This window comes from Zootoca vivipara, chromosome 17 (assembly GCF_963506605.1).
Source record: "Zootoca vivipara chromosome 17, rZooViv1.1, whole genome shotgun sequence".
NCBI lineage: Eukaryota > Metazoa > Chordata > Lepidosauria > Squamata > Lacertidae > Zootoca > Zootoca vivipara.
The window spans coordinates 12,731,534-12,802,945 of record NC_083292.1 but is presented as its reverse complement, the minus strand read 5'-3'; the positions used below and the strand labels follow the sequence as shown (position 1 = coordinate 12,802,945).

The window sequence follows — 71,412 nt, the reverse complement described above, 5'->3', positions numbered from 1 at the left end:
CTCTGTTTTCCTTCTTCCTGCTCCTTCCTAAACCTCATCTGAACTCCCCTTGCCTGAATATGAGGCAATAGAGAGTCAGATAGGCTAGGAGATCCCTGGGCATTCAGGCCCTGTGTGACTGGAAAAGAAGCAAGCCCTTCTTCCAGTTCTTCTCTAGTTAATGTTCCTGACTCCAACTTTCTCTTAAACCCGAGCCGAACAGCACCCCCCACCGTCTTTTTCTGGGACAATGGAGAGGTGGCCAGTAAACTAGAGGATTCCAAAGGCAATGGTAAAGCCAGAACCTCTGGAACTGAGATTGGGAGGTCTGTAGCAGCAGCCTCCACTGAGCAATGAGATACAGAAAGGGGGGTTGCCTTTTCACTTATATAGACCCCTACCAACTCAATTGCGTCCCTGCACTTCCGCCAAAGCCTTAAAAATCTGGCAGGAGCCCGTGGGGAGGAAAGCAACTGCTTCCCTATTCTGTCCCATACTTTTAAATCCAGGGACCCCTCTTGAGAGTACCACGGGCACTGAAACAATATCTCTACAACTAACTCTTCTAGCTCTGCCAAACTAGCACCTGTCTGACTGAAATTCCTCAGAATTTCTCTCAGTTCCTGCGGGTGTGCACTCCCTTCCTGAACTGACTCAAGAGAACCCATACTCACGAAAAGAGGGCCGTGGCCGGTGGTACCTAGACTGCTTCGAGTCTTCTTATGAGTAGGGCTGGATCACGTCGGAAAGTCACCATTATGTAGCAATGGTTAGATCCAACAATGAGACATAAGACAAGGCTGAGTTCCAAAAGACCAACCCCAGGCAAAGCTTGGGGGTCTGTATTTATTAGCAGCAGCTTTGACAGGTAAACATTAACTCACGATGTAACTTCCAGCCAATCACAGAGCAAACCTCATGCATAAACATGTACAGGTACAGGTCACTTCCTGCCAACACCCTAACTTCTCCACCATAGAGGAAGTGGTGGACTGCACATCCCACACATCAAGTACCTGTCACATGTCCCTCTCATCAAACATCCCCCTCCTCTCAGTCTTGTGATCCTCAGTAACTTTCCAAACTCCCCATAAGGATTCATTGTGCTCTTCTCACCTCAGCATGACCCATTCCGATCTTCCCCTGTCAGGCTAGATCAAACCAGTTCAAACCGAACCTCTCCAGGTCCATCCAGCTTCTCCCAACACAACTGACCCATACCTCACCTTCCTATTCCTAACACTGTACTGGTTTGCCAGTATTACTCTAGCTAAACCTAAGGATTAGCGGGTTTGCCACGCTACTATCATACACCAACCCCACAATTAGGTCCAGTCGTGACCGACTCTGGGGTTGCGCGCTCATCTCGCATTATTGGCCGAGGGAGCCGGCGTATAGCTTCCAGGTCATGTGGCCAGCATGACAAAGCCGCTTCTGGCAAACCAGAGCAGCACATGGAAACGCCGTTTACCTTCCCGCTGTAGCGGTTCCTATTTATCTACAGTACTGGCATTTTGACGTGCTTTCGAACTGCTAGGTTGGCAGGAGCTGGGACCGAGCAACGGGAGCTCACCCCGTCACAGGGATTCGAACCGCTGACCTTCTGATCAGCAAACCCTAGACTCAGTGGTTTAACCACAGCGCCACCTGGGTCCCCACTATTAGAACTATTAATAGAACTATTAGAACTATCAATAAAAACCAGGGAGAGCAATTAAAGACAATTTTAAAAAATAATTAAGATTTGCAGTAAAAGGGGTTAAAACACACCTGCCTTTCTTCTTCTTTGGCGATCACTTGTAGCCAAGTAAGATTGTCTTCCATAAACATGATTTTAACAATGGGTCTGTAAGTGACTGTGGAGGCCAATCCTGGATCCACTCGTCCTTCCACAGTGGGGACATTGGTTTCCAGGCGGGAGTTGATCACAGTGTGGATTTGCCAAGCGTGCCTTCCTCTTAGCTTGTTTCTCCCTTGCATCCTGATATCGAGTTTCTTCAAAGCCCATGACACCTTTGTAAAGGCTGTTCTCCAATTGGAGCGCTCACAGGCCAGTGTTTCCCAGTTGTCAGTGTTTATACTACATTTTTTTAAGATATGCCTTGAGACAGTCTTTAAACCTCTTTTGTTGACCACCAGCATTACGCTTTCCATTTTTAAGTTCAGAATAGAGTAGTTGCTTTGGAAGGCATCCGCACAACATGACCAGTCCAACGCAGCTGATGTTGAAGAATCATTGCTTCAACACTGGTGATCTTTGCTTCTTCCAGTACATTGATATTAGTTCGCCTGCCTTTATGTGTTTGCCTAAACCAAAATATTTCAAGCGGGCGGCAAAAAAGGGGGGAAAAATAGAGTATAGTGAAGATGGCTGCCTGTTGTCAATAGGCTGGGGGTTCCAAAGGTTTAGATGCCACAACACTGAAAGATTGATTTTTTCCCAAGGGTATTATGTGGCACTTGTAATAGTGCCTGTTTTGCAGATTGAAGCAGTTGAGTGGGCAGGTATGGTGTAAGGCAATCCCACAAGTAAACTGGTTGCAAGCACGTTCTGGCTTTTCAGCATCAGGCAGTGGGTAGAACTACTAAATAGCACACAGGCCCCCTCCAACAGGGTGGTTTCTTTTAAAGCTTCCCCTCGCTTCTCCCTGTCGTTTCTTTGAAGCTCCACCTGGAAATATGGCAGCTTCAGTTAGTGACGAAGGTTGGCAGCCAATCTTTCCTGTCATGTTTCCTGTCAATAGGCAGTTCCTATGGCATACTCTCCAGCATTTCTCTGAAGAAATTAGAGACGTCCCCTCCAACATTTCTCCGATGAAAAAAGGGACACCCTAAGGATAAGCGGGACATTAAGGGATCAAATCAGAAACCCGGACAGCTTCTGTTATTCCAGGACCCTCCCTGGAAAACAGGGACACTTGGAGGGTCTGCTACTGCCATGTTTGTAGGAAGCCATGGTCTCTCTTTGTGTGTGTGTGTGTGGTGGTAATGAATATTCGCTGAATATACATTATGCCGGGTGTGTAAAACATAGAACGTCCTCTCTCAAAGCACTGGAACTTGGAGCCACCCAATGAACCTGAATGTTGGAAGACTCAGGACAGACAGAAAGACGGACAGACCTTTTCACACTGTGCAGAGTTAAACGATGGAATTTGGATCCACAGTATGTTGCTATGACCGCCATCTTGGATGGCTTTCAAAACAAGGGTGAAACAAATTCCTGGAGGAGAAGGTTACCGACAGCTACCAGCCACAAGGGCGGCGATGTTCCAACTCCCCTATTGGAGGAAGTAGGCCTCCGATTCCCAGTTGGTGGGAATCATGAGGGGTAAGAGGACAACTGCTGCATCCAAGTCCTGCTTGTGGCCTCCTCATCTGGTTGGCCACTGGAAGAACAGGGTCTCGGTCTAGAGAGGCCATTGGCCTGATCCACCAGGGCCCTTTTAAACGGAATTTGACAGATTCGCGGAGGATAAAGCTATCATTGGCTGCCAGGCATGATGTTTTTATGTTCTGCCTCTGAATATTTGTATATTGGTGATTTGGAATGTCTAGGCTGCTTAGCTGTTAGGAAATGAGCTTCCTTAAACTATTTCCATCTGGTAGCTCTTTATTCTTCTACTAATTATATGTGCATTGAAATCCAGTCCATTTTCAGCCCCCCCCCTTTTTTACAGACTGTAAAGGCCTCTGGTATTATTATTATTATTGTTATCAATAATATTTATTAATTGCTTTACTCACAAAAGTGACCCAGAGCAACTTACAAATGTAATACTAAGACCTATTGTACTAATATGTGTGTGGAAGGAGGGGCCTGTAGATCGCCACCCTTTTCTATTTAATAAAAACCCTCCATGTCACTAATTATTCTTATTTATGACATTTCTCTTCTGTCAAACAATGAAGACCTCTAGGCTGCTCACAAACTTTTTTTATTATATAACAAAGTACAGACAGTATACAGCTGTTGCATTTCCTGACCTGCTATTTCACTGGTCAGTCACTGCCCTCTTTCAGGATAATCTATTCTGTTGCCTCCACCACTCCAAATGTCCGTCGTAATTCCATGCCACCATTGGGAGTCACTTTCCTGCTTAGTTGCACTCCCAACCCTGACAAATAGTTTTTGTGCTTCTAGAAACCTTGGGTTCTTGTTCCCCAAGCCTGTCGAAACCTTCCTCCTGTGGATGGGCGCTGCCGTTTTGGTTACCCGAGGTTGGTTGGACCTTGGAGAATTCAGATAGTTATTTGCATAGATGATGCTCGGATGAAAGCGGAACCACGAATGCTGAGAAAAGAGAACTTGCTTGACCTCCCCCAAATGAAGCGGGCTTGAGCAACAGACTTGGCAGAGTTGTGAAATTCTGGCGTTGAGAAAGAAGGATGATTTCCGTTGCAGTTCAGGCGAGGAAAGAAAAAGAGATGGAGGAGGCGTAGACTCACCCATCCCCAAACCCTTATGGTTTAACAATCAACCCATCTTCCGAGGGTGCTCTGGAATTGTAGCTCTTTCTTTCTTTCTTTCTTTCTTTCTTTCTTTCTTTCTTTCTTTCTTTCTTTCTTTCTTTCTTTCTTTGTTTTGATTTAATTTAAAATGAACTTTATTGAAAATAATCAAAAACCATAAAACATAAAATTTACAAATCATAAATTTACAAACCTTCAAATAATAAATAAAATTATAAATATACTCTATTACACAACTCCATCTTACTCTATCATACCACTCTATTATCCTTTTCTGTCTAATCAATTTTCAGACTAAATCAAATTAAACCATCATATGATAAATAAACATACTATACAAAGCAAAACAAAACAAATAAAATTGTCCTCTCCTCCCATACGACTTCCACTTATCTTCATCCTGGGTTAACTAAATTAAACTAGTTACTGCTTCCATTAACTTAATATACTTCCCTAATTGTTCCTCTTATGATCATAATTTTGTGAACAATACAGATTGTTAGACACAGATCCAGGTTTTTAGTGTGGGACAATGCCTCTTCATATAATCTCCAAATTTCTCCCAGCTTTGATGAAATGTCTGCTTACTACCCCCTCTGATTGAATTTGCTAATTTCTCCAGATCTAAATAGCTCAATAATTTCTCCTAAAATTGTAGCTCTTTGAGGGGAATACAGGGGTCTTCAGACAACTCTCAGCACCCTTAATAAACTACAGCCCCCAGAATTCTTTTGGGGGAAGTCCAACGTATGGTGCGAATGTGACTTACGTCTGGTCATTGCTAGCTCTAGAGTTGTGTGCCAAGTAGCCCACCCAGCACCCAGGGAAGCTGGCAGTGCCATGCTGACACTGAGGCGACTCAGGAGAGGTGGCAGGTGCCATCTTCCTTTTGAGCCTTCAGCGGACCTTTCTGGAGGGCAAACAGGGTCGCTGGTGTAACACAGAGCAATGGAGCCGAATCCAAAGTCTTTGACATCTGGTGGCAGTGCCAAGGGCTTAGTTCTTTAGGAGGAGCGTGAGCCACGGTTGCCAAATAAGAGGCACACGCTGAGATTGGGGACAAGCAAATGGTTGTCATGGGAGCGACACATTCTTCATTTTTTTTGTATGTTAAGTGCGATGAGAAGGAAGGCACAGACCTTCCCTTTTTTTGGTTGCCTTTATCGTTATCTTTTAAAATTATTTTATTTGGAGATTAAGAGGATGCAACTCCTGGGAAACAGAATCTTCTTCTTGGGCAATCACTCGTAGCCGAGCAAGATTGTCTTCCATAAACACGGTTTTAACAATGGGTCCGTAAGTGACTGTGGAGGCCAATTCTGGATCCACACGTCCTTCCACAGTGGGGACATTGGTTTCCAGGCAGGAGTTGATCACGGTATGGATTTGCCCTCTTCTTAGCATGTTTCTCCCTTGCGTCCTGAGTTCGAGCATCTTCAAAGCCCATGACACCTTTGGTAAAGGCTGTTCTCCAACTGGAGCGCTCGCAGGCCAGTGTTTCCCAGTTGTCAGTGTTTCCACTACATTTTTGAAGATTTGCCTTGAGATAGTCTTTAAACCTCTTTTGTTGTCCACCAGCATTATGCTTTCCATCTTTAAGTTCAGAATTGAGTAGTTGCTTTGGAAGACGATCATCAGGCATCCGCACAACATGACCAGTCCAACAAAGCTGATGTTGAAGAATCATTGCTTCAACACAGAATAACATAATGTTAATAAAAATAACCTGTGGATAAATCCTTGTCCAAATCCCATCTAAAATAATATTAAGTACAGAAGTGGAGTAACAAATACCTATAAAATGAAGCGGACTTATGATAAAGTTAATATTGCTATTCTGAGCTTCTAAATGTTGGTCATTTTGGGTGAAGCCATACTTTCTCATAAAAAATGGCAGAAAGACTATAGTTAATTGTCTTCTGTTTACTATCCCAAAATTCCTTGAATTTTCACCGGTCTTGTTCAGATTTATTTATTGATTAACCCTAAGAGCATGTGGGCTGCAAGAGTACATGGCGGAAGAAACGTGAGAGATTGATGTTGGGAAATAGTGATAATATTCCAAATGGCACACCGTACATTTAAAGCATCAATCATGCCGCTTTAAACAGTCAGACCTATTCCCCTTGGGAAATGTAATTTCTTAAAGGTGTTGAGAGCTGTTAGGAAAACTCTTATTCTTCTTAAAGCACCACAAATCCCAGAATTCCCTGGGAAGAGGCATTGATTGATAAAGCACTCTGGAAATTGTAGATCTCCGAGGGGTTGAGGCCCAGGACATTCCCAGCCCTACCTGGAGATGCCTAGTTTTGAACCTGGGACCTTCTGCTTGCAATGTGATGTGCTCTAGTGCTGAGCTACAGCCCTTCCCTGGACCCAAAGGCCCGAAAGAGTGAATATAAGGCTTGTGTGCTCTCAGCACCTAGGGCCTCAAGTGTACAGTTCAGCTGACCGACGGCTCGTTTGGGTAAAATAATTCACCCTTTCATAAAAACTGCCACCTCCCAAACATGTCTGCACTCAACATGTCAGATGGAGACAAAGCACTTCCAGGCTCCTTTGATTTCACTCTGCCAAGGGTAGAGAGACAAAGGGGCGGTTGTTCTCATTTTGCCCCGGGTCGGAAAGGAGGATCCATGTTTGTATTATGTGTCCGGGGCCTCGGTGCGCGCGTCTTTTTGTTGTCATTCGGCTGCTTTGATATTGCTGGCGCAGGAACATAATACTTGTCACTTCATACCAAAATTTGTTCCCCTCGAGGTCACGGGCAGCTTTAGCTGGAGAGAGGCCAACTCTTGTGGAGTCCTTGAGTGGGGGGGGGGAACCCAACTCTATTTTGCATCTCCACTGTGGAAATTCGAATACATGACTTGCCTTGAGCCAGCCCAGGGCTGGATTAAGGTTTGATGAGGCCCTAAGCTACTGAAGGTAATGGGGCCCTTTATATGTCCAGCTGTCAACAACAAATTGTCACTGTTTTTTCTGTGTTGAATATATGGTAATTTATGGACCTAATAGGTATATAAAGCCATTTGCACATAACAAAACATGTATTTTATCAAAGTAATTGTTGTTGAACTGAAATACAACCAAGAAGAAGTATATTAATAGTGAAATACAATTCAGAAGAAGTATATTACAGTCATACCTCAGTTTAAGTACGCTTTGGTTTGAGTACTTTCAGTTTAAATACTCTGCAGACCCGTCTGGAATGGATTAATCCACTTTCTATTACTTTCAATGGGAAAGTTCGCTTCAGGTTAAGTACGCTTCTGTTTAAGTACTCTGTGGACCATCTGGAACGGATTAATCCACGTTCCATTACTTTCAGGTTAAGTACGCTTCAGGTTAAGTACAGACTTCCGGAACCAATTGTGTTCTTAAACAGAGATACCACTGTAATAATGAAGTAGTTGTTGTTGTTGTTTAGTCGTTTAGTCGCGTCCGACTCTTCGTGACCCCATGGACCATAGCACGCCAGGCACTCCTGTCTTGCACTGCCTCCCGCAGTTTGGTCAAATTCATGTTCGTAGCTTCGAGAACACAGGCCAACCATCTCGTCCTCTGTCGTCCCCTTCTCCTAGTGCCCTCAAACTTTCCCGACATCAGGGTCTTTTCCAAGGATTCTTCTCTTCTCATGAGGTGGCCAAAGTATTGGAGCCTCAGCTTCATGATTTGTCCTTCCAGTGAGCACTCAGGGCTGATTTCCTAAAGAATGGATAGGTTTGATCTTCTTGCAGTCCATGGGACTCTCAAGAGTCTCCTCCAGCACCATAATTCAAAAGCATTAATTATTTGGCGATCAGCCTTCTTTATGGTCCAGCTCTCACTTCCATATATCACTACTGGGAAAACCATAGCTTTAACTATACGGACCTACAGTGATAAGCAGGATAGCAGGCGGGGCCCATTACTTACATCATAGGAACCTACACAACACAAAACACTGTTGCTCTATGTAGGTTTATTGTTTTGGTTCCCAATCCTTTTTCTTCTTCTTCTGGTTAAGGGACCCTTGTTGTGTGGTCATGTACCCAGAAGAGCTTGAGCCCCCTATTTTCCCTGCCCCATGCAAATCAAGAAACTGAAGAAAAATGTGGTAATAAGTATTTCACCCAGAATGACAATGTTTCGCAGACCACCCTGGGGAGCCTTCTACAGAACCCTGTTTGGAAAACAGTCAAACAATGGACTGGCTAATTTAGTACACAGAAGATTGACAAGGGACGGGAGGTGTTAGCTGCCTGTATTGCAGTCCGGTGGACCCCTCTAGTGGAAGAACAGAATTCTGCAAAAAGGGAGAGGGTTTTTTAATTTGCACAGGGCTAAAACTCATTGGTTGCTTCTCGGGATGAACAACAGAGTCCAGTATTAAAAGTGACATTTAGGGAGGTGAGAAGGCCTGTCTGCCTGAGAAGTCAGGAGCCGGTGGTTGATGTGAGCCCCTGGTTACTGTCTCATTTCCTTATCCAATTTCCTGGTTGGTAGATGTTGTTGTGCAGAGAACGCCCATGCTGTATGCTTATATATCTGCTCTGTTGAAATATTGTGTGCACTTTCATCATCAGCCGGTCTGTTTAAAACTGGAGGTTTTCCGCCTCCCTTTAGGAAGTTTTGTAATTCGAAATGTGGCAACCGTTTAATGAATTACTAGTTTCCCCCCTCTCTTCTCTTTCTCATTTTGTGTGGGGGCAGGGAGAGAGGGTGATGGTTCTACTGCGACAGATTACAGGTTTTGGGTGGGGTTTTTTAAAAGCAAAAAAAAAAAAAAAAGGTTGAAAACCACAAACAGCCCCTTAGTAATCTGGGATGTATACGATATCTTCAACAATAAGAAGAATAACATAACCAGGAAGGAGGGGGATGTTAGGGAACAGGGAATTATGTTCACATGTGGTGGGGGTGTAAATAAGTACAATTATTTTGGCAAAGGGTGTTTGAGGAGATAGCAGAAATCACGGGGTTAAAGATGACCAAAAGTCCAGAGGTAGCATTATTATCAATTTATGATGGGGTGGAAGGTTCACAGGCTGTGAAGGACTTGCTCACAAATTTATTGGCAGCTGCATGAATTATTATAGCTAGGAAGAGGAAGGGGCAGGCAGAATATAAAATGGAAAAGTGGTATAAAGAGGTGTGGGATATAGCTATTAATGACAAATTAACATGTGCCATTAAGGTAAGATGGGGGATATGCAGGAGAAATGATTTCGAGGAGATATGGAGGGAGTTTGTTGAATTTGTACTGTTAAAACTGAAAGGGGTCAAACCATCGCAAGAGGTGTTGAAATTTTGGGAGGTTGGGTAGTTACAATGGAATGGTCTTGGTGGTGGGGTGCACATTTTTATTCTTATTTATTTATTTAAGAATAAGAATCTGTCTATCTATCTATCTATCTATCTATCTATCTATCTATCTATCTATCTATCATCTATCTATCTATCTAATGTAGAAACGGTGGAATTGTGGGCTCCACTTTTCTCTGAAACCGCTTGACCAATTGTGTAGAAATTTGGACACAATGGTCCATGCCAATACCCAAGTGTTTGCATAACCTTGGATTCTACACATCTCATACCTAACACAGGTAAAAATGTGTTTTTACCCAAACAAAAATAGCGCCCTCCAGTGGCATAATCCCGATACCTCTTCCTCCTCCACCTCCACCTCCTCCCTCCCCATGGAGACTAGGCCACACCCCACAAACCCTGCCTCTGACACGACCCATGCCGCCCAGGGAGACCCCTCCGCCGACAGAGTACACGGTCAAAGAACCACTCCACCCCAGAGACCAGGACACCCCAGACCATCCCAGACGTCCGGGAGACACTAAGTCCAGGACGAGGCTGCCCAGCAGAACCCTCCACAAACACACCCGCCTCCTCGGGAGCCGCCTCGCTCCGGGAACCGCTGCCGCACCGCCCAACAGGCCCCACCACAAACTCAACCCCCTCCGCGGGAACCAGCCCACTCCGAGAAATGCTTCCGGGCTGCCTGGCAGCCCCCGACACAAACTTGACCGCCTCCTCGAGACCCAACCCACTCCGGGAACCACTACCCTGCCACCCGACAGCCCCCGCCACAGACTCACCCACCTCCTCAGGAACCAGCCCTCTCCAGGACCCACTGCCGCACCACCCACCATACCCCACCACAAACTCACCCACCTCCTTGAGAATCGGACCTGTCCGGGAACCAATACCCCCCCCGCCCACCACGCCCCGCCAAACACTCAAACACCTCCTCGGGAGCCAGGCTGGTCTGAGAACTGCTACCGCGCTGACCACCAGGCCTCCCCCAAACACGTCGCCTCTGCCTCGGGAGCCAGACCACTCCAGGAGACCCTTTCACCTCCCCAAGACCCAACCCACCCTGGGAGACCCTACAATCCACAGACACAGACCCACCCCTCACCTATCCTAACCTCCATCGACTCTTCCATTCCAAAAATACCTTCCCAGGTAAGAAAAAACCATCTTTGACCCAACATTCTTACCACGGCAACGCGTGCCCAGGTACAGCTAGTTTTAAATAAAATAATAATAACATAACCAGGGACCCAGGTGGCGCTGTGGTTAAACCACTGAGCCTAGGGCTTGCTGATCAGAAGGTCGGCAGTTCGAATCCCTGTGACGGGGTGAGCTCCCATTGCTCGGTCCCAGCTCCTGCCAACCTAGCAGTTCGAAAGCACGTCAAAATGCAAGTAGATAAATAGGAACCACTACAGCGGGAAGGTGAACGGCGTTTCCATGTGCTGCTCTGGTTTGCCAGAAGCGGCTTTGTCATGCTGGCCACATGACCTGGAAGCTATACGCTGGCTCCCTTGGCCAATAATGTGAGATGAGCGCGCAACCCCAGAGTCGGTCACGACTGGACCTAATGGTCAGGGGTCCCTTTACCTTTAACCAGGAATAGGGAACCATAGACTCCTGGATTGCAGTGGCTTGGACTGGAAGACCCTCTGGATTCCTTCCAACCTACAATTGTAGGCACAAGAGCACAGTGCCTACCTGCGATTCCCAGCAGAATCCATGGAGGAACAGCGTAGCCTTTATGGCTATGCAGAGTAGACCCGCTAAAAGTCATGAGCATGACTAGGTTAGGCCCCTTGACTTCAGCGGGTTTACTCTGAGTAGGACTAGCATTGACTACAGCCCAATAACTTCGGACCAAAAAGAAAATAACTGCCGGGCACACCCACGGGTTTGTTTTGCACTCAAAGGAAGTGAGTGTCCTTTTAAGATGGCTGGGGCAGAATGCCTGGATTGTTGCCGCTCCATTTGAGGCAGCTGCTGACTCGGTGGACAAAGGGCTCCCTTAGAGAGAATTATCTGATGCACGAGACGGAATCAGCTTGGTACCAAGTGGGGCAAAAGCAGCTGGGATAAAAATAAAAATAATGCAGTGTTCTTTGTAGCCTAAGGTCATTCGGGGAGAGACAGTACACTCATCTCACCACTTTACATTTTTAATAAAATTATTTATTAAATTTATTAGTCCTTTGTTTACCTGGCAGGCTTCCAAGCAACTTAATATTTAAAAACCATAAGCATAAATACATTATCCCATAGAAAAATGCGCATAAAGCACCAACATTTTCCTACAACACCTCCAATCTTTATCCTATATATCTTCCTATATATAAAAAACTGTAAGGCTGTCGTCACATAACTCCCACTGGAGGATTTGCAGTGCTGCATCACGATCTGGGATTTGTGTGAAGTTGGGTGCGGGAGCAAGTGGGAAGGCAGGCTTTAAAATGGCAGCATTAAACAACAGTTTCGAATGGAGGGACACAGAGGAAATGTGAGGACCTGGGGGCAGGGCTTGAATAAGCTGTGGGGGCTTTAAGGGACTGCAAGGGGAAGAGAGCTTGGGTGAGATGTGAAGGGAGGGGTGTTGGGTTTGGTGGGGGGTCAGATGGGGTTGGCGAGGAATGGCAGTCTCTAGTAGATGTGGAGCCACAACTGAAAAGGCCCTGCCTTTTGTCACTACCTTTCAAGCCTCCCTTCAAGGAGGGGCCTGGAAAACCGTAATTGTTTTATTTAACAACATTTATATTTCGCTTGGAGGTTTTACTACAGAGTGGTTTACAAGAAATATTAAAATTATCAATAAAACAATTTTAAAAATTAAAAACATTAATTTTTTTTAAACAACAACGGATTAAAATGTGCCAAGAACCATGTGTTTGGAGAAGCTTGTGTGAACAGAAATGTTTTAAGCAGGTGCCCCAAAAGCCTGATGTCAATATAAATATAAAGCGGTATTCAAACTGATTGAATAGAGAAATTGGCAGGGAGTTACAAAGTGTAGATGCCACCACACTAAATATTGATTTGATGCCAGCAGCATTAACCAGAGCCACTGTTTCTGCCAAATTCACTGTTCACAGATTGGGAACATAGCGGTTGCAATGTTTAGATGTCATAGGTTTGCCGCCGTACCTTGGTTTTGGAACAGCTTAGTTCTTGAACGTTTTGGCTCCTGAACACCGCAAACCCAGAAGTGACTGTTCTGGTTTGCGAACTATTTTTGGAAGCTGAATGTCAAACGGGGCTTCCGCGGCTTCCGATTGGCTGCAGGAGCTTCCTACAGCCAATCAGAAGCTGCGCTTTGGTTTCTGAACGTTTTGGAAGTCGAACGGACTTCCGCAATGGATTCCGTTCGACTTCCAAGGTGCGACTGTATTTCAAAAAGTGAAAATCTGGACACAAAAGTTGTTGAGCTTCTTTGGGCAAAGTTTGGTTGCTATACGTCCAATGTCCGAATTTTCCCGTTCATTTTTGCTGATTCCTGCCCGAACACTGCCAACAACTGTAGTATTCCGTGTATGTCACAACTGAAACCTACATGAAATGCTGTGATGCATTGCAAAACACTTTATGGGAGTACTAGTGTCATTCAGCCCATTCAGTAAACGGGCGCTAGAACATGTGAGGAGTGGCGGGGCCGTGGCCTTCCCTCCCTCTCTGCGCTAGGCTGCTGCGTCTGGGAGGAGAAGGGGAGGCAGCCTTCTGAAGCCCGCTTCCTCCCAAGTAGACCTGCCCGGCGGGGTGCAGTGAGGAGCGGGCCGCCAGCCACGACCGAGCGAGGGGGACGACTCCGGCTCCCCGCCTCTGGGACTGAGGCACAGGTGAGGGGAGACGCAGAGAGAGAGAGAGAGAGAGAGAGAGAGAGAAGGAAGGAAGATACCCCCGCACACTTCCTTACGCTCTCCTCCTCCTCCTCCTCCTCCTCCTCCTCCACCGTGCGGAGCCCTCTTTCCTTCTTTGCGTTTTTTCTTCCTGCCTTTCCCCTCTGAGGCAAAGGCTACCCTCACGTGAGGCGGGGCTCCTGCCTGGCAGTGCCGGAGCTCCCTGCGGCCGCAATGGCAACACCGCGCTTGAGGGAGCCGGCCGAGAAAAGAGAGGCGGAGGTGTGGGGGAAAGTGCCGCAAACTCTTCCTGCCGCAGCAGCTGCTAACGCGGGTGGGCGGGGAAGGAGGGCAGCGGCGGCGGGCATGTGAGGCTCGGCCCGGCGGGACCCGGCCGGGGAGCCTCGGCGAGAGCCAGTTGCCATGAGAGTGTCCTGGGCACGCGAGCAAGTGTCTCTGTGTCCAATCCCTGTGTCCGTGGGGTACATGCGCAGTAGCGCGGACACAGGGACACAGGGACTGGACGCAGAGACACTTGCATATTATTATATAGGATTCCTGCTCAGGGTTTCTGCCAGCCAGCTAGCCATGCCCCTTTCCCAGAAGATTCCATTCCTACACCCTCCCAAGTTTTCCACTTTCCTTTTCCAACTGGCAACATTTCGTGGCTCTTCAGAATGCTCAGTCCTGCTGGGCTATTTTTATTTTTAGCGGGGAGGTTTTGCTTCCTGCCTTTAGAGATCATTAGTGTTTTGATTTTGATCTCAGCCCCCCCCCCTGCAACTCCCCCGCAGTCTCCTTGATACTGCCCTCTGGTTTATCACCAACCATGTTCTGCCTCCATGTCCATCGGCACTCGCCACCCCTGTTCACTATTAGAGGGAGCCATCGCTCTCGACTCCTGGGAAGCCATCTCTTACGAAAGCCGGATTTCAAAAGTTGTGAATGGAGACGGGGTCGAAGGCGTCGAAAGAAGAGAAAGCCAAAACGCCGGCAAAATGGTCTTTCCTGACAACACGTCATCAGGGAGGTTAAAAATAGACTTTTTTAATGGAGCTAGAGCGGCTGTTCAGAAGTAGGAAAGGAGAAGAGAGCTGGGAAGTGTTCCAAGACCCAGGAACTTCCTCTTGCATGACAGCTGTTGCATCACATAATTACCCTCTCCTGATTCACAGCACCGAACAGCTTGCTTGAATGACAAGGAATTCGCTTCGATCCTAAAGTTTGTACAAGAATCAGAAATCCCTGGAACAGTGATGGCAAACCTATGACATGCATGTCAGACGTGACACGCAGAGCCCTCACTGCTGGCATGCGCCCTATCGGCCCATTCACGCTGTTGTTCTTGCCCCCCCATTTGTTCTCCCACTCTTCCTCACGCTACAGGTTATTGCTGGTAGCCAGAGATTGTTTTTAACCCTTTCTGTGCTGTTTTTTTCTGGTGCTTTGGCAGACGATGATTGGGTGTAACAGCGTTCATTTTTTAACCCATTCTGTGCTGTTTTTTTGGGCGCTTCGGAAGACTACGTCAGTGCTGCGTTCCAGAGAAGGTACTTTTCGTCATTTATTTCTGTTCTCTTTCCCCCCCAAAGCGCAGCAGCTTTGGGGCACCCCCCCAAGAAAGCAAAGCAACTTTTGCACCCCCCCAAAAAAACCTCCAAAACTTTGGTCAGCAGCTCCCCCAAAAAAGCTCAACAACTCTGGGCACTTTGTGATAAATAAGGTTTGTTTTTGGTTTGGTTTGGTTAAATAATTAGTTTTTGGTCTATTAAATACAGTTACCGGTATATATTACAATTATACATTTTTGTTATTTAAACTATAAATATCGCGAAATTATGGTTTTTTTCCTTGAAGTGACACACCACCCGAGTTATGCTCGGTTTTTTGGCGAATTTTGACACACCAAGCTCAAAAGGTTGCCCATCACTGCCCTGGAAGCTGGGATTTGCTGCAATGTGCTATAGAAGCACCTGCCTTGGGAGATGCTCTGTGCTCCAGCCCATTCTGAGTCAGGTCACCATTTAACTAGGCCCACAGCCACACTCTGCATTTAAAGCACCCCTGTACCATTTTGTCAGTCCCCCAAGGAACCTTGGGAAGTACAGTTTGTTAAGGGAGGAGAGAATGGCGAGGAGGCCCCTCTTCTCCTCACAGAGCTACGGTTCCCAGAGTTCCCCGGGAAGAGGGGTTGATTAAAGCAGTGTTTCTCAACCTTTTTTGGGCCACGGCACACTTTTCTATGAAATAAAATCCCGCGGCACACCAACTCTGTGCCGCCCTATATTTAGTTTAGTTTGGAGGGGAGACGTACCGGTAAAGCATGCCGCTGAAGAACTGCTGCACGGTAGCCAGGCGGACCCACCAGGCGCAGAGCCTGCGGAGCGAGCGGGGACAGACCCCAGGCGGGCAGACACGGGCGCGCAGCTGCCGCCACCTCCCTCCCAGCCGCCCCAGGCAGCCGCCGCCGCTCTGGCCCGGCGAAGGGAAGCCCTGCGCAGCCTTCCCCGCCTGCCTCCTCCTCCCCAGGAGGGCGATTTGCATTGTCACGTGCCTGGCGGCCGCCAATAAACAACGCTGACCCGCCGGAAAGGAAGCCGGCCGGGTCACGACGCCGGCGCTCGCCTCGCGTCGTGACCCGGCCGGCTTCCTTTCTGGCGGGTCAGCGACGTAACAGTGCAAATCGCCCTTCTCGTCGCGGCACACCAGCCAGTGTTTCGCGGCACAGTAGTGTGCCGCGGAACACCGGTTGAGAAACGCTGGATTAAAGCACCTAGAAGATACCCAGGGCAGACTCCCCATCAAAGTCCTTGATCTATGGGGCACCAGCAGTGGGTCATTGCTTGGCCCCAAGCGCCCCAGAGAGGTGCCACTGACCAGGTCCTGCTTTTTTCCAACAAGCTCTCCCCCCTCAGTGGGTAGGAGGTGAGTTTGTGTTTTGCATTTGGGGACAGCAGGGCAGAGAACTCGGTGGCCTTTGGCCATTCTTTTGAGGCTGAATGTCGGCAGATTCAGGACAGACCCAAGGAGGGACTTATTCGCACAACACGTATGGAACTAGCTCACGAGAGGCCATCAACTCAGGTGACTTTAAAAGAGGAAGTGACAAATTCATAGAGCTCAAGGTTATCAGTGGCTACAAGCCATGATATGTATGTTCTACCTCCAGTGTTGGAGGCTGTATGAATATTCAGGTGGGAGAGCGCTGTCCTGCTTGTAGGCTTCCCAGAGGCATCTGCTTGGCCACTGGGAGAACAGGCTGTGATGGGCCATTGGCTTGATCCAGCAGGCTCTTCTCATGTTCTTATTTCCCACAATGCACCAGTACAAAAGATTGAGGGCACTAGGAGAAGGGGGCGACAGAGGATGAGATGGTTGGACAGTGTTCTCGAAGCTACCAACATGAGTTTGACCAAACTGCGGGAGGCAGTGGAAGACAGGAGTGCCTGGCATGCTCTGGTCCATGGGGTCACGAAGAGTCGGACACGACTAAACGACTAAACAACAGCAACCAGTACAAGCTGGATATTCATTACTCCCTGTGGCTGGTTGCAGTGTTTGAAATTCGGCAGGCGCCCGGGTGCCTGACGTCTCCATCATCTGAAGATGTCTGCCTGGGGATCCTTGTATCTTGTCTGTTTTCACATACTAACAACACGCCCCTTGGAGTTCTATCAGTTATATTTTATCTTCACAATCAGAATGTATTTCAGGAACAAAAATATATATCGTATTTTGCCATTTCCAGCCGTCTGCCCCCAAAATGGCAACTCACCATTCTGTCTGGGCGACAGCAACCCTGGTTTAAGGAGACATTTGGCACCTAGTTTATATGTCTCAGTTTCTAACATTGTTTGGTTGTGTATCTTATTTAGTCTGTTCTCTTTTCACCTCCTCTCTGTGTCTCTTTTTCATGCGTTGGTGTGGCCAGGCTGGGAGGGGATGTGCTTATTCTGTTTCCTTTGGACAATGGATGGTGTTAGGAAAGCTCCTGCCATATTTCAAGGAGAATTTACAGGCTGCGATTTGGCCAGGTTACCAATCAGCCAAATGGCAAGTGCCTTGGAGGTCCACAACTACATCCCAAAGCAGATTAGTCCAAGAGAGGCACTTACAGATGTATTAGAACAGCTGCCTGAGGCCTTTTAGATTTATAACCTAATGAAATTCTTGCTCTGGCGTGAGCACGCTATTGCAGCTCCAGCCTTGGCCTGCTTTGCAAACAGACTTCTTCTTTGTGTAAAACTCGCTTCCTCTTAGGGATGTTGCAGAACCCTGGCGAAAATGGAAACAGGAGCAGAATTCACTGATGTTCGCTTCTTTAGGGCTGCCATATTTCAGAAAGTGAAAAACCGGACACAAAAGGTCTGGAGCAAAGTTGAAAATTAATTTGCCTATTTAAAAGTTAGGTATATACATAAACTCAAAATACTAAGACGCAAGATAAGAATGGCTGGAAGCACTAAAACACCAAAGGGTGGGTGGAGGGCAGGGTGGTGGGGGGTTGAAAAGATTTTGCTGCTGTATTTTTCACCAATTTGTGTTAGTTTTGATTATTGTAATTTTGATTATTGTATGGGCCTGGAATTTCAATAACAAATAAATAAATAAATAAATAAATAAATAAATAAATAAATAAATAAGATTCACAACTTCTCTGAATTTTGCAATGCAGTTCTTCAGCAAAGTAATGTGTGCAGAAATGCATGTACCATGGGAAAGTGTGCATAGAGGTGCATATATTCACATGAATAGATGCATTCAAATAGTATACAAAAATCTATAAGGAGGGATCGCTTTGCAAAAATGTGTATATTAGTTCACACTAAAGTTCAGTATTCTGTATTTATTTCTTTATTTTAGTTTGCAAACTGATGAGGAAATGTGGACCATTATATTTAAGTGTGGAAAAATGAGAAACAGAGAGAGAAAATGAAATTGACAGATTAGTCTATTCCTGTCAGTAGTACAGTAGAACCTCGGTTTATGAACACCTCGGTTTACAAATTTTCGGTTTACAAACGCCGCGGACCCATCTGGAACGGATTAATTCACTTTCCATTACTTTCAATGGGAAAGTTCGCTTCAGTTTATGAACAGACTTCCGGAACCAATTACACCCATGCTTCGGGTTAAGTACGCTTCAGGTTGAGTACTCCGTGGACCCGTCTGGAACGGATTAATCCACTTTCCATTACTTTCAATGGGAAAGTTCGCATCAGTTTATGAACGCTTCAGTTTAAGTACTCCGCGGACCGTCTGGAACAGATTAATCCACTTTCCATTACTTTCAATGGGAAAGTTCGCTTCAGTTTATGAACGCTTCAGTTTATGAACAGACTTCTGAAACCAATTGTGTTCATAAACCGAGGTACCACTGTAGTAGTAGTAGTAGTAGTAGTAGTAGTACTAGTACTAGTACTAGTAATAATAATACCCCACCCATCTGGCTGAGTTTCCCCAGCCACCCTAAAAGCATAATAAAAACCTCAGTCCTTAAAAACTTCCCTAAACAGGGCTGCCTTCAGCTGCCTTCTAATAGACAGATAGTTGTTTATTTCCTTGACATCTGATGGGAGGGCGTTCCACAGGGCAGGTGCCACTACCGAGAAGGCCCTCTGCCTGGTTCCCTGTAACTTCACCTCTCGTAGTGAGGGAACCGCCAGAAGGCCCTCGGTGCTGGACCTCAGTGTCTGGGCTGAACGTTGGGGGTGGAGACGCTCCTTCAGGTATACAGGGCCGAGGCCGTTTAGGGCTTGAATATCAAGAGAATGATGTTGGTAGATGTGTATACAGGAACCCTAATGTGCCATGCAGTGCTGAGGCATGTTAAAAAATGATGATAACATTGTTGGGCGGTGACATTTTCCCAGGTTATCATGTAATCTAGGAACCATGTCTCTCTTGGCTTTTGTATCGGTGGAGGAAGGACAAGGGCTACTGCAAAGGGAAGGGATGTCGCAAAGAGCCTTTGACATGTAGCAATGGAGAGGGTGGAGCCTGCAAAACAATATGTAGCATGAGACTAAGGCTGTTACCATGCATGCCCTTGTTTTCACTTTGCAAAATGTTCAAGGGTGTGTGCTTGGTTTCCTAACCGAACCTGGCAAGATGCTCTTCTCCATTTGGGCAGAACTCAAGTTGTAGGGCTGCTCTCCCTGCTTTGAAACAACACCACCTGGTTTTGCCTTTGTGCTGGCAAGTGTTTCTCAAAACAGGGGTAGCTAAGCTGCGGGCCAGATCTGGCCCTACGAGCCAGGGGGAAGTAGCCAGCGGATCCCTGCAGCTTGCTTCCCTTATGAGGAAAGGGCACTGGGGACATGAAAGGCAAGCAAGAGGTCACAAGAGAAGTTGTGCACAAGAGGAAGTGGCTAGAGAAAGTTTCCCCTCCATCTTTGAATCAGGAAACACCATCAAAGCATTCCTGACAGATGGCTGTCAAGCCTCCGCTTAAAGACCTCCAAAGAAGGAGACTCCACCACACTCCTTGGTAGCAAATTCCACTGCCGAACAGCTCTTACTGTCAGGAAGTTCTTCCTAATGTTTAGGTGGGATCTTCTTTCTTGTAGTTTGAATCCATTGCTCCATGTCCACTTCTCTGGAGCAGCAGAAAACAACCTTTCTCCCTCCTCTATATGACACCATTTTATATATTTGAACATGGCTATCATATCACCCCTTAACTTTCTCTTCTCCAGGCTAAACATACCCAGCTCCCTAAGCCGTTCCTCATAAGGCATCGTTTCCAGGCCTTTGACCATTTTGGTTGCCCTCTTCTGGACACGTTCCAGCTTGTCAGTATCCTTCTTGAACTGTGGTGCCCAGAACTGGACACAGTACTCCAGGTGACGTCTGACCAGAACAGAATACAGTGGTACTATTACTTTCCTTGATCTAGACGCTATACTCCTATTGATGCAGCCCAGAATTGCATTGGCTTTTTTAGCTGCTGCATCACACTGTTGACTCTCTCATAACACTCATAGGCATCCAATGAAGCTGAATGCTGGAAGATTCAGGAGAGATGAAAGGAAACACAAATTATGGAACTCCTTCCTACAGGAGGCAGTGATGGCCACAACCTTTGAAAGAGGATTAGACAGATTCATGGAGGATAATGGCTCCTAGCCACAATGGCTCTGCTCTGCAGTTGGAAGCAATGATGCTTCTGAATTCTAGTTGCTGGAATCCATGGGAGGGCAGAGGGCTCTTGTGCTTGAATCTTGCTTGCGAGTTTCCCACAGACATCTGGTTGGCCACTGTGAGAGCAGGGTGTTCCTTTTAGGAATTTTAGGTGCTGAAACCCCAAGGGAGCAGAAAAGACTATTTCTGTATGCGACAATGGGTGCGCAGATGTTCCTGGCCCAGAGATGGAAAGAAGATAAAGTCCCTACCAGAGAAGAATGGCAGATGAAGTTGATGGACTATGCTGAAATGGCTAAAGTGACCAGAAGAATCAGAAATCAGGAAGACCAAAATTTTAATAAGGAATAGGGGAAATTTATAACTTATCTTAAAGACCGTTGTATAAACAGTTAAAATCGTTAGTAGGATTGGAATATCACTTGTAGTTTAATGGTGAATTCTTGACACAATGGAGATGTAAAAGATTATCACCATCATCATCATCATCATCATATATTATTATTATTATTATTATTATTATTATTATTATTATTATTATTATTATTATTATTACCCTGCCCATCTGGCCGGGTTCCCCCAGCCACTCTGGGCGGCTTCCAACAAAACATTAAAATACAGAAATCCATCAAACATTAAAAGCTTCCCTTGAGATGCCTTCTAAAGGTCTGGTAATTGTTGTTCTCTTTGACCTTGGGTGGGAGGGCATTCCACAGGGTGGGCGCCACTACCGAGAAGGCCCTCTGCCTGGTTCCCTGTAACTTGGCTTCTCGTAGCGAGGGAACCGCCAGAAGGCCCTCGGCACTGGACCTCAGTGTCCGGGTAGAACGATGGGGGTGGAGACGCTCCTTCTCATAAAAGATGCGGGAGGAGATGATTAATAATTGGAGCCACGAAGGGGAGGATGGAAGTCCAGGAGATTCCTTGGAATCTTGTTTTTATGGTTTATGTTTGATATATCTCTGCAAAACTTTAATTTGAAAAACCAAAGAAATAAATTTATATTAAAAAAAAGAGAGAGAACAGGACGTTGGATGACAGGGACTGTTGGGGCTGATCTCAGCGCCTTGAGTTCCACCATGGGAGAAAGGTTGGAGGCCCGTCAACCAATAACCCTCCCTCCTTCTTAGAGCTTCTGGTTCACCAGTCAAAGCGATGAAGAGGACCCTTCGTCTCCGGGGCAGGAAGCTGCCTCAGAACCGAGTCAGACCTGTTCCAACCATTACGCCGTGCTGCTGCTACTGTCTGGAGAAATTGCCACCCATGGAGCTGCTTCTCCTCCCATAGCAGCCACTGCCTTTGTTGTCTGATATTTCTTCCACCCTCCTATGAGCAAGGCGGCAACAGCAGCACAGGAAATTCTAGCCAGCTGGTAGTTGTCGGAGCTCCTGGCCTTGCTGCGCCTCTCTCTCTCTGGTTGCGCCTCTCTCTCTCTCTCTCTCTCTCTCTCTCTCTCTCTCTCTCTCTCTCTCTCTCTCTCTCTCTCTCCCTGTGTGTGGGCGGGGGTGGCAGCCTTATGGATTTAGTCAACACTGGGAGGGAGTGTATGGGCTGGGCTTTTTCTCCGGCTTGGCCCATGGTGACTCCCGGTCTGGCCTGCCGTTGGTTATTATGGATTCAATCATTCTTCAGGAGCGATTAGTCGAGCGGCTGCTTTCTCCCAGGACCCAGACCCAGCGAAGCCACTCAGCCAAGCTGAAGGTACAAGGGTATATTTATAGTAATAGCCGAGAGCTGGAGAGAAGGAGGAGGAGGAGCGGGGGGGGGGTACGCAAGAATGGTGCCCGAGGAGAAGCAGTTAGCCACAGAAGCGACTCCCGAAGGGCAGAGCAGCAGGAGGAAGCTAGTAAGGAGGTGAAGGCAGAGCTCGGGAGATCAGGGGAGGGGAAGAGGGGCCCAGAATCTGCAAGAGGCTGCGGTGGGTTATATAAAATACAAGCCACAAAATAACACGCCAGCCTGTTTTCTGCACGGTCCTCCCATCGCTGCTGCACACATCAGTGGAGGCCAGAAGGAAAAAACACACTGATGTACACATGCTGCCTTCTGTGGGTGCCTGATTTGGGTCTGACGTTTTGGATAGGGTACAATTTCATCGGGCAATGTGTTTGCGTGAACGCACAATTGCGTGTGTGTCTTGGGCTGCAAGAGATCGCAGCCAGTGTTTGACCCACTTTGGATCGATCAGCGCCCGGTCGCTGGACCGCCGGTGTGCAGACAGCTGGGGGGCAGTGATGTGTGAGTTTCTGATTCAGTGGGGGCATCATTTGGGGTGTGTGTGCCCAGGGAGTCTGCTTTTATGCTAACTCTAGACATAGATGTCTTCCGCCGTGCCGAGTCAAACTGCGAGATGCACATGATGAAGATGATTTTGCTTTGGGCAGGGAATTCAGTGGAAGACAGCGAATAAATTTCCTGCACTTTCTTTTTAGCCTAGGATGCTATTGGGCCTGACGGAGGGAGCCAGGCAGAGTCAGGCTTGAGTTGAGGATCAGTGCACAGGCAAAGGCTGGAGCCGCAATCTGTTCTTATTTCGTTACTTCTGAATTTTCGTTTTCAAAGCTGCCTTTCAGGAGAGATGCCCCTCCCAACAGTACCCTCTTCGAGACAGATGGCAGGGAGGTAGAATTGCATTCTGGGTCTCTTGGGAAGGCTTTTCCTATTCTGTTGCATGCCGTCCAAAGGAGGAAGTAGGCAGTGTGACAAAGGGGGCAAAGGCTCCTTAATATCCCCTCCATTAATTCACAGGACCATAGGAAACTGACTTGTACTGAGTCAGACCACAGATCCACCTAGTTCAGTACAGTCTACATCAGGCAATCCCCAAACTTCGGCCATCCAGATGTTTTGGACTACAATTCCCATCTTCCCTCACCACTGGTCCTGTTAGCTAGGGATCATGGGAGCTGTAGGCCAAAACATCTGGAGGGCCGCAGTTTGGGGATGCCTGGTCTACACTGACTGGCAGGGATACGGGTGGCACTGTGGTCTAAACCACTCAGCCTCTTGGGCTTGCCAAACAGAAGGTTGGCGGTTTGATGGAGTGAGCTCCCATTGCTCTTCTAACCCAGCTCCTGCCAACCTAGCAGTTTGAAAGCACACCAGTGCAAGTAGATAAATAGATACCGCTGCAGCAGGAAGGTAAACTGTGTTTCCGTGTGCTCTGGCACTCATCACGGTATCCCGTTGTGCCAGAAGCGGTTTAGGCCGGCTGGCCACATGACCTGGAAAGCTGTCTGTGGACAAACGCTGGCTCCCTCAGCCTGAAAGCGAGATGAGCGCCGCAGCTCCATAGTTGCCTTTAACTGGACTTAACCATCCAGGGATTCTTTACCTTTACCTTTACACTGACTGACCGCAGCTCTTCAAGATTTCAAGCAGGGGTTTAACTGAAGATGCTGGGGATTGAACCGGGGACCTTCTGCATGCAAAGCAGATGCTCTTCCACTGAGCTATGGCCCTATTCAAGTTTAAGCACTGAATGGTATTGTCCCAGCAGGAGACGAACTTTCCCCTGCTGTCTGTCCTTCCAAGCCCATAAAAGTTAACGCCTAACTGTTTTATGGCATTCTTTGGTGGTGCTGTGGCTAGAGAGTTTATGGAGTCTCCTTCCTTTTTATGTTTATTTTTATAACATGCAATTAATTTGTGGAATTTGCTGCCACTAGATGTGGTGGTAAACCACCAGTTCATCTTAGAAGGCTTTCAAAGGGGGCCTGGAACCTCTGGTCCTTCAGATGTCCTTCGACTACATCTCCCATCAGCCTCAGCAAGCAGGGTCAGTGATGCAAGGGATGATGACAGTTGTGGTCCAACAACACCTAGAGGGCCACAAGCTCCCTAGAGGGCCACTAGCTCCCTATCTGGAGAACATAAAAAGAACCTGCTGGATCAAGTCAGTGGCCTATCTTGTCCAGCATCCTGTTCTCATAGTGGCCAACCAGATAACCCCAAGGGGGGGCCTATGTTTCACAGGCAAAGTGGACCCAGGTTCAATGCCCAATGTCTGTTGGCAGGCCTAGGAATGGGCCCTGCCTGAAATTCTGGAGATGCTGACAGTACTAAGCTAGGAGCACAGGAAGGCCAGACTATTGGTCCATCTAGTTTCACCTTGTCTACACTGGTTGGCAGCAGTTCTCCAGGGTTTCAGGCCTGAGGCATTCCCAACTTTACCTTAAGATACTTGGGATCGAACCTGGGACGTTCTACCCTGCCCCTAAACAGACTACTGTCTTGTTTCTGCATTAGGCAGCCTCTTAACCCACAGCCAAGGGTTAAACTGGGCTCCACAGGTTGATGAGATGTCGCTTCTTTTTGACTCGGTTTTTTTTTTAATGCAATTGTTAGATCCACCTGTAGTGTCTGTTTGCCAAGTCCCTTTGTTTGTGCTCCTCAAGCTTTGGGGCCAGGGAAGGAGAAGAAAGGATGGACGGCAAAAACTGGGTTGACCCCCGGCTGAGAAGATGTTGGAACAGCAGTTCTTAAATGAGGAGGGAGGTGGTTCTACTTGGGAGAAAGAAGCCTCTGTGTGTATCAAGAGCAGAAAGCATCTGGGAGGACCTCTTTAGAGGACCTCTTTAGATTTACCACGGTAAATCTTGCTGAGGGTGCCTTGCTGAGTAGAGCTGGAATTCCATTGACATAAGCAGGCCCATGAATCTCCTGGCCAACAGGAAGTGGTCTGCCTCGTTCTGGAGGCAATGTAAACATGGAGGGCTGGGTGGGTTTGAGCTTCACATTTTAGCCCTCATGCCCTGCCAGAGGCAGATTGCTTCTAATTACCAGTTGCTGAGACAAGGTGAGGTGGATTACTTTGGGTGGTGGGATCCACAGGGGCAGCAGATCCTGCCTCCAATGAATGCATCACTCGCTGCCGTCGCTGTGGATCCATTGGTGTTCCCCCAATGCTGCCTCTACAGTGGCCTCTTGGCATAGTTGCCAAGTACCCCGTTTTCCCTGGGAAACCCCTGTTTTTCTTACCTTTTCCCGGCGGTCCCCCGTATCACTTCGTCTGCCATTATTCTCTTCACTCACCCCTTCTTCCCTGGCAGGGAAGGAGGCAGGGGGCACCATTTTGTGGTGCCAAAATGTCTTGAGCTGGCTCTGGTGTCTTCCTTTGCATTCTTATATTCTGAAGAAATAGTACCGGTAAACAAAAATGTGAATTCTGGGCAGAAAAAGAGTTATGTGCCTCAATTTCAATGAGTCTACTCTGAGCATTGGATACAACCCTTAGGTTTGACTTGTGGACCTTCCATAATAAGCATCTGATTGGCCTCTGTGAGAACATGATACTGGTTTAGATGGGCCATTGGCTCGATCCAGCAGAGCTGTTCTTATGTTGATGGTGTGAGGCTCTCTGAAGCACACGTTGACTGGCGTTGACTTTAATCAAAGGTCTGCCCTGGAGCTGTTGTGTGCGGGGATGTTGGGGGCCAGACTAGTGTGGACACACCCCTGCTCCCTCCCCACACAGGCCAGTTATCTGAAACTCTTGAGGACCGGCGCCTGGGTTCTAGCCATAGCTGCCAAGTCTCCCGTTTTTCGCGGGAAACCCCCGGTTTTTAATCTGTTTCCCGCTGTTATCCTGAATAGAAAAATATCCCGGAAATCCCTCGGATTTCCTACCTGCCAGGGAGACTCCATTTCGGGTGCTGCTCTGCCCATGTCTGGGCACCAGAAACCGGGTAGCGCTGGCACCGGAAGTTGCTTCTACGCCTGTCCAGACATGTGTAGAAGTGACTTCCGGTGGCGCGCCGCTGCTGATCCTGCATTTTTCAGTGGGAGACTTGGCAGCTATGGTTCTAGCTCAGCGGGTTCCTTCTGTTGAAGCAGGAACTGTGAGTCCTGGGGACAGCATTGCTCCTGATAGCGCTGGAAGGGTACCAAGTCCCGTCTCCCTCTGGGGGGCTTGCTGTGTGTGCAGTTTGCAGTGGGGTGCCCTTTGCACTGGCATCTCAGGCTGTGGGTGGCTGGGCACTTTCTTTTTAGAAGTTTTAAAAGGAATTTTTCGTTCTTTACTTTTAGAGGAATGGAGGCAACCTACAACCCTCGGATCACCTTGTAAGTACTTCTTTTTTAAAACAGTGTGTTTCCATGCAGATGTTTTTGGGATTTTCCATTTAAAAAACCCAACCAGAAATGGACTTTTAGCCCACATCCACACCAGACATTATACCACTTTAGTCACCAAAACTCCCCCCCCCCCAAAGAATCCCGGGAACTGTAGTTTGTTCTGGGTGCTGAGAATTCTTTAGGAGATACTCCACAGAGCTATAGTTCTCAGAGTGATTTCATAACCAGTTCTCTCTTCCCAGACAGGTCTGATTTATGTAGCTCTATAAGGGGAGTATAAGGGACCTAGGTGGCGCTGTGGGCTAAACCACTGAGCCTAAGGCTTGCTGATCAGGAGGTCGGCGGTTCGAATCCCTGTGACGGGGTGAGCTCCCGTTGCTTGGTCCCAGCTCCTGCCAACCTAGCAGTTTGAAAACACATCAAAATGCAAGTAGATAAATAGCTATAGCGGGAAGGTAAACGGCGTTTCCGTGTGCTGCTCTGGTTTGCCAGAAGCGGCTTTGTCATGCTGGCCACATGACCTGGAAGCTATACGCCGGCTCCCTCGGCCAATAATGCGAGATGAGTGCGCAACCCCAGAGTCGGTCACGACTGGACCTAATGGTCAGGGGTCCCTTTACCCTTTACCTTTATAAGGGGAGTAGGGGTCTTCTAAGACAGTGTTTCCCAACCAGTGTGCCTCCAGATGTTTTGGGACTACAACTCCCATCATTCCTGACCACTGGTCTTGCTAGCTAGGGATGATGGGAGTTGTAGTCCCAAAACATCTGGAGGCACACTGGTTGGGAAACACTGTTCTAAGAACTGTCAGCACCCTTGACAAACTACAATTCCCAGGGTTCTTGGTGGGAAGCCGTTGCTGTTAAAACCATATGATAGTACCTTGAGAGGATGGTGCAGCTGTGGTCTTAGGCCTCTGCCCACTGAGAACTAGGATAAACCAGAGTTTATTGGGTCCATCCATCTCTCGAGCCAGCAAAGGGGAACGTGTTCCATATTTTAACTTATACAAAGGGCAAAATGAGGCAAGCTTGATCTAATAAATAAAGTAAAACCGTTGTTGACATTAATTTGAATGCATCCTGGGCCTTTTTTAAGGAATTATGTTGCCTCCGGTCATTTTTCACCAGTGTTTTCTTAATCATCTTGAATCCATTTGGAGAAATGGGTAGGATGGCAATTCTTAAAAAGAAAACAGCTATTATTAAAGGCCTTTACAATGTAAATGACTAATGTGTAATGTGTGTGTGTGACCCACATCTGGACCCTGCTGTGTTATGTGTGTGTGTGTGGGGTGGTGGTGGTAGGGGGGATTTGGGTGGCACTGTGGTCTAAACCACTGAGCCTCTTGGGCTTGCCGATCAGAAGGTCGGTGGTTCGAATCCCCGTGATGGAGTGAGCTCCCATTGCTCTGTCCCAGCTCCTGCCAACCTAGCAGTTTGAAAGCACACCAGTGCAAGTAGATAAATAGGTACCACTGTGGTGGAAAGGTAAACGACGTTTCCATGTGCTCTGGCTTCTGTCACTGTGTCTCATTGTGCCAGAAGTGGTTTAGCCACACAACCTGAAAGCTATATGTGGACAAATGCTGGCTCCCTTGGCCTGAAAGCGAGATGAGTGCCACAACCCTATAGTCACCTTTGACTGGACTTAATCATCCAGGGGTCCTTGACCTTGACCTACCTAGGGGGCTTTAACCTCTTGTAGTCCTCATCTGATTCTTCAAATTTAGGGCAGTATCCAATAGAGTGGAACCACTAGTGCAAGGCCTTGGTGCAAGAACACAACAATGGTTTATTGACATTTGCATTTAACTGTTTTGCTTCAAACTTTTTAAAAACTGTTTTATGCTTTTACTGTATTGCTTTTCTGTTTTTTTATTGCCGCAAACTCCTTTGATATTGTATATTTTTATGATAACACAGTCTACAAATGATTTTATAAATAGATAAACAAACTTCTCCCTCTCTTCTCCCTGCCCTCACCCCCTAAATCTGTTCGGTGTGTGTGTGTGTGTGTGTGTGTGTGTGTGTGTGTGTGTGTGTTCCCCAATCCTCTGGAGCATATTTGGGGAGGGAGGGGAGCTTGGGGAGGGAGAGAAGTAGGAAGTCAATTTTCATTACACAAGTGGACATCCTTTCATTTGCAGATCTAGTTCTTTGGCTAGCAGCCTCACACCCCCCCCCCCAAAAAAAACACCCATTCACCCAGTTGCCAATTCTGTGAATGACTTTTCATCTTGTTCGACCTGGAGACTTCTTTAAACTCTGCACTCGCTTAAAACATCTACTTAAAGAAACACTTTAACTTCTCATTCATCAGCCGTAAGCGACCATCATGCTAATGTGGAAAGAGAGAATCAGGAAGGATTAATCCATCTTTCTTCCAAGCTTGGCAGTGCAGCGAGTATTTCATTAAGAAAGCGCTTGTCCGTCCACCATCCATCTAATGTTCTTCTTTGGGAGACACTGAGAAATGATCAGCCCTGTGACCCATCCTCCTTTTAATTATTTTCACTGGTGTTTAAAATTTAACCATGTAGATTAATCATGTAGATTAATATTTCTAATGATATATAATCCAGGAATTCAGTATCTATGTAGTAGTAAGAACCATGTTCTGTCAGGCCCCAGGGAATGTGTCACAGTGCTCTGTCAGGCAAGGAATGTCCAGAGTGAGGAATTCTCCCTTCACTGTCAAAAGTACAAGTTTTGAAAAGGCATGTCCATCAGTCCTCCCTTTCTCAGCTACTCCTAGGTGTATTCCTGATGAGGCCCCAACCCTGACCTCAGTTTATCATCAATCTCATCATCATTTCATTTTAATACTGCTTTACATTTTAAAGAAAAACCTCAAAGCAGTTTACAACGCATTAAAACAGGCACCCCCAAACTTCAGCCCTCCAGATGTTTTGGACTACAATTCCCATCAGCCCTGTGTGGGAATGTTAGGGATGTGGATTGGGATATATTATTAGATAGATCCTATCCAAGCTTGTGTTAGCAAGCTTCCAATATCAGCAGAGTGACATTCCCCTTTTGTGCGCAGCAAAGCATGAGCGTTAGGTTTGTTAGAACCTCTGCAACAATATTATACTTCAATATCATACTTCCTGGCAAATCCCCTTTGTCCCTCTTAAAAGAAATACACGACACAATAGTCATAGCTGCCAAGTTTTCCCTTTTCTCGCGAGGAAGCCTATTCAGCATAAGGGAAAATCCCTGTAAAAAAGGGATAACTTGGCAGCTATGACAATAATATTAAAATAAGATAGAGTTTACTCACATGACATCCTGAGTTAACAGCATAATCTCAGAAAGGCAGGCTTACGTAGAAAAGTTACAAATATATACATCTGGAGCCTACTTAGTAAAGTGAGGCTCCGTCTGGTCTCTCTCTTGGCAGCAGGCCAAGAAGGAGAACCATCCTAACTGGAGATTCTCTGGAGAATGTTCCCGTTGAAGGAGAAAAGGCTAAGAGAGAGAATGGCTGATGGCTAGGGGCTTTTCTCTGCCAGCTAATCTATCTCATCTGCATATCTGGAGGAACAGGAACTGAACTTAGTCAGGTGTCCCTCCCAGGTGAGTTCCTGTTAGTGGACACTCTAGGAACTGTTGTGACTTGTCTGCCCCAGTGTTCCATCCCACACCCTGACCACTGGTCCTCTTAGCTAAGGATCATGGGAGTTGTAGGCCAAAACATCTGGAGGGCTGCAGTTTGGGGATGCCTGCATTAAAACATCAAATAAAACAAACCAGAATATAACAGATATAAAGTATAAATTCAACAGGGCGCTCAAATGTTATCTTGAAGATTTCAAAATAAAGCATTACGGAGGAGATCGACTGCTGCACAGAATGCACATTTAACAAAAAAAAAATCTTAAAATTTCAAAATAAAACATTACTAAAGGAAGTCAAATATAAAATAAAAACAGCATAATTAACAAGAGAATAAAATACCATAAGTGCATAATGTATCAGCTACTTTTGCTGCCAATGGCGGTTCGTGGCGGGTGGCAGCTGTGGGAGCTCAGGCTCGATGACCTGGGTCTGCTCTAAGTGATAGGCAAGATGGTCTCTTATATATTTTCCCCACCTGAGCTGCCCGTAAGCAGGTGGAGACTACGCCTGTGTGTAACCTGTTTCTGCTCCTCCCACTTCAATCCTCTCTTGGTCCTGGGAAACAGTGGAGCAGGAGAGAGGTGGGGCAGCAGCAGGAGGAGGTATGGCAGTCCTTGAGTCTCCACCTGTTCTTCACTTTCCAATCCTGCAGCTTCTCCTGCTTCTTCTGGCTGCTACAGGCTCCCCCAGATCAGTGGCGGAGGAAGAGGGGGGCGGTCTGCCCCAGGTGTCATCCCTGAGCGGGGGTGACATTGGTGTGCCCCCGGATGCCAGTCCTGCCCCTGTGGGCAGATAGCCCCACCCCACCCATGTGCGCTACAGAGCAGCTAGCTCCGCCTCTGCCCCAGATCACTGATTCTTTCTTCCAGGTCAGTGTCTAACTTCACTTCTCCTAGTGCCCACATCTTAGCGTCCAGCCACCAGTCCCTGACAGAATGGACAGACCCCCTCCAAGTGTCCACATTTTCAAGGGATAGTCCTAGATTTACACAAGACATCCCCGTTTCTGATTTGATCCTGGAATGTCCCACTTTTCCTTAGGACGTCCTTATTTTTGTCAGAGAAATGTTGGAGGGTATGGCATTCTGCGACCCCCGAGTCAAGGAGATAAGTTATTATTCAACCTTTAGAAGACATCTGAAGGCAGCCCTGTATTGGGAAGTTTTTTTAAAAAATGTTTAATGTTTTATTATGTTTTTATATGTGTTGGAAGCTACCCAGAGTGGCTGGGGCAACCCAGTTAGATGGGCAGGATACTACTACTACTACTACTAGAATAGGATGTTCCTATTTTCATCAGAGAAATGTTTGAGGGTATGCAGGTTAGCTACCCTTGCAGTGAGGAAAAACTTGACGAAGTAAAGGCAAAACCAGGGGGTGTTATTTCAAAGCAGGGAGAGCAGCCTTAATATTTGTCCCGGGCACTGGGAACCCACACTACACCACTGGTTCAAGGGCACAGGTCAGCCAGGCAAAAGTAGTCAAGGGGAAGGTACAGAGCACAGGCATGGGTTTGGCATGGGGTTTGGCATTGGGAAGGACCATGAGAGAGTCCCAGAGGCCATAGAGAGAGACAGGCCAAGGGGGCTGCATTTGACCTCTGGGCCTGATGGTTCTGCACGTCTGGTTTTCCACCTTTCCTCCAAGAAGCTCAAGGTGCCATAAGCTCATATCACTTGAGTCCTTTAAAGAAGGTAGCCCTCTTCCACTTGAATAAAGGGACATCTGTAATCCTTATTTAATATGTGTGCACCACCTACAATGGCTTGCAGCTGTATGGGTGAATGGCTAATAATCATAATCATAATTTATTATTTATACCCCGCCCATCTGGCTGGGTTTCCACAGCTACTCTGGGCAGCTTCCAACAAAAGATTTAAAATACATTAAAACATCAGTCATTAAAATCTTCCAGCCCTCTGCCTGGTACCCTGTAACCTCACTTCTCTCAGTGAGGGAACCACCAGAAGGCCCTTGGAGCTGGACCTCAACACTTTGAATTGTGCTTAGAAACGTACTGGGAGCCAATGTAGGTCTTTCAAGACTGGTGTTATGTGGTCTGGGCAGCCGCTCCCAGTCAGCAGTCTAGGTGCCGCATTCTGGATTACAAGTTTCGGCTTGTCAAGTGTCTCGCTTAAGATGGGAGGAAAGCTGTTGTTCTGTGACGGTTGATCTCCGCTCACCGCTGTGCCAATTATCCACCCACCCACCCACCTTGCAGTTGCTCAGGTGGTCAGATGGATTCACAAGTGCGGTTGCTGTCGAGCAGACTGGGTGGCAGGGCCAAGGGCCAAGCCAACCTAACCTTCCTCTATAATAATAATAATAATAATAATAATAATAATAATAATAATAATTTATTTATACCCCGTCCATCTGGCTGGGTTTCCCCAGCCACTTTGGGTGGCTTCCAACCGAATATTACAACAGTACAGCATCATACATTAAAAACTTCCCTAAACAGGGCCGCCTTCAGTTGTCTTCTAAAAGAAAATTGGTTACTTATTGCCTTGACATCTGCTGGGAGGGCGTTCCACAGGATGGGTGCCACTACCGAGAAGGCCCTCTGTCTGGTTCCCTGTAACCTCACTTCTCGCAATGAGGGAACCGCCAGAAGGCCCTCGGTGCTGGATCTCAGTGTCTGGGCTGAATGGTGGGGGTGGAGACGCTCCTTCAGGTATACAGGACCGAGGCCGTTTAGGGCTTTAAAGGTCAGTACCAGCACTTTGAATTGTGCTCGGAAACGTACTGGGAGCCAGTGTAGATCTCTCAGGACCAGTGTTATGTGGTCCCGGCGGCCACTCCCAGTCACTAGTCTAGCTGCCGCATTCTGGATTAATTGCAGTTTCCGGGTCACCTTCAAAGGTAGCCCCACGTAGTGCGCATTGCAGTAGTCCAAGCAGGAGATAACCAGAGCATGCACCACTCTGGCGAGACAGTCCGCGGGCAGGTAGGGTCTCAGCCTGCGTACCAGATGGAGCTGGTAGACAGCCGCCCTGGACACAGAATTAACCTGTGCCTCCATGGACAGGTTCATTTGCAGACGTTGAGAAGAGGGTGTCATTTGGGCATTTTTTCCAATGGGAGGGGGGGTGATGTGCAATCTCTGCACACGCTACATTAAGCGAGCGTGCAATTTGTGCTCAATTTGTACACAAATAGTTGAGCCTGTTCACACGTAACATCTGGTGGGTGCACAGACTTTCAACCTGTGTGCAAGCTGGACAAATCAATATAAGCAGACGTTTCTTCCGGACAACCACTGATACACCGGTAGAGGCAGCTTGTACCTGTGCTCAGTGTGATGGCTGAACAAACCTTGCGTGACAGTGTGTATTGATTGTATTGATCAGCTGTAGAGTCCAGAGACTACACTTGTTGAACGTTATATGTGAATAACTGTACAGTATGGCCAGTGCCGGATTTATGTATAAGCTAAACAAGCTATAGCTTAGGGCGCCACTCTCTTGGGGGCATCAAAAAAATTTAAAGGAAAAAACAACAACTGGGTGTACATTCCCAAAATATAAGATAAAAAACAAATAAAATAAAACCTACCTAGAGTAACAGTGTTTTGTGTTGTGTAAGCTCCTATGATGTAAGTAATGGGCCCCGCCTGCTAGCCTGCTCCCTAAAATATCACTGGTTTGCTCATTTCTATACAGTGGTACCTCTACTTACGAATAACTCTACTTACGAATGGAGCTCCGTCCGCCATCTTGGATGCGGTTTAGATAGCATTTTTTCTACTTACGAATTTTTAGATAGGATTTTTTCTACTTACGATTTTTTTCTCCCAATGCATTCCTATGGGATTCGACTTACAATTTTTTTCTACTTACAAATGTGTGTTCGGAACGCATTAAATTCGTAAGTAGAGGTACCACTGTATATAGGGTGCCTACATTCTGCATGTGCTAATAGCTTGAGATACCTATTAGGTCCGTAAATTACCATATAGCATATATTCAGCACAAAAAAACAGCGACAATTTGCTGTTGACAAAGGACAGCTGGACATATAAAGGGCCCCATTACCATAGCTGCCAAGTTATCCCTTATTTTAAGGGATTTTCTCTTATGCTGAATAGGCTTCCTCGTGAGAAAAGGGAAAACTTGGCAGCTATGCCCATTACCTCCAGTAGCTTAGGGCCTCATCAAACCTAAATCTGGGCTGCCAGGGAGGTTGCTGGCTACCTTCGAGCAACGACACTCCAAACCATCTTGTCTTTAATACTTTTTATTGTGAATGTTATTTACAGTGCAAGAGCTTCATGAAAACATGTCTACTCAGTATCACCAGATTCTCCCAATGGTGCTTTTTGGCTCCTCCCCCAGCAGAGTAGTTTGGGGACCCCAAATCTCCACCCCCTGCGTTTGCGAGCCGCTGATCGCCTTAGTTCCGGGGTGAATTTGAAAGGACGCCCCTCTGCTGTTTCCCCGCTGGAACTCTCTGCTGGCCCCTCCTCCCTTGCTGGTATCACAGGATGCTGCCTGAGCCCTGTCCCACTCCGCTCACTTCCTCCTTCCTGTCTCCTGCCCCTCCGCTGTTGTCAGAGCCGTTTGAAGAACTGGATTTGATGAGGGGTGGCTGTTCCCTGTAAGCCCACCCCCTTACACGGCCCTGAGTACGGCTCAACTATCTGCATGCACAGCTACTCAGCTCGTACACTTGTTGAATGCACCATGTCAACAGCTCTATAGTGTCTTTCCCAAAGGAGGGGTTTCTTCTGAAGGGGTTGGAGGTGGACGGGAAGAGAGGCAGCAGGAAATATTTCTGCTTGCCACCACCACTGCAAAACTGGGCTACAATGGACCTGTTGAGGATCCAAACTCACCTCCTTCTGTTGGCTGCACAGGTCATCCGTGTGCTTTTGAAACCCTTGTCTCCCCAATATTTGGAATCTGCTGACTTACTTCCTCTGAATCTGGAGCCTTGTTTCATTTCATTTCATCCTTCACCTCTTGTCCCGAGTCTCCTGTTTTAATGGGGTTGTTCCATTGCACCTTTTTAAAATTACGGATGCTTACATTTTAATATTTTCATGGGATTGTTTTAATGATGGGTGCTTTTTTATTTTCATGTTTGCGCAACTGGTTTTTTTTTACTTGTAGACTGCTTAGAAGCCTGGTATCAGGTGGCATATAAAGTAAACGAGAGCAACAATTAATAATAATAAACTTTCCATATTGATTGATTAAATTCAAATTGACCTCCTTATTTATTGCGGTAAGGACGTTGATTCTCTGCCTTTTTGGATTAGGGGAGCTGCAAAACAGCTAATTAAATGTTTGAAAAAGCAGCAATAAGAAGGTGACCAATAGCTGCTGCTATCCTTCTTGCAGGACCACGAAAAGCAGTATGTGGGGTTCGCCACTCTCCCCAACCAGGTGCACCGGAAATCTGTGAAGAAGGGCTTTGATTTCACCCTCATGGTGGCAGGTGAGACTTCCCAGCTGAACTACCAAGAGAGAGAGACCTCTCTGCTGATCTAAGGAGGGTCTGTAGGGATGGAGTTGGTCTTCCAGGTAATCCCAGTCCAACAATCAATCCCTCTACCCAGGGAACTCTGGGAATTATAGCTCTGGGAGGGGAACAGGGGACCCCACGCCACTCTTAGCAGCCTTAGGAAACCAACAGCTCCCAGGCTTCTTTGGGGGAAGCCAGGATGGTACGATACTGCTTTAAATGCATAGTGTAGATGGGGCCTGAGTATAGCCTGCTTCTACAGGCTCTCAGGGGTCACCCTCGATGTGTCCTTGGCCAAATCAATGCCTTTGAATCTTTCCCTGCCGAAATAACAGCATTTTATATGAGCATTGTGAATAAGACAAACTAAGATTTGTGGCTATGAGATATTGTGTCAGTCCAAGGACAGAACATTCTACATGGAAACATTTCCTGCTTGGGGGACGATAATCTACCTCCCTGGTGCCATTCTTGAAGAGTAACAAATGCATAACCTTGGAATTTAGCGTGAAAACCTCTTGTCCAAGATGTTCTTTTAATCTGGTATTTGCGCCTGTCCCTTTCTAGGAGAGTCGGGCCTGGGTAAATCTACTTTGGTAAACAGCTTGTTCCTGACAGACCTCTACAAAGACCGGAAACTTCTCAATGCCGAAGGTATTTGCCCGTGATCAGATAGGCAACACCTCCGACCAGTAGGTGGCGCTGTTTCCTGCCATTGCTGTCAGCTAGGATTCTGTGTCTTGTCTTGAGGCTTGAAGTGCTGTAGCCCTGGAACAGGTTTGTAGCCACAGTGGAACCTAGGCTTGAGAAACTTGGATCTGCTTCCTAGCATCTTTTGCTTGAAATTTGCATCTTTGTTACTGAGCAGAGTAATAATAGCATCTTTAACTGGTGGGTTATGACTTGGCCACGACCTGATCTAATGTGAGTAGCAACAGCACTACCGCCATATACCCTATTTTTCCGTGTACAGTGGTACCTCGCAAAACGAATGCCCTGCAGGATGAATTTTTCGCAAGACGAATGCGTCTTGCGATCTGATGGTGACTCGCAAGACGAATTCGTTTTGCAAAAAAATCGTCTTGCAAATCGCGGTTTCCCATAGGAACACTTTGAAATTTAATTAATGTGTTCCTATGGGCAAAAAAAGAAATTTCAATGCATTCCTATGGGAAACCGCGATTCACAAAACGGATTTTTCACAAAACACATTGACTCGCGGAATGAGTTACTGTATAAGTAGGTTCCCCCCCTTTAAAACAATGTCAAAAAATAGTGGGCGTGTCTTATACTCTGGGTCATCTCCCCCCAATTTCTTAAACCTGAATCCCCCCAAATAGGGGTTATATATATATATATATATATATATATATATATATATGGGTGTCTTATAGATGGAAAAATACGGTAAACATATGGTAAAAAATTAAGAAGTGCATACTTTGGTGAAAGGTAGATCCTGGATCTGAAAAAGTTGAAGGCCACTGATATAGATGCATCAACCACATGGATGATATGGGAGCTAATTCTACAAAGCCAAGCTAGGAATGTTCGAAAGAAGGGTTGTTTGACTCCAACTCCCATCAGCTCCAACCAGCATCATCAATGGTCAGAGGATGATGGGAGCTGAAGTCCCAACAACTACTGGAGGGGCACAGGTTTCCTTGAGAGTTCAAAGCTTCTAGAACAATTATGAGTGTTAGAATAGCCCTTCTGGATCAAGCCAGTGGGCCATCAGATACCTATAGGAAGCCATCAAGCCAGACCTGAGTGCAACAGCACATCTTTCTTCCTTTGCAGAAGCCATGCTGGTTATGCTCCAGCAAGGCTTGTTCTTCTTTATGCTTCATTATTTTTTTCCTTTAACAACACTTTCCACCAGTTTTCCCTGGACAGACATGAAGCTAATCGACCTGTAATTTCTAGGATCCTCATTGGATCCCTGTTTTTTGTTTGGGGGAGGCAGGGGAAATCCCATTTTGGGGAAGGAGAGGAGAAAGAGAAAGACCTGGCAATTAATCATAAATAGTGAGGCCGATTTGGAGGTACGGGAGGGACATATCTGGCACGAACCTCCGTTGTTCTTTTTCTTCCATCTTTGCATATCAAGAAAGAATCAGTCAGACAGTAGAGATTGTGAAACACACGGTGGACATCGAGGAGAAGGGGGTGAAGTTGAAGTTAACAATTGTCGACACGCCAGGGTTTGGAGATGCTGTGAACAACACTGAGTGGTGAGTCCTAACCCCCCCCCCCATTTTGGTTACCTCTGCTGTTGGGGAAATTATGAGGCATGTCTGGTTTCTCTCTAACAGACCATTCCCCCCTTTTCGTATGCCTTTTGCAATACCAGTGCAAACTGGCCTATAAGATATGAAAAGAGGTTTAAGTAATCAAAGCAAAGCACTTTGCATATCTTCTCAGTAGCCCTTTCAGCAGCTCTGTGAAAGCTGAAAGAAATAACATACACCTGTAACATTACCCCCATGTTTACATTTTAGTGCAAAAACTCAAAACCTCCTTGGATTTGCTTTCATGGAAGGTAATTATTTTCTTGACAACGCTGTTTAAGGGGCAATCTGTTTTCCCAGAATTTGTTTCTATATGGAACTGCAATTCTCGCTCTTAGATAAGTTAAGTTATTTTTGCTATTACGATCCAGTCCCAAACTGTTGTTTCCAAGGAGGGAGTAACACAACTTTCCAGTTTTGAGCCATTCATATCCTTGCAGTTGTTGACAGACAGAATGCATATTCTTTATGTTCTTTCTCTATGATAGGCAATATTTAGTCCAGCGATTTCTACACTGGATCTTAGGAACCTCTCCTCTGTTGATGTGTGTTACCCTCTGTTTTCAAGTAGCATCTAAACTGGTGTCCCATTGCTATCTTTTCCTTGTGACTTCTTGCTCTAGTTGGAAGGTCATCACGGATTACATTGACCAGCAGTTCGAACAGTACTTCCGGGATGAGAGCGGCCTCAATCGGAAGAACATCCAGGACAACCGAGTGCACTGCTGCCTCTACTTCATCTCCCCCTTTGGCCACGGGTAAGGTGGGATGGGCTTGTTCCTTTATCTGCCTCGCACACCCTGGAGCCAGTGTAGCGTAATGGTTAGGGTGTTGGACTATCACCTTGGAGACGAGAGTTCAAGTCCCCATTCAGCCATGAAGCTCACTGGGTGACCTTGGGCCATACACCTTCTCTTGGCCTTAACCAACATTTCAGGGCTGTTATGAGGGTAAAATCCACATTGAGCTTCTTGGAGGAACAATGGAGTGCAAATGTAATACTGTAATGGAAAATGTAAGGGTGAATATCCAATATGGCATCAGGTGAAGGGCAGATGGGTGTGGCTTGAGCCAAATGGGCTTGTGGGTCAAATGGGAGAGACCTGATGGCCCTTATTAGACCCATGGGATGAAGGTTCCCTACCCCTGATATAAGACAATAAGAGCCACAGGGCATTGGTGCTATCAGAACTGGACTTTAAGGCAGACTGGAAGCCTTCCACACTGCAGAATGACCAGGAGGGGCTCCCTGACGCAACAGGACTGGATTGCTACATTTTACAATAAGTGCATGCATTACGATCTGAAGAGGAAGGCCCCCACAAAGCCGTTAGGAAAAGGGACTTGTTTTAAGAGGAATTCCTGTCCTTTTTTTTTGGGCAGAAAGTTCCCCTTGCTAGCGTGCAGGGAATAATACGGTAATAATAATAGTAATTTTTTATTTGTACCCTGCCCATCCAGCTGGGTTTCCCCAGCCACTCTGGGCAGCTTCCAACAAAGATTAAAATACATTATGGTAAAATGTCACACATTATAAACTTCCCTAAACAGGGCTGCCTTCAGATGTTTTCTAAATGTCAGGTAGTTGTTTATCTCCCTGACATCTGATGGGAGGGCATTCCACAGGGCGGGCGCCACTACCGAGAAGGCCCTCTGCCTGGTTCCCTGTAGCTTTGCTTCTCGCAGTGAGGGAACCACCAGAAGGCCCTCTAGGTGCTGGACCTCAGTGTCCGGGCAGAACGATGGGGGTGGAGATGCTCCTTCAGGGAAAAACAGAGATCACTTGCCTTCTAACGCTGCATTTCTTTGTTGCAGGCTGAGGCCGGTAGACGTGGAGTTCATGAAGGCTCTGCATGAAAAAGTGAACATTGTTCCCCTTATTGCCAAAGCCGACTGCCTCATTCCCTCTGAGATCAAGAAGCTAAAAGAGCGGGTGAGCAGTGGTCGTGCCCATTCATTCATTCTGAAGATTTATGCCAGTCTTCCTCAACCTGGCATCTCCCTAGGTTTTTTGGACTACAACTCCCATCAGCCCCAGCCAACATACCTAGGTGTAAACGTACATATTGAAAACTGCCCTGTGACCTTCGGACGAAGGGCGGGATAGGAATTAAAAAAATAATAACAATAACTATCAACATTTATTGACTTTGTTAGCTGCAACCCAAAGCAACTTACAACCAGATAAACAGACAACTCCCTGCCATAGCTGCCAAGTCTCCCGTTTCCCCCGGGAAACCCCCATTTTTACTTACCTTTTCCCGGTGGTCCCCCGTATCACTTCGTCTCCCATTTTTCTCCGTTATTTTCTCCCCTGATTTGTCCTTCTATGGGCACAAAAAATGGCTGCCGCCGGCTTCAAAAGTCGCATCTACGCATGACCGGAAGTGCGTAGATGCGACTTCCGGTTTCGGCGGCGGCCATTTTGGTGCCCATAGATGGGCAGAGCGACACCTGAAGTTGCCTCGACGCACTTCCGGTCATGCGTAGAAGCTACTTTTGAAGCCGGCGGTGGCCATTTTTGGTGCCCATAGAAGGGGAAAGCGAGACCGGAAGTTACGTCGACGCAACTTCCGGTGTTACACGGCTGCTGGTCCCGGATTCTGCAGTCCGGGACTTGGAAGGTAAGCTCCCCGCTGTCCCAAGTACATTAAAACCCAGAGCAAAAAGAAATACTTTAAAGTACATCCTGCCCACTTCTAAAAGGCCACAGACAGCTAAATGCCGGAGGTCTGGTTATTGTTAGATGGGAACTGTTTATTTATAGAACATGTTTTATATACTGTTAGTCAACAGTAGGGTTGCCAGACTCAATAGAGGACAGGACTTCTGTGCCTTTAATTGCCCTGCTCTCTTTTGAGTCTGGAAACCTTAAAGAGAAACCAGCAGACCCTTTGTTTAATTTCCAAGCAAAGGGTCTGCTGGTTTCTCTTTAAGGTTTCCAGACTCAAAAGAGAGCAGGGCAATTAAAGGCACAGACGTCCTGTCCTCTATTGAGTCTGGCAACCCTAGTCAACAGAAGACTCTAAACGGCTTACTTAAAACAAGTGTGTGTGTGTGTGTGTGTGTGTGTGTGTGTGTGTTCATTTGTGTGTGTTGAACAATGGAGGTTTGGGTTTGCCCTTTCTTTCATGGATACATGGACACACCACACACACACACACACACACACACACACACACACCTACACACACACACACCTGCCCTGAGCAGAAGGCCCGGAATAGAAACCCGTAGACCAGGGAGGAAAGTCTTCCATTCCATGGCCCTTAAATTGGCCACACTCCCCGCCCCTGCCCCTCTGCCCCTTACAAAACTGTGACTGATGTTCAGAGCAATAGAGACACTGGCTTGTGTGTGTGAGTGAGTGTGTGGGGGTAATGGGACCAAGGGCGTAGCCAGGATCAAAACTAGGGGGGGGGGCAAGCCATGATCATTCAGGGGCGGGGCCACAAAGTGGGAACGTGGGCGGGGCTACAGGGCCAGCTGGCCTGACGACATCGTGGTGGCGGCAGCGGCCACCTTGTGCTTCTGGGGCTGGCAACGGCGGCGGCTACCCTGCTTGGCTGGAGAGGACGGGAGGGTCGGGCAGGCAAGAGGGGGTGACAGGGTGGGCGAGGGCAAGGCAAGGCACGGCCGCAGTCACGACGGCTCCGAGGCGTTGCTGCATATCAGCATAATATTTCAACCATGTTGTGGGTTCAAGCCCCACCTTAGGAAAAAATTCCTGCATTGCAGGGGGTTGGACTAGGTGACCCTTGTGGTCCCTTCCGACTACAATTCTATGATTCTATTGATATATTGCCATAGCATATGCATCATTCTGCTTTCTTGAATTGTCCTACTCCTAGGCATAGCAGCCAAATCCTAGAGGCCTAGGTGCCTCTCCCCCCCCCCAATTACTGGTAAATACCGTATTTGAAAGAGTCACCCCCCCCATTTTGATGGGCTTTCTATGTGGGGCTTATCTGCCCCCCCCAGTATTTTATTAAGGATGGAAGAGGGAGGGAAGGAAGGAATAATAGAGAGAGGGATACCTCATATTTGTGGGTGCCTCTGGGTGATGCTGTGAAGCTGGAACTCTGCAGCAAGAGGATGGGAGGGTCGGGCAGGGGAGAGGGGGTGGCAGGGCAGGCGAGGGCGAGGCAAGACAGGGCCGCAGTCTCGATGGCTCCGAGGCGTTGCTGCATATCAGCATAATATTTCAACCATGTTGTGGGTTCAAGCCCCACATTGGGGAAAAATTCCTGCATTGCAGGGGGTTGGACTAGATGACCCTTGTGGTCCCTTCCGACTACAATTCCATGATTCTATTGATATATTACCATAGCATATGCATGATTCTGCTTTCTTGAATTGTCCTAGGCATAGCAGCCAACTCCTAGAGGCCTAGGTGCCTCCCCCCCCAAAGGAAATTACTGGTAAATACTGTATTTTAAAGAGTCCCCACCCATGTTGATGGGCTTTCTATGTGGGGCTTATCTGCCCCCCCCCCAGTATTTTATTGAGGATGGAAGAGGGAGGAAAGGAAGGAAGAAATAGAGAGAGGGATAACTCACATTTGTGGGTGCCTCTGGGTGACGCTGTGATGCTAGAACTCTGCAGCAAGAGGAAGATACCGGTACACCTGTACAGGAGCCTTGTGAGCAGCTTTCTCTCTGCTTGATTTACAGCAGGCACGTCCAACAGGTAGATTGTGATCTACCAGTAGATCACTGGATGTCTGTGGTAGATCACTGCTAGATCACTGGCACCCCTAAAAAAAGCTCACCCAAATTTTTCCTCCTCCCTAAAAAAAGCTGAACTATGACCTGAAGCCCTAAACAAAAATGGGCCTCCCTCCCTCCTAAAAGAAGCTCAACAAGTTTGACCTGAACCCCCAAAAGGGGGTAGATCACTCCCAGTTTTTAACTCTGTGAGTAGATCAGAGTCTCTTGGGAGGTGGCCACCCCTGATTTACAGTATACAGATGCAGGAGGAGGGGCAGACTGGAACACCAATGCTTTTTATAAACATCACTGTGTCTATCAAAGCTACAGCCCCCCCTTCTTATTCACTTCCTTTTAGCCTTGCAGGGCCACCTTAGTCAAATTGAATCCTCTGCACCCTCATTAAATCGCCAGTAGAACTGTTAATGCGATCCCTGAATGCCCATTAACAACTCCCACTGAATAACAATAGGGTGAATAGGGTGGACCTTGCCTGAAGGGATATTTAACTCCATTGTCTTAACTGCTTAAGTACTGGTAGCCACTTTGCTTTATTTATTTGATGTGTTTTTGTTACAGCTGTGTTCCCGCCCCCAGCAAGTGGAGAGCTGCTCTTGCTAAAGCAAAGCCCTTTCCACTTCAGTTTTTGGAGGGGCAAAGTATTGGTTATGGTCTGTAAAATACAATAATTTTTTGCTTCTAGGGGGGGGGCAGCTGCCCCCTCCTGCCCCCCCCTGTCTACACCCATGAATGGGACCCACCTTCCCCCTAGCTGGCATGAACCAGTCCCGTGTTACTTCAGTCCTTTGAAGCCCACAGAACAATCTGTCCCCCTCCATCGGCTGCTCTGCCCAGCTCAGGTGACCCTGCTCACCCCAGAGTCTCTGCCTTTCCATCTGACATCCTTCTGCCCACGCTAGACTTTCTCCTTGCCCTGCCCCACTCCACCTTTCTTGCTGACGCCAATGCCTTTCTGCTTCATCCCAGATCGCACCTTTGATCTCTCTGCCCCTTGACAAGAATAAAAATGATAAGGCTAAAAAAAAAACCACTCCCCCCAAAAAACAAAAATTCTTGCATTGCAGGGGGTTGGACTAGATCAGGCATCCCCAACCTGCGGCCCTCCAGATGTTTTGGCCTACAAGTCCCATGATCCCTAGCTAACAGGATCAGGGGTCAGGGATGATGGGAATCGTTGTCCAAAACATCTGGAGGGCCAAAGGTTGGGGATGCCTGGGCTAGATGGCCCGCAGTGTCCCTTTCAACTCTACAATTCTACGATAATAAAATACAGACAAAAATCAACATTTTTAAATTTTATTTTAAGTAACATAAATCAAAATATAGATGAAAAGAAATACAGTTGTGCCTTGGATTCCGAACGCCCTAGAACTTGGACATTTTGGCTCTCGAACACCACAAACCCGGAAGTGATTTTTCCGGTTTGCAAACATTCTTTTGGAACCCGGACGTCCAACAGGGCTTCCGCAGCTTCTGATTGGCTGCAGGAGCTTCCTGCAGCCAATCAGAAGCCGTGGTTTGGTTTTTGAACATTTTGGAAGTCAAATGGACTTCCGGAATGGATTCCGTTCGACTTCCAAGGTACGGCTGTATATACAATAAAATGACATGCCTAAATAGGCTTGCTTAAACAAAGCAGCATTTTAACAGTCACCAAAAATAATAGAGAGTGGGTGCCTGTCTAATGTCAATGGGCAGGGAGTTCCGCAGAGTAGGTGCTGCCACACTGAAGGACTGACGGTTTACAAGTGTGGAACCAACATTGTGTAGCTCTTGTGAAAGTGTCAGATCTATAGATCGAAGAAGTCAAGCGGGCACTTGTGGAGTAAGGCAATGCTTCAAGTAAACTGGTCCCAAGCTTTTTGAGGACTTGACATACTTAATATAGGTGTAGCCAGGATGGTGCCCTCTAGATATACTACAACTCCCATCAGCCCCAGTCAGCATGGCCAACTGTCAGGGAAGATGGCAGTTGTAGCCTGTGACATTTGGAGGGCACTGCATTGATGACTCTTGTACTAAATGGTGACACCTTGAATTTAGCTCAAAACAGCGGGAGGGCACCGGGTTGGGGAAGGCTGGTTTTCTACCTTGCCTTTCAGTCACGTGATTCTCAAGGCAGCTTGCAAGAAACCGGTTGTAACAATGCTCTGATGTAGGGACCAGGGTGCACTTCCTAAAACTGGGCTCGTTGGTCTGATGTGGTGGAAAGCAAGTGGTGTGTGGCCCCTGGAAGATTGCCCCGAAGGGAATGTGGCCCTTGGACTGAAAAAGGTTCCCCACTCCGGCTTTAAAGGCTTCTCTTTATGGCACCAGCCAAGTATTATGTTGTAATGTGAGTGTTCTTCCTGTTTTTTCTCCATTGCCCTGGATATCCCTGTGCAGATCAGGGAGGAGATTGACAAGTTTGGAATTAAAGTTTACCAGTTTCCTGAGTGTGATTCTGACGAAGACGAGGACTTCAAACAACAAGACAGAGAGCTGAAGGTGAGGAAGGGGCAAAAATATTTCCCATAATACTTGGTCATGGTTAGGGATGGGCCAACCTGACAATGTGGTGTTCTTTCAGCTTTTCAATTTGTCCGTCTTAAGTTTTCCGCATTTTCAAACCAGTCTGCAATTTAATCGTAATGAAAATTCACCAGCATTTTAGTGCAAATGTTTCCCTCCGGTTGTGAATTCCTGGGGATGTGGCTGGACCTCTGGCATGGATCCCGTTCGCAACTGGAGGTACCACTGTATGTGGGTAGCTGAGTCTTAAAAAGCCTGGGACACAAATTTTCACAGCCCTCTAGCAGCTATGGTGGCTCATTTACCAGAAGTAATGTGTTTAATATTAACTCTGGAAGTGTATACTTGATTCTGAGCCAACTAAACTTCCTAGAGCAAAATATACATGAAGAGGCTTAGTTTGGTCAGAATTGAGTATACACTTTCAGAGTTAACACTAAATACATTACTTCCACCATAGCCACTAGAGGGCCGTGAAAATTTGTTAAGTGTGCATTAGTTAAGTACTGTATTTTTCAGTGTATACACGCCCCCGTGTATACGATGACCCCTATTTTGGGGGACTACAAATTAAGGAAATGGGGGGAAATTGCCCAGAGTTGTTGAGCTTTTTTTGGGGGGGGGGATTGCCAACAATGCCAATTGCCCGCCTCACCCACTGAAGCCACCAGTTGTCTTCCCGCTTGCCACCAGCCGCCGCCAATCGCCCGCCCAATTGCCACCGCCAATTGCCAGCAGGCCTTGACACAGCCACCAATTACTCGCCCAATCGCCGCTGACAATCTCCTGCCCGTGGCTGCCACCAATCGCCCGTCCCCCTTCTGCACTATCAGTGTATAAGCCAACCCCCAATTTTTTAACATTTATTTATAATTTTAAAAACCCTTGTCTCACGCACGGAAAAATACCGTATATGTTGAATCACAAAATATGAATTTGGACACAAATGTTATCCTAAAATACCCACATTTGATGTGTGAACATGGTCCTCTTCCTCCTTCAGCATGTCAGGCAAACATCTAAAGCATTATGGACCACATCTGCCCGTCCAGATGTTATTGGACTCCCAGGCCCATCACTCCCAACTGGCATGGTCAGGAGTTGGAGCTGATGGGAGTTGTTGAACCCTGGGCCAACGAAACCGAGGAATCCCTCACTTCCACTGGTCTTCTCCAACTGCTCTGATCTCTAGGTTCTTTCTGTCTCCATTTCTGACCGTGTCCAATAAACCCTGAAATTATCTCTCCTCCCGTTCCAGGAAAGTGCTCCCTTTGCAGTCATCGGCAGCAACACGGTGGTTGAGGCCAAAGGCCAGAGGGTACGAGGGCGGCTGTACCCTTGGGGAATTGTGGAAGGTGAGCCGTGTTTCTGGGAAGCGAGATGGGAGTCCTGGAGGCTGGGTCTCCTAAAAACTGTTTGGCCCTCATCGCTAAATGGAACCTGCTGGTTCAGGGGCATTCTACCTCCGAGTGCCAACCCAGAGCAGAAAGCCCATGCCTCGGTTATTTATATTATTTAATTCTACTCCGATTTCTGCTATTAGCAGTCCCCCATGGACCAGAATGATGAACTCATGTCAACGAGGAGTTGTGTTTTCAGTGTAGTGGGTCCAGTGTTATGAAACTCCCTCCTATTAGAAGTCAGACATTCTCTGCCTCTCACGGTGCCATCTCTGCAGGGCACCCACAAAAAAAAATAATTCCTTGGGCCCCCCTCAATGTTCCACAGCTGGGCGGGCTCCAGCCAATTCCAGGGGGTTGTGGGTGATTGGGCACCCACAAGAATATAATTGTGGGGGCTGGGCACCCACAGAGTCAATGAGAAAAGCTGGCAGGCGGCAGCGGAGATGTTTCTGAGGGGCACCCGCCCTCTGCAGCCAGCCAGCGAGGCACCCTCTGTGTGTGTGTGTGTGTGTGTGTGTGTGTGTGTCAGACATGGAGGCAGAGTCTCTCTGAGCCCCTCCCCGCAGAAAAAATGTGCCTCACTGACTGCGGAGAGGAGCAGGAAGAGGAGCCACCGTCGGCCACCACAACACGGATGTGCGACGTCACACGCACATGTAATAATATTAATATAACAATTTATCATTTATACCCTGCCCATTTGGCTGGGTTTTCCCAGCTACTCTGGGCGGCTCCCAACAGAATATTAAAAACATGATAAAGCTTCAAACATTAAAAACTCCCCTAAACAGGGCTGCCTTCAGATGTCTTCTAAAAGTCAGATAGTTGTTTATTTCCCTGACATCTTGATGGGAGGGCGTTCCACAGGGCGGGCGCCACTACCGAGAAGGCCCTCTGCCTGGTTCCCCTGTAACATCACTTCTCGCAGTGAGGGAACCGCCAGAAGGCCCTCAGAGCTGGACCTCAGTATCCTGCATGTGCCGGTTTGTGCGTCTGACGTCACACATCTGTGTTGTGGCGGCGGGCACCCACAATCCTGAGGGCAAGATGGCACCCTTGGCTCTAGCAGACCCTATTCTGACTGCAGTGAGCTCTGATGGGCCCTCCCACTGCAGGTGAGGCTCCATCGGAACCTGTGGCAGCAGTGGGAGGGCCTGACGGAGCCATTTCGGAGGGTGCGTCGGGGCTCCTACCAGTCATGCCCGCGCATTGGGCACCCACAATGTTGGAAGGAAGCTAGAACACCTGCTGCCTCGGGTAGGTTTCAGGCACCAGGTGAAAGCAGTTATATTTCAGGAGACCTTTGCACCACCACAAATGCTGTTTTATTCTCCAGGTGTTTTAATTCATGTTCTAAATTTTGTATATCCTATGCTTTTGTTTTTGCAAGGAGATTTAGGACCCAGGAGTGGTGAAGAGCAGGGTATATATATATAAATAAATGAAATAATGCTCTGCTTTTCCTCCCCTCCAATGGGGACACTCAAAGCAGCTAACGAAACCCAGCAAACAATTAAGCAAGTAACGGCAACAAGCACTTAACAACCACAGCGCTAAAAGCATGATATAAATAACACCTTATGCTAAAATGGCAAGCAGCATCAACGGAATTCAGAGAGCCCAATGATCAAATAACTCAGAATGTGCTTGCTGGGAAAGCTTTTAAAACAATCTCCCCCAACCTGATGTACTCTAGATCACAGCCGTCCAATTAAATATATTAATTGTGTATATTAAATAGTATTAACTATATTGCGAACTCTTTCATTTATGGTGTGGGAATTAAAATCAGTGTGTGGCCCGCAGGTTCTCTGTCAAAGTACTCTTGTGACCACGTGGTCAGAGAGGGTGGACTGCCCTGCTGTAGATGCTGTTGGAATCCAGCTACCATGATTCTCAGCCACCATGGCCAATAGGGAGCATAGCTGCCAAGTACCCCGTTTTCCCCGGGAAACCCCCCCGTTTTTTCTTACCTTTCCCAGGCGGTCCCCGTATCACTTCGTCTCCCGTTATTCTCCCTTATATTCTCCTGCCGGCGGCCATTTTTTCCCCTGATTTGCCCATCTATGGGCACCGAAAATGGCCGGCGCCGGCTTCGAAAGTTGCATCTACGCATGTCCGAAAGTGCGTAGACGCGACTTCCTGTGTCGGTGGCGGCCATTTTCGGTGCCCATAGATGGGCAGAGCTACACTGGAAGTTGCGTCTACGCACTTCCGGACATGTGTAGACGTGACTTTTGAAGCCAGTGGCGGCCATTTTTTGTGCCCATAGATGGGCAAAGTGTCGTGCGGCTGCCGGTCCCGGATTCTGCAGTCCGGGACTTGGCAGGTATGATAGAGAGAGATGATGGGAACTGTAGTCCAACAACACCTGAGGGGCCAGATCTTCCCCACCCCCTGCTTCAGAGGCCTCTAGCAGGCTAGTGTTGGAGCATAACCCTGGGCCTTACTGTAATCTGACGAGGCCATGTGTATGTTCCCAATCTCTAACAGAGGGGATGTGGAACAATGCCATCTCGACTAATTGGAGACTTAGCAGTTTGTGAGGATACGAAGCTCAGTGTTGGACCTGTGGCGGCAGTGGCTCCTTTGTGCCTCATCTGCCCTGATGGACCGGCCTTCACACACACAAACACACATGCACACATACGTTGTAGGCAATTAGAAACCCCGAATGTTGTGCGGATGCCTGATGATCGTCTTCCAAAGCAACTACTCTATTCTGAACTTAAAAATGGAAAGTGTAATGCTGGTGGTCAACAAAAGAGGTTTAAAGACTCTCTCAAGGCAAATCTAAAAAAATGTACAGTGGTACCTCTACTTACGAATTTAATGCGTTCTGAACGCACATTTGTAAGTCGAAAAAATTTGTAAGTCGAAGCAACCCTATCTAAAAATTCGTAAGTAGGAAAAATCCTATCTAAACCGCATCCAAGATGGCGGACGGAGCTCCATTCGTAAGTAGAAACATTCGTAAGTAGAGTTATTCGTAAGTAGAGGTACCACTGTAGTATAAACGCTGACAACTGGGAAACACTGGCTTGCGAGCGCTCCAGTTGGAGAACAGCCTTTACCAAAGGTGTCATGGGCTTTGAAGACTCATGAAGTCAGGATGCAAGGGAGAAACGTGCTAAGAGGAAGGCACACTTGGCAAATCCACACCATGATCAACTCCCACCCGGAAACCAATGTCCTCACTGTGGAATTGGCCTCCACAGTCACTTACGGACTCATTGTTAAAACTGTGTTTATGGAAGACAATCTTTGCTACGAGTGATCGCCAAAGAAGAAGAAAGAAGAATAGGAAACCTGATGGACCAGCCTCCACACACACAAACACACATGCATACATACGTCGTGTGCAATTAAAACCCCCGCATCCCCTTGAAATTGCATATTTCTTTTCCTGGGTTCCCCTAGGCAGGTCAGAGGAATGTGTCGGAAATGAGCTATCCGGTGGATTTCCTTCCACCATGGCCAAGCTGTGCTTGCCGTGTTTATTCTCTAACACAGTTCCTTTTACAATCACACAAATTGGTGTGTGTGTGTGTGTGTGTGTGTGTGTGTGTGTGTGTGTGTGTGTGTGTTGAAATAACTGAATACGGTTAGAATGTAAAGGGTGATTCTGGTGCATTCTGAGATTTGTTTGTTTGTTGCTGTGTGCCAAACGATGTCTGTTGTTGCTGCTTCCTCAGTGGAAAACCAGGCGCACTGTGACTTTGTGAAACTGCGGAACATGCTGATCCGAACGCACATGCACGACCTGAAGGACGTCACCTGCGACGTTCACTACGAGAACTATCGGGCGCAGTGCATCCAACACATGACCAGGTAGGGTCCTGTCAGGGGGCTTCCACGGGGTCCGCGGGAGGAGGAGGACTGGAGAGCGGGTTACAGGGAGCCTCGGCCCCTTCTTTCCAGCAGCACCTTGTCCAGCTGGGAGAGCAGCTAAACCTCCAGCGGGGAGGAGAGGGAGGCGATCAGCACCACGGAGAGGGGGCTCCAGGATGAGCCCTGGCACCACCTCAGCCAAGAGGTCTCTGAGAGGGAGGCGCTACTTCTGTCGCCCCAGTTGCACAGAGGCATTAAATGCAAAGAAGGGAGGCGGAGGCTGGGGGTGCCCAAGTTCTTATGTTGGGGTCAAAACCGGAAGGGGGCACTCCCGGATTCTGCGAGTGACTAAGATGGACATGATCTTGTAGCTCTGCACTGTACATAGTATGCACAATAAACCTGTTAAAAGCCAGGTTGGAGTTCGGTGTTGTTCCTCATGAGCAACCACCCCACGATGACAGGTGACAGGTCCCCCTGAGGTTCTGCTCTGTCAAGGGATGAATGCGTCTGTGTGAATCAGCCCTTAGAGTTGTTGTTGTGTGGCAAACGTCTTCTGAAAGCGTGATGATTTCTCTTCTGAAAATTTGACATGCAACATTTCAGGAAAGGGCCATAGCTCAGTGGTGGAGCCTCTGTTTCTATTTAATTCAGCCCTTTACTTAAGACCATGAGGACTAGAATCTTTATTTATTCTTTGTTTATTTATTCTTTGTTGTTACCAGCCATGTGCTTCAGATTGAGACTTTTTTTTTACAAAGTAATAATCATAAATAAGAATAAAAATGTGCACTCCACCACTGAGAGGGACCCAGGTGGCACTGTGGGTTAAACCACAGAGTCTAGGGCTTGCTGATCAGAAAGTTTGAATCCCTGCAATGGGGTGAGCTCCCATTGCTCGGTCCCAGCTCCTGCCCACCTGTAGTTAGAAAGCACATCAAAGTGCAAGTAGATAATTAGGGACCGCTCCGGCGGGAAGGTAAACGGCGTTTCCATGCACTGCTCTGGTTCTCCAGAAGCAGCTTTGTCATGCTGGCCACATGACCCGGAAGCTGTCTGCGGCCAAACGCCGGCTCCCTTGGCCTATAGAGCGAGATGAGCGCCGCAACCCCAGAGTCGGACACGACTGGACCTGATGGTCAGGGGCCCCTTTACCTTTACCTCCACCACTGAGACCATTCCATTGTAACTACCCAACCTCCCAAAATTTCAACACCTCTTGCAATGGTTTGACCCCTTTCTGTTTTAACAGGACAAATTCTACAAACAGCCTCCATATCTCCTCAAAATCGTTTCTACTGCATATTCCCTGTCTTATCTTAATGACACATATGGTTTTATCATTCAGAGCTATATCCCACACCTCTTTATACCATTCTTCCATTTGATATTCTGTTTGCCCCTTCCACTTCCTAGCTATAATAATTCGTGCAACTGTCAATAAATTTGTGACTAAGTCCTTCATAGCCTGTGAACTTTCCACCCCATTGTAAATTGATAAGAATGCTACCGCTGAACTTTTGGTCAGCTTTAACCCAGTGATTTCTGTTATCTTCTTAAACCAGATTAAGATTTAAAGTTGATGGTTGGCTGGATGAGTAAATCAACTAAATATTTTGGAAAGCTGTTTGTTCATTTGTTCACTATGCATTTTGGCACCTCTCTGTAACTAAATCTTGCATGGCGGTGCCTGAAATCAAGGAGCAGGTTTCCGTCCATGTTTGGACACAATTGGACACCATTTTGAAACAATATGGTGCACGGGTGTACCCAGGATCAAAACTAGGGGTGTGGGCACGCCAGCCACGCCCCCCAGCCACCCAATTGGCTGGCTGGTGATGACGTGGCTGGGATCCCCCAGGAGGCGTGGTCAACGTTCACACACCCCAGAGGGGAGGGGGCCGTTTCCAGCCGTTGCCGAGGCGGCACACAGAGCCACCCGTGCTTGCGCTTCTGCCTCGCCCGCTCCTTTACCGGCAGCGGTGACTAAAACGAGGCAGCAGCAGCGAAGCTGCCTCCGTCGAGAGAAACCTGGACCTGGACGTGGGCTAACTTCAGCCCACACTCCTTCAAGTCACAGCAAGCACAGCACAGAAAGTGCTGCCCCACAATGCTCCGTGGCACTTCATTTGCATGTATGCCGCTGCTGCCGTTTCGCTTCAGCCGAGCAGGCCGAGGCGGAGCACAGCTGGCTGCGTCCCTGCCTGTCGTGCCGTGCTCTCTAGCTGCCCACCGTGCCTGGCCCTGGCCGGACCATGGCAGCTGGTATAGTTAAGACGGCCCTGCCCGCTGCGGCAAGATCGTGTACCCGACCGAGAAGGTGAACTGCCTTGACAACAGCGCGCACCGCGAGCTGTTTTATACCATTCCCCCCCTTTTGCTTCTAGGGGGGCAGCTGCCCCCTTTGCCCCGTGCTGGGTACGCCCATGATATGGTGGAATGAACCTTTCAACCCTGCGCTGTTTTCAACCAAAGTTTGCATGGCGGTTCCTGAAATTATGGAGCAGGTTTTCTTCACACCCCCCCCCCGCAATGTTTAGATACAATGGGACACTAGTTTGAATCAAGATGGTGGACTGAACCTTTAACCGCTGATTTTAACCGCTGATTTAAACTTTGCACTGATTTTTTGTGTGTGTGCTTAGAGCTCCCAAGCAACGGCAGGCACAAGATTGTTGGTGAATGAATGGATAAATGTTGCAGGGGGGCATTCTTTTTTCTGGGATGGTAGTGGGGAAAAGAAATTTTGTTAGAAAAGTGTCTTCTGAGAACTTTTGACTCACCACGACTGCCACAAAGCAACTTCCTGGATTGGAGAGTTAATGAAATCCAGCTTAATTCCCTCTCCCTTTTTCTCCTGCTTATGTTTTTAGCAAGCTGACTCAGGATAACAGGATAGAGAGCCCCATTCCGATTTTGCCGCTCCCAACACCAGATGCAGAAACGGAGAAGCTGATAAAGATGAAAGATGAAGAGGTGAGGAAGCATTTCGCTATTGGTCTCTCTTGAGACATCACCCAAGCTAGCTATCTTCTTATTGAATTTGGAGCTGTTTTGGGGTGTGTTCTTGTGTGCTGGAGCACTTTGCCATTGTTAGGCCGAATTTCTGAAAGGCGGTGTTTTATCTTGGATCTTAGGGAAGTTTTAATGTCTGGTGTTTTGTCGTTTTTATCATCATCATCATCATCATTAATTCTGTTGGGAGCTGCCCAGAGTGTCTGGGGAAACCCAGCCAGATGATAATTATAAATTTATTATTATTATTATTATTATTATTATTATTATTATTATTATTATTATTAGGCAAGCCAATCGAGAGAAAAAAATCACTTTTTTGGCGATTTTGTAAAAAACAAAAACAAACCCTCAACAATCTTGGTGGTCCCCTAAAGAAAAGCTCAAGCATTTTGGGGTCTTCCTAAAAAAAAAGCTGAACAACTTTTCGTGTGTCCTGGTTTTTACTTTTTCAAATATGGCAACCCTACCATTGTTCACTCTCATCTTGAAAAAGGATCAAGTTTTGTGCCTTCTGGTCCAGCACCCTGCCTCATCAATTAACTCAAAGCATATTTGCATACTTAGGAAAGTATATTAAGAAAAAAAGAGAAGGAAAGAAAAAGCTTCACTCATATTAAGCCTTCAGAACTTCCTCAGTCATTAGTGTTGGTAATAAGTGTGTGTCATTTTGTCATCAGTGACGTCACAGGCACTGTCCAATAGGTGCAATCCCAAAGTCAACTGTTTTTGAAGGAGGCTGGCATTTAACCAGCAGCAATGTAAACACCAGTAGCAATGTAAACACCAGGTTCCCATCAGTCAAAATGAGAATGGGGCGTTTCTTTAGATAAGAGTGGACCTTTGTGCTGCCTGAAAGTGCAAATTTCCCATAACTGGCAGTGTAAGTATGCAGAGTCAGATGTTGGAGGTCTCATTCCTTACTCCACTGCACAAGTTCAGCAACACCGTTTTCTAATGCTCCTGCTTTTAGGACTCATGGGCTTGTACTATACCACTTTATGCAACAACTGGAGACTACAAAGCCCATGATGCGATTTAGAAATATAATCTGCCTTGAAAATGGGTGGGGTGGGGTGGGGCTGGCTGGCGGCGGGGAGGCGGGGAAAGAATATTGCTGGAAAAGTGGAATGCCAATATTTAAAATAAACGGCGTGACCTCTCTCTCTCCCTCCCTCTCTTTTCTTCCTACAGTTGCGTAGAATGCAAGAGATGCTGCAGAAAATGAAACAGCAGATGCAAGACCAGTGAAAAAAAAGGAAGCTGGGGCGGAAGTTGCAAAGGAAGGGATCGTCCTTGTCACTTGTCTGCAGTTCAGCTGGAATCGCAGATGCTTTAGGAAGGACTTTCCTGTTGCAAAAAAACAAAAACAAAAACAGAGACTTGTGAGCAAGAGCGGCGCTCCCTCCCTCCCTCCCTCCCTCCCTCTAATTCAGGGGTCGCCAACATGGTGCCCTGCAAACACTGTGGAAATACAACTCCCATCACAGGAAGTTGGCAGTGCACCAGTGGCTGCAGGACACCATGCCAGCTAACCCCTGCTCTATTTTGATCGTAGCAACGTCTGTTAGTGGGAAGGCGGGGAGGCGAGAGGGGAGAGAGGTCGCTTGCTGTGGACCTCTTCCACAATCGGGATATTCCCCGCTGTTCCCACTCTTTCCTAGATGTACTAAACTGTTGTTAAGGAGCATTCTGGTATTTAAAACCAACCAACCAACCAACCAACCACCGTTTCTATGGCACATGGATTTTGAGGACTCTTGTGTAAAATGCACGTTAACTGTTTACTTCTAACCAAGGTGCTGTGAGGTCCTCCTCCTCCTCTTTCCAGCTCCCCCCACCCTATTTTGTCCTCAAACTTTCTGAGGTCACGGCAAGCTTTTGCAAGAAGGCCGGCGATACCTCTGAACCAAGTGCTGCCGACATGAGCAACAACCAGCCTGGCCTCTTGCCTAGGACATCCCTTGGTCCTCTCTCCCCCCCCCCCCCCAGCCGCTTTGAGAAGATGAGCAAAAGGTTGGTTGGGTGTGTGGCATTCTATGATGATGGTTTCTCGAAACATTCCTGACATGACGACGACGATGTTTTTACTAAGAATCTCATGGCTCTTTTTTTGCACTACGGGGGAGGAGTTAAAAGACCTGCTGGCGAGGGATCCTAGTAAAAAAAACAGCTCCCACTGCCCTTGTTTTAGGTGAGTTATATTGAGTGATGCCTGTTGTCTTTGTCCATGGAGTTTTCTTGGCAGGGATACTGGAGTGGCTTGCCAGTTCCTTCTCCAGGTGGATCACGTTTAGTCAAAACTCTCCACTATGACCTGTCCATCTTGGGTGACCCTGCATGGCATAGCTCATAGCTTCTCTGAGTTATTCAAGCCCCTTCGCCACGACAAGGCATTGATTGATCCATGGCCTGGCGTGCTATGGTCCATGGGGTAACGAAGAGTCGGACACGACTAAACGACTAAACAACAACCAATATTGAGTGATGTACAGCTGTTGGACTTCTTGCAGAGGCAAGGATCTGCAAGGCAGGAGTTACTTTGAGGTTTAGCATCATCTTGGCACGCTCAGCCCATGCTTCGTCTCCCACCAACCATGGAACAAATTTGGATTTCTAGAGACATGTGTTAATTGGCTTCCTCTAGTGAATGTCTCAAGTCATTTTTAGGGATCTCAAAAATCCCACCCGGAAATGGGCTTGGGATGGGAGCAAAATATGGTATTCTGCTAACCTGGGATTGTGTCGTGTAGTTGTGGGCTTCTAGAAATATGCATTGCTTCAGTTAGGGCCACCGTGCAATTGTCTGCTGCACAAAGAGTTCGTGTGAGTCTTTCTTATTGTGCTCAGTTGCGCTGCATCATGGATTTTGTAGTCTAGAGGCCAGCAGCCGACAGTTACAAGGTTACATCTATGAAGTCCATGATGCAGTGAGACTGAAAGCAAACTGCATATGCATGAACCGAGGAGATGTGGCTACAGGATGTATGGCATCACAGATGGAACCAGCTGAGATCTGAATAGGGGAGGCGGTTTTTCCCTACTGTCGCTAGCAGTTGGCAGTCTTATGGCCAGAGATTTATTTATACACCTCACACCCAGAAGTCCACATTCTGCAACATGGAAACTTTAATTCTGTGCAAAATGTGTAACACTCTTGAAAGTGGCCAAAGGCTCCCATGGAGAGGGGAATGCGTTGTGCAGCTTTCTCGCAGCCAGGGCCCACCTTTTAATTTGAAATTACAGGGCCCCCTCTGCTTCTTTGCTCTTTTTGCCCTTCTCCCTTTAGGACAGGCTGGGAAACCTCCCGCTTCTCCAAATGTTGTTGGACTTCAACTCCCACTTGCCTGCCCCAACCAGCACAGCCAGTGTTTAGGGATGATGGGAGTTGTAGTTTATCTCTGGAGGGCCACGAGTTTCACCCTTGCCTGTTTTTGAATGCAGAAGAGAGATGGGGTTTTCTAACTGTTGACTAGAAATGGAAATTTTTTTTTTACAGGAGCAACTTATCACAACAGAAATGTGAATATATCCCTATCAAAATACCCTTTTGCGGCCCTGCTAAAGATAAGGGAGCTTCGACCCCCTTTGCAGGGAGCGGGGTGAAATCTCTTCCTTTCTGTTTCTATCTTTCACCTCCTATCTTAAACAGAAAAACAAGCAGAATATAGCGTGTTGCCATTAGATGGGCCATACTTTCATTTTGGACGGTGTTTTCCGAACTGTTTTTGGACTACAATTCCCACCATCCCTGACCACCTGTCTTGCTAGCTGGGGACGATGGGAGTTGTAGTCCAGTAACAGCTGGAGACCCAAGTCTGGGACAGCCTTTGCCGCCTTCCAGATGTTTCCGTCTGCAGCTCACATCAGCTCCAGCAAGCACATGTGGCATGGCAGAATCATTCCCCAGATGTTTGCTTCTTCTTTACAAATACTCCTAACGTTTCTTCAGCTACATCTCTGGCAACAACAGGTGGACTGCCTTCCCAGGCTGTGGAAATGGTAGCTCTGTGCATGGAATAGGGCAGTGTTTCCCAACCTTGTGCCTCCAGCTGTTTTTGGACTACAACTCCCATCATCCCTAGCTAGCAAGACCAGTGGTCAGGAATGATGGGAATTGTAGTCCGAAAACAGCTGGAGGCACAAGGTTGGGAAACACTGGAATAGGGTCTCTTCTAACAACTCTTGGCACCCTTAACCAACTGCAGCTCCCAGAATGCTTGGCAGGAAACCATGTTAAGGGGGCATCATAGAGCTTTAAAACGATGGTATAAGTACAGCCCTTGTCTCTTCTTTCTTTGGGGCCCCAAAGACAAGTTCCATGATACCCCCTTTATCCTGGAAGGCACAGGGAACTGTTGGCGAGAGATAAGGATTGCCTTCTCCTGCAGCCACAGCTCTGTTCTTATTCTGCGTGTCTTTCATGCTAGCCTCACATCCAGCGAGGAAAGCTGCAGGCCTTGTGGCTTTCCCTGATAAGGCGGCGCTCCAGAGGAGAGCAAGCAACCCACATGGCCATTCTACAGCCTTGCTTAGGCTGTGGACACGCCAGGCATCTAAAGCTCATTGTTTCTGCTACATAACTGTGGGAACTCTCTGAGCTAGGCTGCTGGAGCAAAACCAGCAGAGAGTCTTAAAAGACTAATAAATCTGTTATGCCATACATTTTTTGCAGGCCACATGGACCACTCCATCAGATGCATTGAGTGTATCCTAAATTGGCAAGCGTGCATATGGCACACAGTGTTGCGGGAATGAATGAGGTCAGCAGGGAATGGAATGTCAAAAGAAACAGGCAGTGATGATTAGCTAAAAGCAACATAGTTACAGCAACCAATGAACAAGGCAGGACACCGTGAACAATGGACAAAGCTGTGATAGGGATAATGCAAATACTGTGACATTGGCAAGTTCTTCAATACATGCAGAGTAATCTCAGCTCCGGACGCAGGTGGCGCTGTGGGTTAAACCACTGAGCCTAGGGCTTGCCGATCAGAAGGTCGGCGGTTCAAATCCCCGCGAAGGGGTGAGTGCCCGTTGCTCGGTCCCTGCTCCTGCCAACCTAGCAGTTCAAAAGCATGTCAAAGTGCAAGTAGATAAATAGGGACCGCTCCAGCGGGAAGGTAAATGGCGTTTCCGCGTGCTGCTCTGGTTCGCCAGAAGCGGCTTTGGCATGCTGGCCACATGACCTGGAAGCTGTACGCCGGCTCCCTTGGCCAATAACATGAAATGAGTGCTGCAACCCCCAGAGTTGGTCACGACTGGACCTAATAGTCAGGGGTCCCTTTACCTTTAAACTCAGCTCCAGCTATTTGTCCAACAAATTGAAATTCAGCAGTGTTCCACTGGGTTTCTGTATGGCCAGCTCTTAGGCTGAAATGCTCTCTTGCAGGAGTGGTGAGGGACCTCTGTGGTCCTGCAGATGCTACTGGACTACAGCTCCTCTCCTTCCTGGCCATTGGCCATGCTGGCCGGGGCTGATGGGAGCTGGAGTCCAGCAACGCGTGGAAGGGTACAGCCTCCCCAGCCATTCCCTATGTCTTGCCTTAAAGACAGGAGCTTAAAAGCCAGTGTTCTCCAGCTGAGGGACAGAAGCTCATTGGAAATTCAAAGGAGGGAGAATATCCTGGGGCGGTTGGAGACTTCCTGGTGTTGCCACCACTGCTTCTTTCGAGAAGGTATGAGGTGCTATGGCAGGATTGGGGAAGCAGTGGCCCTCTGGATGTTGCAAGACTCCAGCTCCCATCAGACCCACCCAGCATGGTCAATGATCAGGGCTGATGGGAGTTGTAGTTCAACAACAGCTTGGAGAGCCACAGGTACCTTGGATACAACCCTGAGACTCAATGAAAGGTGAAGCTCTTACCCTGATGTTTCCTCCTTCCTGTGCTTTTGGAAACATTCCGGGGGCTTTGAAATATTGTTGAATGGGCTGAAGCGAAATATAATTGGATGAAAATTAAGGCCCCGCCTCTAAATGGGAGGGGCTCTTTGTCCTAGCTCATAGCGGCAGATTCAGCGTGGGTCTGTGTGCTCATTGGCAGATGGAACATAGATGGTTTGGTCTGTCTTTAAATGAAGGGGAGCCCAGGAATGGGTGTGGATGCCTTGAGTTTTAAATAGGTTTGAGAAACACTGCCTTAAGGACAGCTGCCTTACACCCTAATATGCACAACTGCACCAGAGTAGAGTCCATTTGGCCATTCTCCAGCTGTCTGTGGGAAAGGTCCATGGCCCGCGGTGCATCTGCATGAATCCCGATGGGCTGCAATTAGGGATGGAGGAGAATTTCAATTCTGTACTAATTTAAAGCCGAATCCGTCAAATTTGCTGTTTCTGAGAAGCAAAGCACAGAATCCTTCGAAATTCAGAGTTACCCAAGTTTTACGATGCAGGTCTCCAACCAAACAGCATTTACAAAAGCGCATAAAGACGGATATTTCATTGGGAGTAGCATTCACGTATCAAGAGGAACGGCTTTGCAAAAATGCGTCAAAACTCCACACGCCGAGATGCTTATTGGGGGACAAGTCACACTGAAATGCTGAAGAACTTTCACGAGGATTTCTTTAAAGCTGCAAATTGCTGCGGAGATGTGGAGAATTGAGTTTGGAAGAGTTTGGAAGAATGGGAGACGGAGAGAACTGAAATGGACCAATCCTTCCATTCCCAATGGTTTGGCCTGCTACAAACCAGTGCTTGAAGTACAGGATGCAGGCAATTGGGGACCAGTCTTCTCATCTTCTGTGTTGGCCTTGGGCCCCCTTACTATTTTTCATTATCATTAGAAAGCTGTTGGAGTATGGCTAAAAATAGAGGATATCAGTAGCAGGGCTTGTGGCTTTAATTAAGGCCCACCCTGCTTTTCTCTGTCCTCCTGCTCTAGTTTTTGAGCACTGCAACTTGGGGGATGGTGAAAGCTGTGGTCGTGCACAAGCCATTGCTGGGCTCCAGCTCCCATCATTCCCTGACCGTTGGCCATGTTGCCTGGGGCAGATGGGAGCTGGAGTCCCAACAACGACAGCTGGAGGGTCACTGGTTTCTCGAAAGGATGCCGATGGATTTGCTGCTTTCTTCTCCTAGGTTTACCTGCACATTTCTGCACTTCCTTACAACCGCCCGGGAGGTACACGGTTCTTCCCCGTGCTTTGTTCGAGGCAATGCTTTCGCTGTCGGTGGTAGGGTGCTTCTGAAAACCAGTCGCTGCGGATCGCTGGAGGAGAGAGTGATGTTGCGCTCAGGTCCTCCTCGTGGGCTTCCCACGGGCGTCTGTTTGGCCGCGGTGAGGACAGGATGCTGGATTTGGAAGGGCCAGCAGCCTGATCCAGCGAGGGCCGTTCTTAAATGTTCTAAAGACAGTCTCAATAGGGATGCAAGCCCACAACTTCCACAAGTAGCAAGTGGGTGGTCGGTTGGAGAGGTCCAAGGTAGACTGTGCCTCGCCAGGGAGGTGCTGAGCCAATATCTGTGCCAATACCCTGATTTGCTCCCACAAACGGTGGTTTGCTATTCAATGGTACACGCTTTGTGCTTGTTCTCACAAGTTACTCCGCATGCCTTTATTTTCTTTTTTCCTGGAGGGGGGGGGAGGGGGAGGTTGTTCTCTGTGCTGTGTGATGACCTCTTGCCTTTCTCAGGCTTCCCCTCGCACCTCACTTGTTGCAGCCATGTTGTAAACTGCGGCTTGTTGCTATTGCTTCTGTGACACCCACCTTGCCTTGCTCTGTTCCGTACCGCTTTTTCGTTCGTTCGTTTTGTACATTTCTGTTGAACTTTTTTTTTTTTGGTCATGGTGATCAAAGAGAACAGAACCTTTTAAACATATCCATTTTATTAAAATTATAATTATTATTATAATAATTATTAATAATATAATGTTTACTACCTGAACTGATCAATGAAGTAAACTAAAAGTTTTAAAAACCCGAAACCATGCTTCTTTGTCATTGATCACTCTGTTAAATTATGTTAAATGAGGAGCATAAAATGGCGTGGGCATGCCACCCCATCAGTGGAGGAAAAGGCACTTACATCAGTTTCCTCTAGGCTCCCTCATGGTGGGAAGCTCTTTGATTCTCTCATCTGTTCAGAATGGAAGGGAGGATGGGGGTCTGATCCTGGTATCCACTGAAAGGTGGGCATCTTGAAAGTAGGAGTAAGTCCAATGTAGGAGAGGACGAGCCAGTGCAAACAGTAACTGAGCCAACAGACTCCTGAGCCTTGTAGATTTTTGAGGGGATATTTACTAACACCTTTGGTTGGTGCCATAGGAGATACTGGCAGGGGCACTAGAACCCGCAGCGAGTCCTCCCATAGCAGAACAGGGATGCTTAAGGAATTTGATCTTGGTGAATTCTTATTTTAAAAAAATCACCTGAACTCAATGCTGGCTCCAGATTTTGGATAGCCCTTGGGTAAGTGACCAGCAGTGGTCCCCCATCCCAAAGTGGGGGGTCCTCCTTCCCACTTCTGTTTCCGCTTGCGTGCCCTTTCTCTCTGCTTCCAAATAAGTACAATGACATCTACCAGCCCATGACAGCACGGCCAACTGTCCAGGATGATGGGAGATGTAGTATAATGAACTGTGGACTGCCATAGTTTCCCCATTCCTGGGGTATCCTCAGATCCCCCATAGCTGCCAAGTCTCCCGTATTCCCCGGGAAACCCCCGTTTTCCAGCTGTTTCCTGCTGGCAGCCCGGATTTTAAAAACAACAACTGTAAATCCCCCGGATTCTTACTGGTCCGGGGAGGCTCCTTCTGCGCATGTCTGGAGTCTCTGGACATGCGCAGAAGCGATTTCTGGTGCTGTGGCCATTTTGGAAATGGGCAGAGCATGCGTAGAAGCAACTTCTGGTGCTGCTCTGCCCAGTTCCAAAATGGCCGCAGCGCGACTTCTGGTGCTGTGGCCATTTTGGAAATGGGCAGAGCATGCGTAGAAGCAACTTCCGGTGCTGCTCTGCCCAGTTCCAAAATGGCCGCAGCGTGACTTCTGGTGTTGTGTCGCACCGATCCCAGATTTTTCAATCTGGGAGTTGGCACCTATGCAGATCCCCATTGCAGAAATCTGCCTTCCCAACATGTGTAAGGTGATGAAGTTGTGACAGGGACACGAAGGTTGAAGGTTCAGACTCTCTGGCGAATGTTTGGCTCAATCCATTTCAGAGCTCAAGAGCAGCAACCTCCAAGGTTGTATCTGGATGACAACAGGGAGCAAGTCGACATACAAAAGCGTGGGTGCCATTCAGGAGGGCTAGACTTTATACTATGCACCAGCCCAATCCCCATAACTGTTAAGGGCACTGCCCCGCAGATTGTACATCATCGCAGACTAGCTTCCATTTGAATTAAGTGGTGGAATCTTTGGACAGGCATTTTCTGGCCACAGCAGTCTGGATCCTGAAACAACCTAAGCCTGCGAAGTTGAGCAAGGAGAATTCCTCCCTTCCCTCCCTTCCTGACCCTTGGACACAATGACTTCAGTCTTGTTCAGATCCAAAGCATTGGCTGGCTCTTGCAGCGAGATAACTATCGCCATCAGTCATGGTAAGTGAGCCTTACCTTCCAAGTTCCGGACTGCAGAATCCGGGACCGGCAGCCATTTGACACCAGAAGTTACATCGATGTAACTTCCGGTGTCGCTTTGTCCTTCTATGGGCACCCAAAATGGCTGCCGCCAGCTTCGAAAGTCGCTTGTACGCATGTCAGGAAGTGCGCCGACGCAACTTCCGGTGTCGCTCCGCCCATCTATGGGCACCAAAATGGCCGCTGCCAACACCGGAAGTCGCGTCTATGCACTTCCGGACATGCGTAGATGCGACTTTTGAAGCTGGCGGCGGCCATTTTGGGTGCCCATAGAAGGGCAAATCAGGAAAAAAAATGGCCGCCGGCAGGAGAAAATAACGGAGAAAAACGGGAGACAAAGTGATACGGGGGACCACCGGGAAAAGGTAAGTAAAAAGGGGGTTTTCCTAGGGGAAACGGGAGACTTGGCAGCTATGAAGTGAGCAAGAAACTTCATGATCTGGATTGAAATATCTATATTATTCTACAGGAAGCCACTTGAAGATGGTCTTGTTTTATTGGGCAGCCTGCAAATGCAGTCAATAAAATCAATAAATTATATTAGGGTTGGGGAAACGTTTTCAGTCAGGGTTCACATTCCCTTCTGGACACCTTCCTTGGTTGTCAGGTGTAAGTTGGCAGAGCTACATATGGGAAACCCACCTTTGTACAGAAGGCTAGATTCTACTAGGGATGGGTGAGTTTCTCAATTTCCCCACTCATAAAAATCCAGTTCTCCAGCTTTCCACACCAGTATGTGATTTTTTTTAAAAGTTCTCATGAAAATTCAACAACATTTTTGCATGAATTCCTCCAATAGACCCACCTGTACACAATTTTGCCTGTACACATTTTTGTAAGGCAATTTCCCCTTACACAGTGCATTTTTCTCTCCTATTTTCACCAACATACTTTACCCTGTGTTTTTTGCATGCATGACTTTGGCTGGAGAAGAGCGCTGCAAAATTCAGAGAGGTGCACATTTCGAAGCATGACTGGGTTCCGGTTGACAGGATGTGGTGGAACGCCATCCTTAACTAAGGGCGACATATTCTTTTGCATGTCGAGTCATCGGAAGCTATCAGTCCTTGTCAGGGCCGTCTTAAGCTCATCGGGCGCCCTGGTGCAGGGATCCCTCGGGCGTCCCCACCCCCACTCTTAAAAAAAAAATTCTCGACCTCCAGCTCTTCCCCTCCATTAAAAAAAAGGAAGCTCTTACCTTCCCTGGAGGCGCTCGCCGTCTCCCCCATGCCAGAAGGCCTCGGGGCTCCGCCTCGGCTGAGCCGAGAGCCGCAGGGCCGGGAAGGGGAGAGCGCGGCCTGCGGAGAGGCCCAGCATCCCGGCCACTCCGTAGTTTTAAGAGAGGGGAAAGGACAGCCCTTTCCCCTCATGGCTCTCCCCACCACCACGGAGCCAGCAGGGAGAGCCCCGCTCCTGCAGTCCGGTCGGAGCCCTCCCGCCGGCAGCGGAGGCCATGGGTGCCATGGAGCCAGCGGAGAGAGCCCCAGACTGTAGAAAGGCACCCGAGCCTTCCCGCCAACAGGGATGACCCTGGCGCTGCGTTTCATTGGTAGAGCTGCTGCCATGTGGCGTCGCCTCTGCCAATGAAACGCAGCGCCGGGGTGAGGGATGACCCTGGCGCTGCAGAGCGGAACAGGGATCTAGAGCCCCTGCTCTGCTCGCTTACCTCCCTGCTCTCTCCTCAGCGGTGCGGCTGGTGGAGGGAAAAGGGAGGCCACCGCGCAGCTCCCCCACTTGCTGGGGCGCCCCTCAGCGCCCAGGCGCCCTGGTGCCCCGTGCCACTAGAGTCAATGTGAGAGACGGCCCTGGTCCTTGTGGTCTGTCCTACCCTTGACTCGATGAGTGCACAAATGTTTGAGAGGAATCATGTGCAAAAAGCACCTCCAGACCTGTTGCACAACTGCAACTTCTCCTTCTCCCCTTTCACATTTTTGGCAGAGAGGTAGGCCCTTGTCTGCACCACTTTTAACAGTCATGGCTTCCCCCAAAGAATCCTGGGAAGTATAATTTGTGTTAGGTTAGAGCCGATAAGTGATGAGGCTCAGCTGTCGGACTTGGCTGATAGCTAAGGGTGCTAAGAGTTATTAGGAGCCCAGAGATGGAAAGACGATAAAGTCCCTACCAGAGAAGAATGGCAAATCAAGTTGATGGACTATGCCGAAATGGCAAAACTGACCGGAAGACTCGGGAATCAGGAAGACCAAAACTTTAATAAAGAATGGGAAAAATTATAATTTACCTCGAAGGCCACTGTAAGCAGTTGAAAACGTTAGCAGGATTGCAATAATGCTTGTAATGTAATGAGAACTATGGACACAATGGAATTATAAAAAATTGGATTATTAAAATAAAGATGCAGTAGAAAAGATTTAACAACAGAACCCATGGAGGGGAAGGTGGGAAGTCCAGAGGTTTGTAGGAATCTTGTAACTTTGAATGAGTTGTGGTATGACTGTAAACTCCAACATGTAAAATCATTCATACACACACACACGAGTTATTAGGAGACCACTATTCCCCTTAAAAGGTAAAGGTACCCCTGACCATTAGGTCCAGTCGCAGACGACTCTGGGCTGAGGGAGCCGGCATTTGTCCACAGACAGCTTCCAGGTTATGTGGCCAGCATGACTAAGCCACTTCTGGCAAACCAGAGCAGCACACGGAAACGGCGTTTACCTTCCCACCGGAGCGGTACCTATTTATCTACCCTGTTTCTCATATTTTAAGACATACCCATAAAATAAGCCATAGCAGGATTTTTAAGCATTCAAGGAATATAAGCCATACCCCGAAAATAAGACATAGTGATAGGCGCAGCAGCAATGCCGGCCGCGGCAGGAGGAAGAGGAAAAAAATAAGACATCCCTTGAAAATAAGCCATAGTGTGTTTTTTTGTGGAAAAAATAAATATAAAACGTGTCTTATAATATGAGAAACACGGTACTTGCACTTTGACGTGCTTTCGAACTGCTAGATTGGCAGGAGCAGGGACCGAGCAACGGGAGCTCACCCCGCTGCGGGGATTTGAACCGCCGACCTTCTGATCGGCAAGCCCTAGGCTCAGTGGTTTAACCCACAGCACCACCCGTGTCCATAGCTGCCAAGTTTTCCCTTTTCTCGCGAGGAAGCCTATTCAGCATAAGGGAAAATCCCTGTAAAAAAGGGATAACTTGGCAGCTATGCCCGTGTCCCATACTATTCCCCTTACAGAGCTACAATTCCCAGAGTGCTATAATAATCAATCCCTCTTTCCAGGGAACTTTGGGAATTGTAACTCTGTGAGGGGAATAGAGGCCTCTTAACAATTCTCAGCATCCTGAAAAAGCTAAGCTTCCCAGGATTCTCTAGGGTTTCAGACTGGGGTTCTTCCCAACCCTAACTGAAGGTACTGTGGTTTGAACCTCTTTCTTTCTTTCTTTCTTTCTTTCTTTCTTTCTTTCTTTCTTTCTTTCTTTCTTTCTTTCTTTCTTTCTTTCTTTCTTTCTTTCTTTCTTTCTTTCTTTCTTTCTTTCCCACCCATCTGGCTGGTTTCCCCAGCTACCTCTGGGCAGCTTCCAACAAAATATTAAAAATACATTAAAATACATTCCCCCGGACCTCCTGCATGCAAAGCAGATGCTCTACCACCTCCCTTCCTTACAGGCACATGGGAAATTATTTCTGAATCCTTGCTAGTGAACTATTGCAGAATGGTTTACTTATTTACCATTCTGCCACAACCGGGAGTGCTCCTGAGTGCAATTCCATTTTTGAGCCTGATGCAAAAAACAAGTATTTCAGTCAGCAGGGAAGAAGCGTCTGCTTGCAAGGACAAGCTTCCGGGATCTCAGTGGAATGACGTGTTAGGAACAGGCTTCCCCTTATCTTTCTGGTGCAGGCAGTGGATTTATCAGGATTGCTCAGCCATGCACTTACTACTTCTCACACAGCTGGCCAGCATTCAGCTCTGGTTCTCATTCTGCAGAGGAGTGATCTGAGAGTGGTAAGTCTAAAACCATTTCCCCCACAGTTACATAGGAAACTGTCCTGGGCCAGGTCAGGTTGTTTGTCCAGAGCAGTGTTTCCTAAACTTGAGTCTTCACCTGCTTTTGCATGAGCAAGGACTGAGCTATGCTCCAACATCTTCAGTGACTGCAAGGAATTCTCAAGGACGTCTCTTGGATCATTTGGTGTATCTTTGCAATTCCCCTAAGGATATCGCAGTCTCAAGAGTTACCGTATTTTCCACCTTGGGCTCCTTTGGGGGGGAAGGGTGGGGTATAAATTTAATATATAATGATAATATGTACCTACTCTAGAGCAGTGGTTCTCAAACTTTTCCCTCTGGGCCACACTTTCCAATTAAAAATCTGCTTGCGCCACACGCAATACTTTTATTGATAAGAAATGCACTGGAAAACAGAAAGAAACAGCTCCTAGCAGTGCTTGATTTGGAAAAGATATCTATCCATATCCTGCAAATTTAAAAAAGTCAATACTATACTACACTGAAATGTTTAAATCTTTGATTGTCCTTGAATCCTACCACCACACCAAGGTGCAATCACAAGCTGCTGAGATTGAGACATGTCAATCTATTAAGTTGTATGCTTCCTTTATTCTGTTGTATTTATCCCTGCCAAGGTACCTGGTAGATTTACCAAATGTTAAAATGAGGGCAGCCTTTATGCAGGCAAGACTAAATGTCATTCCATTAGCAGATTGGATGGATCAACATAAATGAGTTTCTAAGGAGAACAGAGTTTGTGGCTGCAGCTCTGTGAGTAGAAGACATAACTCATGTACTCCTTGAATGCCCTTTTTATAATCTTTGACGTAACTACATCCACCCATTGCTAAGATCGTGGAAGGGGAGGCCATCTCTTGCAAAGACCTGTTTTCTGTTGTCTGTTGTAGAGAAGATACAGATAGGTAGCCGTGTCGGTATGCCATAGTTGAAGCAAAATAAAAAAAATCCTTCCAGTAGCACCTTAGAGACCAACTAAGTTTGTCATTGGTATGAGCTTTTGTGTGCATGCATCTGAAGAACTGTGCATGCACACGAAAGCTCATACCAATGACAAACTTAGTTGGTCTCTAAGGTGTTACTGATGTAGAGAGGTTATCTATCCTTCAAAAGGTAAAGGAGCCCTGACCGTTAAGTCCAGTCATGAACGACTCTGGGGTTGCGGCACTCATCTTGCTTTACCGGCTGAGGGAGCTGGTGTTTGTCCACAGACAGTTTTTCCGGGTCATGTAGCCAGGATGACTAAGCCACTTCTGGCGAAACCAGAGCAGCGCGCAGAAATGCCATTTACTTTCCCGCCAGAGCAGTACCTATTTATCTACTTGCACTTTGACGTGCTTTCGAACTGCTAGGTTGGCAGGAGCTGGGACAGAGCTAAATCTCCGTCGCGGGGATTCAAACCGCCAACCTTCCGATCGGCAAGCCCTAGGCTCAGTGGCTTAGACCACAGCGCCACCCGTGTCCCATCTATCCTTAGTTTAAAACATCCAAAATTCTTACTAAGGCTCTGCAAATTCATGTAACAAGATTTAAAGGGGGTATGGGAAATGATTTATCCTCTAAAGGTTGGGAGTAGGAATGTAAACCACTATTAGTAGCAGTATTCTTGTTATTTTTATTTTTATTAGTGTAACGGCTGTTTGCTAAAACACAATAGGTAAAAGCTAAGGTAAGGTACGTGACTCGGTAAGATAAGGTACGGGACGTGGGTGGCGCTGTGGGTTAAACCACTGAGCCTAGGGATTGCCGATCAGAAGGTTGGCAGTTTGAATTCCCGTGACGGGGTGAGCTCCCGTTGCTTGGTCCCAGCTCCTGCCACCCTAGCAGTTCGAAAGCACGTCAGAAGTGCAAGTAGATAAATAGGTTTTTACATTTTTTACCTTCCTCTGGCGGGAAGGTAAATGGCGTTTCTGTGTGCTGCTCTGGTTTGCCAGAAGCGGCTTTGTCATGCTGGCCACATGACCTGGAAGCTGTACACCGGTTCCCTCGGCCAATAACGCGAGATGAGTGCCGAAATCCCAGAGTCGGTCACGACTGGACCTAATGTTCAGGGGTCCCTTTACCTTTAAGGTAAGGTAAAGGACCCCTGGATGGTTAAGTCCAGTCAAAAGTGACTATGGAGGGTGGCACTCATCTCACTTTCAGGCTGAGGGAACCACCATTTGTCCACAGACAGCTTTGCATGTCATGTGGCCAGCTTCTGGTGCAGCGGAACACCGTGATGGAAAGCAGAACATGGAAACACCATTTCCCTTCCCGCCGCAGTGGTACTTATTTATCTACTTGCACTGGTGTGCTCCTGAATTGCTAGGTTGACAGGAGCTGGGACAGAGCAGCAGGAGCTCACCCTGTCGCGGGGGTTTGAACCGCCGTCCTTCCGATCGGCAAGCCCAAGAGGCTCGGTGGTTTAGACCACAGTGCCACCCGCGTCCCTATACTGAACTGCACCACCACATTTGCCATCCTCTCCTGCCACACCACTGTGGCGCATCTCACCCCCTGAGAACCACTGCTCTAGAGATATGGGTGCTGCATTCTTTCAAATCAGACCATTGGCTCATCTATCTCTCCATTGTCTGGCCACAGTTCTGCAAGGCTTCAGGCACAGATCTTTTCTAACCTGACTTGGAGACGCTGGGGATTGGACCTGGGATGCTCTGCCACTGAGCTAGGACTTCTGTCTCAAAGCGATGTCTTAAAAACTCACCCAGCGCTGGGTATCAAAGAGCTTCTAAGAGATCTGCCTGTTGCCAGCGCTCTGTCTGATATGGAGCCAACTTTTCTGGTCCCATAGAAGCAACAGATGAAAGAATAAGCAATGGGATACTTTCTGTCTCTCTCCCCCGACCGGTGTGTCAGCTGATGAAAGAATACACAAGGTTTTGAGTTACGGAAAACTCTTTAAACGGGCTGCGATTCCTTTGTATGGGCTTTTTGAACAGCTCTTCTTACACTAACCTCCTGCTTCTCATTCTCCCCCCCCCCCAAATCTCTCTCTTGTGTTGGTAGATTTAAAAGTATTCCTCCCAAAATATGTGACCTCTGGTTCATCCTCATTCCTTCCCTGCGGAGGGGAAGTTCTGCTCATGGAAGCTCCCTGCTGAAAATGTGCTCCTGGGCCTTGGGCAAGCTTTGGGAGTGGCGCAGCGAGTGTAAATGGAGGGAGGAAATGGACAAAGTCCTCCTCCCATTCCGTTAACAGAGAAGCAACCTAGAAACCATCTGAAGGAGTCTTCCTTTGAGTCAAGTAAAGGGAAGGACTTTAGTTCGGTGGCAGAACATCTGCTTTGGATGCAGAAGGTCCTAGGTTCAATTCCTGGTGCCTCAAGGTAGCAGTAGGGAAATCCTGGAGAGACACTGCCAGTCAGTGTAGACCAGGCATCCCCAAACTGCAGCCCACCAGATGTTTTGACCTACAACTCCCATGATCCCTAGCTAACAGGACCACTGGTCAGGGATGATGGGAATTGTGGTCCAAAACATCTGGAGGGCCAAAGTTTGGGGATGCCTGGTGTAGACAATACTGAGCTAGCTGGACCAATGTTGTGATTGGTATATTGTAGCCTTCTATGCTTCTATTTAATACAGCCTTGTATCTTAATTTAGGACTGGTTTTTTTTTTTAAGAGGAAGGGGCATAGCTCAGTGGTACAGCACCTGCTTTGCATGCAGAAGGTCTCAGGTTCATTCCCTGGCACCTCCAGCTGGGTCTGGGAGTGATTCCTGCCTCAAATCCAGGAGAGCTGCTGCCAGTCAGAGTAGGCAGTGCTGCGCTAGATAGACCAATGGTCTGACTCAGTATAAGGCAGTTTGGTTGGCAGCACCAAATACTATCAAGAAAAGAAAAAGGGTACTGGGAAACTGAATTTTATAAAATAGTAGAATGACCAATGTACAGGGGCATCACTAGAGAGTTAAAAGACTTGGGGCACAAGTTTGCATATAATGTGCCTGCGTTTTGCATTTGCTGATTTACTTTTAAAGATGCAAATTTAGGATGCTTTTCAGAGGGAGGAAAACAGGCTTTGGCTGCCAGAGCTATGGGGTGTTGGCAGGATTTTCTGGGCCCTGTACATTTTGGGTGGATCACGCCATTTCCCCCCCACCTAGGCTGAATCTAGACACATACCTGTACATATAAAAG

The 71,412-nt window shown here is 47.5% G+C and overlaps 2 protein-coding genes across 2 annotated transcripts in view; both read left to right on the top strand.

Moving 5' to 3' along the window:
• Nucleotides 1-21,328: 21,328 nt before the first annotated feature.
• On the top strand, nt 21,329-55,852 carry SEPTIN5 (septin 5). Its single transcript, XM_035097954.2, has 12 exons — nt 21,329-22,433; nt 26,760-26,795; nt 35,776-35,872; nt 36,467-36,553; nt 38,010-38,133; nt 38,814-38,948; nt 40,006-40,123; nt 45,306-45,407; nt 46,690-46,786; nt 50,530-50,665; nt 53,539-53,641; nt 54,875-55,852. Exons 1-12 carry the CDS (start codon nt 22,344-22,346, stop codon nt 54,929-54,931), a joined length of 1,182 nt encoding a protein of 393 aa, XP_034953845.1. The 5' UTR covers nt 21,329-22,343; the 3' UTR covers nt 54,932-55,852.
• Nucleotides 55,853-66,859: 11,007 nt separating this feature from the next.
• The window catches only part of GP1BB (glycoprotein Ib platelet subunit beta), a 5,846-nt gene continuing 1,293 nt past the window's right edge, over nt 66,860-71,412 (top strand). The window contains exon 1 of the mRNA XM_035098474.2: nt 66,860-67,245. The gene's annotated coding sequence lies outside the window, so the exon portion shown is untranslated. The remainder of the gene's footprint in view (nt 67,246-71,412) is intronic.

Bases quoted from the DNA above. Each gene is read 5' to 3' on its own strand.
- SEPTIN5 (XM_035097954.2), top strand. From the start codon at position 22,344: ATGGATTCAATCATTCTTCAGGAGCGATTAGTCGAGCGGCTGCTTTCT. The intron at 35,873-36,466 runs GTGAGACTTCCC...GTCCCTTTCTAG, and splicing joins TTTCACCCTCATGGTGGCAG to GAGAGTCGGGCCTGGGTAAA. The intron at 38,134-38,813 runs GTGAGTCCTAAC...TTCTTGCTCTAG, and splicing joins GCTGTGAACAACACTGAGTG to TTGGAAGGTCATCACGGATT.